The sequence below is a fragment of the Coregonus clupeaformis genome, chromosome 11 (genome assembly GCF_020615455.1).
Source record: "Coregonus clupeaformis isolate EN_2021a chromosome 11, ASM2061545v1, whole genome shotgun sequence".
Classification (NCBI taxonomy): Eukaryota; Metazoa; Chordata; class Actinopteri; order Salmoniformes; family Salmonidae; genus Coregonus; species Coregonus clupeaformis.
The window spans coordinates 32,658,565-32,729,708 of NC_059202.1; the positions used below are offsets into that span (position 1 = coordinate 32,658,565).

General features: G+C 43.1%; 5 protein-coding genes across 6 annotated transcripts in view; 2 read left to right on the forward strand and 3 right to left on the reverse strand.

Annotated features, from left to right (window-relative positions):
- Positions 1-8,774: 8,774 nt before the first annotated feature.
- On the reverse strand, positions 8,775-26,882 carry LOC121576800 (ran-binding protein 3). 2 transcript variants are annotated; one of them, XM_041890276.2, is made up of 16 exons: positions 26,816-26,882; positions 18,589-18,644; positions 18,380-18,416; positions 17,523-17,609; positions 17,356-17,433; positions 17,117-17,182; positions 16,801-16,896; positions 16,522-16,619; positions 15,889-15,974; positions 15,695-15,770; positions 15,460-15,556; positions 15,194-15,318; positions 14,864-14,984; positions 14,488-14,630; positions 13,963-14,149; positions 8,775-13,502 (listed from the first exon to the last, which is right to left on the reverse strand). In XM_041890276.2, exons 1-16 carry the CDS (start codon positions 26,835-26,837, stop codon positions 13,450-13,452), a joined length of 1,428 nt encoding a protein of 475 aa, XP_041746210.1. In that variant the 5' UTR covers positions 26,838-26,882; the 3' UTR covers positions 8,775-13,449. The 2 variants fall into 2 exon arrangements, with proteins under 2 accessions (XP_041746210.1, XP_041746211.1); XM_041890277.2 differs by lacking the exon at positions 26,816-26,882 and adding an exon at positions 21,678-21,724.
- Positions 26,883-27,023: 141 nt separating this feature from the next.
- LOC121576801 (cystinosin) lies at positions 27,024-33,769 on the reverse strand. The gene is made up of 11 exons (XM_041890278.1): positions 33,673-33,769; positions 33,371-33,457; positions 31,799-31,877; positions 29,991-30,078; positions 29,652-29,755; positions 29,391-29,528; positions 29,186-29,285; positions 28,875-28,994; positions 28,462-28,632; positions 28,196-28,313; positions 27,024-27,607 (listed from the first exon to the last, which is right to left on the reverse strand). Exons 2-11 carry the CDS (start codon positions 33,429-33,431, stop codon positions 27,465-27,467), a joined length of 1,122 nt encoding a protein of 373 aa, XP_041746212.1. The 5' UTR covers positions 33,432-33,457; positions 33,673-33,769; the 3' UTR covers positions 27,024-27,464.
- Positions 33,770-43,755: 9,986 nt separating this feature from the next.
- LOC121576802 (C-C motif chemokine 25) lies at positions 43,756-46,518 on the forward strand. Its single transcript, XM_041890279.2, has 5 exons — positions 43,756-43,815; positions 44,705-44,791; positions 45,692-45,809; positions 46,086-46,182; positions 46,278-46,518. The coding sequence occupies exons 2-4, from the start codon at positions 44,728-44,730 to the stop codon at positions 46,180-46,182; spliced, it is 279 nt and encodes a 92-aa protein (XP_041746213.1). The 5' UTR covers positions 43,756-43,815; positions 44,705-44,727; the 3' UTR covers positions 46,278-46,518.
- A 7,854-nt stretch (positions 46,519-54,372) lies between these two features.
- LOC121576803 (serine/threonine-protein kinase NIM1) lies at positions 54,373-63,289 on the reverse strand. Its single transcript, XM_041890281.1, has 4 exons — positions 63,192-63,289; positions 57,777-58,091; positions 56,736-57,004; positions 54,373-56,474 (listed from the first exon to the last, which is right to left on the reverse strand). The coding sequence occupies exons 1-4, from the start codon at positions 63,211-63,213 to the stop codon at positions 55,719-55,721; spliced, it is 1,362 nt and encodes a 453-aa protein (XP_041746215.1). The 5' UTR covers positions 63,214-63,289; the 3' UTR covers positions 54,373-55,718.
- Positions 63,290-63,741: 452 nt separating this feature from the next.
- LOC121576804 (DNA polymerase epsilon subunit 4) overlaps positions 63,742-71,144 on the forward strand; it is a 14,799-nt gene continuing 7,396 nt past the window's right edge. The window contains exon 1 of the mRNA XM_041890282.2: positions 63,742-64,147. Within this exon, the coding sequence (XP_041746216.1) occupies positions 63,896-64,147 (252 nt within the window). The 5' untranslated portion in view covers positions 63,742-63,895. The remainder of the gene's footprint in view (positions 64,148-71,144) is intronic.

The window sequence follows — 71,144 nt, forward strand, 5'->3', positions numbered from 1 at the left end:
AGTCTAATACATGACAGTCATGACAGTGCTTAGAGATCAATCACTGTTTTTCCTTCAAAGCAAAATCTCTTTAATAACCGCTGTAACTGTTTCTGATAGCTACCTAGCAGATTGATAGCCATTAACATAGCAGAGAAAGAATTACCATGTCTAGGCTACATGGTTGTTCCTCCCACAGACCCACTGGGTCAGGTATGATTGAAGTAATAGGGATCATATTGGGTCCTTATGATGGTCCCTCTATCCTTTTCTAACCCAAGCCAGGCTCTTCTACACCTGGTCTCCATTGATCGTAGGGCGCGGCAGGTCTGGAATACATGAAAAAACATGTCATAATGGAATAAATTTTTTTGATGACAACAATAATTTGTACTCTATTATGCTGTTCAATTAAATTAATCAGAATTACTCCCAAACAGCTAATTGGACAACTCTCACACAAACCCATATGTTTATTTCTAAAAACAAATGTCCCAATAAATGTTACAATTTTGGACATGAATATGGGCGCAAGAGAGAAATGGGTTACTGACACAGATTTAAATGGTCTTACCAGAATGTAGCAGAATCTCTTATTGTGCCAATGTCACCAAGACAAAACAGCAAATAGAGTGCCACAAACAACCAAGTATGCAAATGACACGTCACAAATGACACTTCATTTAGAAAAGCCTACACATCCCGTAGGTAGGGAAACAGCATACATGGTGTGGTGTAAGATGTTTTGATATTGAGGTGTCCCATCTCATGTAAAATCTGGTAGTCACCCCCTTAGTGTAAACAGAGTCTGAGAGAGGAGATCTGTGGAGTTCTTGGCATAGAGTTCCTGGAGGTACACCACCTCCTCCTTATCAAGCTGGGAATCTGGGACTTCACAGAGATCATGCAGCCTCCAAGATCAGGGGAGGTTGAACCTTTCGCTTGCTTCAAATTCCTCCCTGATCTCTTACTTCCTGAAAATAACACATCTGGCCCTGCCACAAACACACACTACAGTCAGCGTTAATACCAGTCAAAATACCAGACTGAGCACATGGCCTGCCTGAGTTAATTGTCTCTAAGCCTGGCAACTGAAAGGCACATTACTTGGATTTCTTGTTAAAACAAACAAGGTTGTACCATGTAAAACGTTTACATTGTCACAAAAAGGGTCAGTAAAAAAGAGTAGACAGAAGGAACAAATGAAAGCAGGTGGAAGGGAAACTGAGAAACGGTAGAGAAACAAACTGAAACAGTATTTAGCATTAAAATGTTCTATGTTGTAGTCAACTTTCATTGCTCTCTTTTCCGTAAAGGCCCAGTACAGTCAAAAACGTGACTTTCCTGTAAATTATATATACTTCCACACTATGAGGTTGGAATACTCCTGTGGATGCTGACGGGAGAGGTTGTGTTTTCTCTAGCAGGAGGTAAGCTTGGCTTCTTATATGGTGTTGAGTAAAGCTTAAACCATGTATTTAGATTGTAGGTAGGTATTGTAGTTAGGTATTATAGGTAGTTTACTCAGGTAGTTATTGTAGGTTATTGTAGGTAATTATTGTAGGTAAGGACTGTATTCGGCGGACCCCGGCGAAGCACGAGGCTAGCTTACCCACTACTTGGACCAACAAAGCTAGCTAGCTAGCGGGTAGCTACCGGTAACTTTTAGCAACTGTGGTTAGCTGTTTCCAATGTTATTTCATGCTTAAGAGTACCTGTAATTGAGCCAGCTAGCTGCCACCTTCAGCTGTTTTTCTAACCTCATTATCATTCTAACGTTAGGTGGTTGGTAGCTGCTGTACTTAATTTCGGCTACTGATTGCAGTCTGCCAGTTTGGCTTTATACATAGCTTGGGCTTTGTCGAGTAAGGCTTAAACTATGTATTTAGATTGTAGTTAGGTACTATAGGTAGGCATCGTGGGCTGTATATTATTAAGTAGTATAGGTAGGCATCGTGGGCTGTTGTGGGTAGCTGTTGTGTAGTTATTGTAGGTTACTTTTGTATTCGGCGGTGCCGGGTGTAGCACGAAGCTAGCTAGCTAACTCACCTCCTGGATTAGCTGGCGAGTTGCTATTAGCAACGGTTGCAACTAAAAACAATATCCTTTTAGCCAGCTACATTCGTTCGCAGCGACGCCGTTTTTCAAACAAAGTCAACACAGTAGCCATTGCTAGCCAGCCAACACTACCATCCTATCATCTCTTCCCTCTGCTCAATCCTTCTCCCTCCAATCTCCTGATTCTGCCTCCTCAACCCTCCTCTCCTCCCTTTCTGCATCCTTTGACTCCCTGTGTCCCCTATCCTCCCGGCCGGCTCGGTCCTCCCCTCCAGCTCTGTGGCTTGATGACTCATTGCGAGCTCACAGAACAGAGCTCCGGGCAGCTGAGCGGAAATGGAAGAAAACTAAACTCCCTGCCGACCTGGCATCTTTTCACTCCCTCCTCTCTACATTTTCTTCATCTGTTTCTGCTGCTAAGGCCACTTTCTACCACTCTAAATTCCAAGCATCTGCCTCTAACCCTAGGAAGCTCTTTGCCACATTCTCCTCACTGCTGAATACCCCCCCTCCTCCCTCTCTGTGGATGACTTTGTCAACCACTTTGAAAAGAAGGTTGACGACATCCGATCCTCGTTTGTTAAGTCTAATGACACTGCTGGTCCTGCTCACACTGCCCTACCCTATGCTTTGACTTCTTTCTCCCCTCTCTCTCCAGATAAAATCTTGCGACTAGTGACTGCAGGCCGCCCAACAACCTGCCCGCTTGACCCCATCCCCTCCCTCTCTTCTCCAGACCATCTCCGGTGACCTTCTCCCCTACCTCACCTCGCTGATCAACTCATCCTTGACCGCTGGCCATGTCCCTTCCGTCTTCAAGAGAGCGAGAGTTGCACCCCTTCTCAAAAAAACCAACACTCGATCCCACTGATGTCAACAACTACAGACCAGTATCCCTTCTTTCTTTTCTTTCCAAAACTATTGAGCGTGCCGTCTTTAGCCAACTCTCTTGCTATCTCTCTCAGAATGACCTTCTTGATCCAAACCAGTCAGGTTTCAGGACTGGTCATTCAACTGAGACTGCTCTTCTCTGTGTCACGGAGGCTCTCCGCACTGCTAAAGCTAACTCTCTCTCCTCTGCTCTTGTCCTTCTAGACCTGTCTGCTGCCTTTGATACAGTGAACCATCAGATCCTCCTCTCCACCCTCTCCGAGCTGGGCATCTCCCGGCGCGGCTCACTCCTGGATTGCGTCCTACCTGACCGGTCGCTCCTACCAAGTGGCGTGGCGAGAAGCTGTCTCCGCACCACGTGCTCTCACCACTGGTGTCCCCCAGGGCTCAGTTCTAGGCCCTCTCCTTTTCTCCCTATACACCAAGTCACTTGGCTCTGTCATATCCTCACATGGCCTCTCCTATCATTGCTACGCTGACGATACACAACTAATCTTCTCCTTTCCCCCTTCTGATAACCAGGTGGCGAATCGCATCTCTGCATGTCTGGCCGACATATCAGTATGGATGACGGATCACCACCTCAAGCTGAACCCTGGCAAGACGGAGCTGCTCTTCCTCCCGGGGAAGGACTGCCCGTTCCATGATCTCGCCATCACGGTTGACAACTCCGTTGTGTCCTCCTCCCAGAGTGCGAAGAGCCTTGGCGTGACCCTGGACAACACCCTGTCGTTCTCCGCTAACATCAAGGCGGTGACCCGATCCTGCAGGTTCATGCTCTACAACATTCGGAGAGTACGACCCTGCCTTACACAGGAAGCGGCACAGGTCCTAATCCAGGCACTTGTCATCTCCCGTCTGGATTACTGCAACTCGCTGTTGGCTGGGCTCCCTGCCTGTGCCATTAAACCCCTACAACTCATCCAGAATGCCGCAGCCCGTCTGGTGTTCAACCTTCCCAAGTTCTCTCACGTCACCCCCTCCTCCGCACACTCCACTGGCTTCCAGTTGAAGCTCGCATCCGTTACAAGACCATGGTGCTTGCCTTTGGAGCAGTGAGGGGAACGGCACCTCCGTACCTTCAGGCTCTGATCAGTCCCTACACCCAGGCGAGGGCATTGCGTTCATCCACCTCTGGCCTGCTGGCTCCCTTCCTCTGCGGAAGCATAGTTCCCGCTCAGCCCAGTCAAAGCTGTTCGCTGCTCTGGCACCCCAATGGTGGAACAAGCTCCCTCACGACGCCAGGACAGCGGAGTCACTCACCACCTTCCGGAGACATTTGAAACCCCACCTCTTTAAGGAACACCTGGGATAGGATAAAGTAATCCTTCTACCCCCCCCCCCCAAAAAAAAAAGTATAATTGTAAAGTGGTTATCCCACTGGCTATAGGGTGAATGCACCAATTTGTAGTCGCTCTGGATAAGAGCGTCTGCTAAATGACGTAAATGTGCCCTTGAGCAAGGCACTTAACCCTAATTGCTCCTGTAAGTCGCTCTGGATAAGAGCGTCTGCTAAATGAATAAAATGTAAATGTAAATGAATAATATTGTGAAATTGTAAAAATTATGATAGTGCCCTTTTAGTGTAAGAGTTGTTTGACAAGACCGCCTGAAATTTCAGCCTGTTTTGGTGGGATGGAGTTTTGGCCTGCCTGGTGACATCACCAGGCCGTGAATTAATTAATAGACCAATAAGAGAGTTCCAAACCTCTCTGCCAATAACAGTTTTCCCCTTCCCATTCAGACCACTCCCAGACAATCCTAGCAAAATTCTTGCTCTTTGCTAAGAAGTTATTTTTGTTTCTTTTAGACCATATTAATTGAAAACATTCACAGTAAGGTACGTAATTGTTACCCAGATAAAAACGGCTGCATTTGACCTTAAAACATCATGATCCTAGTTTGAATTAATGATTTGTCTGACCTTAATGTGAGGATTAAATACACAGTACAAAGTACAAATAATTACAATAAGGTGACTGACAAACCTCTCCCAAGGGAGCACTGATGAAATGACTACCTGGCTGGCTGGCAGGGTAAGACAGTAGGGTATAAACAGTCTAATGCTTCTGATAATAAGTGAAGCATTTAAGAATTTGCCCAAGAAAGAAAACGGTCTTTCAGAAAAAAATGGAAGCTTATACTTGCTTTAAAGATGTATAGACACACTAAGCTAAGCTGTGATAATTTATATCAAGACATAACTTTTCAGAAGTTTTATGATTAATATCTTGTAACACAAAAACATATTTTCCCCAGAGAAATATGGTCTTAATAATTGTGAGTTGTATTGACACAGTTAGAGTTTGAATTTAACCATTGCATTTTTCTGCCACATGAATTTCCCTATTGGCATAACGACAGACAAAAACGTGGCTGGAATTTCTTAAAGCTTTTCACATAGACTAATTGTACATGTTTATGTGTTTATATAAATATATATTAAACAATTAAAACCATCTTTCTTTTCTGTTATTCTTTGCCAATGTTCACTATATAAAATCGAAAGTCAATCAATGTGTTTTGTAAACATTTTAACAGTAACCAGAACACTATGAAATGGCAAGATTGATTTAATATGACAAACGAAGGAACAAATGCTCTCCATTCACACACAATATTTGTTAAGTTTTAGTCACAAGTGAAATTAAAGTGGTTGGTGGCATGTTTGATTCTGATCTGTGTGGTTGTGGTTTACTAAACAAACAGTAGGGAGACCGCATTCATATTTCAACATCCTTATGACAGCTGTTACACAACATGTTACAGCTTAAAATGTTTTAGAAAGTTAGTGATTATCTTAATATAAAACATTTATTTATGCACAATATAATTGTTTTATACTTTCCAGGGGGTATTTTTGGATCATTGAATATAGTAGACAAATAGCAGCAGCTACTCTTCCTGGGGTCCACACAAAACATGAAACATGACATAATACGGAACATTAATAGACAAGAACAGAACTACATACATTTAAAAATGGCACACATAGCCTACATATCAATACATACACACAAAATATTTAGGTCAAATAGGGGAGAGGCGTTGTGCCGTGAGGTGTTGCTTTGTCTTTTTTGAAACCAGGTTTGCTGTTCATTTGAGCAATATGAGATGGAAGGGAGTTCACACACAACAGTGTCTAGGGTTTATCGAGGATGGTGCGACAAACAAAAAACTTCCAGTTAGCGGCAGTCCTATGGGCGAAAACAGCTCCTTGATGAGAGGTCGAAGGAGAATGGTAAGAATCGTGCAAGCTAAAAGCCGGGCCACAAACAGGCAAACAATGGCACAGTACAACTCTATCTAATACTGTACGCTTTCTTCAATTTGTTCTGGATTTGGGGACTGTGAAAAGACCCCTGGTGGCATGTCTGGTGGGGTAAGTGTGTGTGTTACAGCTGTGTGTATGTTGACTATGCAAACAATTTTCAACACAATGTTTCTTATAAAAAGAAGAAATGATGCAGTCAGTCTCTCTTCAACTTTTAGCCAAGAGAGACTGGCATGCATAGTATTTATATTAGCCCTCTGATTACAATGAAGAGCAAGACGTGCCGCTCTGTTTTGGGCCAGCTGTAGCTTAACTATGTCTTTCTTTGCAGCACTTGACCATATGACTGGACAATAATCTAAATAAGACAAAACTAGAGCTTGCAAGACTTGCTTTTTGGAGTGTGGTTTCAAAAAAGCAGCGCATCTCTTTATTATGGACAGACCTCTCCCCTACTTTACAACCATCAAATCTACATGTTTTGACCATGACAGTTTACAATCTAAGGTAACACCAAGTAATTTAGTCTCCTCAACTTGTTCAACAGCCACACCATTCATTACCAGATTCAGCTGAGGTCTAGAGCTTAGGGAATGATTCGTACCAAATACAATGCTCTTAGTTTTAGAGATGTTCAGGACCAGTTTATTACTGGCCACCCATTCCAAAACTAAACTCCTTGTTAAGGGTTTCATTGACTTCATTAGCTGTGGTTGCTGACGCGAAAGATAGGCCTGTAACTCATGTGCGATGTCATTTCATGCTCATGAAACAATCCATCTAAATAAACACCTAGTTGACAAAGGCAAAGGATTCAGTGAACCCAGTCACTCTCACCCCCAGGCACTGGGATGCCCACATAACATGCTCCAGTCCTTACCCGTAACCCAATCCCTAATAACTAACCTTAACTCCTACATCAACACTAACTCTAACCAAACAGGACACCAGTGTCTGGGACGTAGTCTGTATATGTGAGACTTGAGCGTGCGTACTCCCTGCTGCAGCTGGATACTGATATATATATATATATATATATATATATTGGGCAGCGCTACAGAGGAGTGTTAGGTGAACCATGGCTCTGTTAGAGAAGTATCAAAATCCCTCTGACTTATTACAGGGATTAACACATCTCTGATGAACCCTGAAGCCTCATTGTCATCCAACACTCTGCAGGTGTAACCAATTACCAGCCTTTATTACAGACACACCTGGATCACTGGCCGTATATCAGCACTCACTGGTATTGTTATTATGAGAGAGAGATTATATGATCACCATTCTGCATAGAAGACAATTCAATAAATTATCTTAAAGCAACAAAAAAGCTGGTTTAATTTAAAATACAAAATTCACTGATGCATCCTACCAACATTTACATTTAAATTTTAGTCATTTAGCAGACGCTCTTATCCAGAGCGACTTACAGTTAGTGAATACATTTTTTGATGTTTTGATACTGGCCCCCCGTGGGAATCGAACCCACAACCCTGGCGTTGCAAACGCCATGCTCTATCAACTGAGCTACATCCCTGCCGGCCATTCCCTCCCCTACCCTGGACGACTTGTGCGCCGCCCATGAGTCTCCTGGTCGCGGCCGGCTGCGACAGAACCTGGATTCGAACCAGGATCTCTAGTGGCACAGTTAGCACTGCGATGCAGTGCCTTAGACCACTGCGCCACTCAGGTAGTTGAAATGCATCTACTGTATTTAGCCAGTCATTTTTGGACTAAACCATCTGAGTGCATAGTAATACCAGGATGGCCTTACCAAAATGGTTACGCACCACTTAAAAGCATATAATATGGAAATATATAGATGTACTACACTCAGTGGCTAGTTTATTAGGTACATCACCCAGTTCACGAAAATGGTTTGCTCCTACAGACATTGAGTCATGTGTCTTGCTAAATCAAACAGGTAGACAGGCATCGAGGCATTCAGTTACTGTTCGATTGAACGTTAGAATGGGCAAAACTAGTGACCTCAGCGACTTTGAGTGTGGCATGATTGTTGGTGCCAGGCGCGCCGGTTCGAGAATCTCAGAAACGGCCGGCCTCCTTGGCTTTTCACGCACAACAGAGTCTAGGGTTTACAGAGAATGGTGCGACAAACAAAAAATATCCAGTCAGTGTCAGCCCTGTGGGCGAAAACAGCTCCTTGATGTGAGGTCGAAGGAGAATGGCAAGAATCGTGCAAGCTAAAAGGCGGGCCACAAACAGGCAAACAACGGTGCAGTACAACAGTGGTGTGCAGAACGGCATCTCGGAAGGCACAACTTGTCGGTCATTATCATGGATGGGCTATTGCAGCAGACGACCACACCAGGTTCCACTTCTATCAGCTAAAAACAAGAAGAAGCAGTTCTAGTGGGCACGCGATCACCAATACTGGACAATTGAGGATTGGAAAAATGTTGCATCGTCCGGCGAATCCCGGTTCCTGTTGCGACATGCTGATGGCAGAGTCAGGATTTGGCGTAAACAGCATGAGTCCATGGCCCCATCCTGCCTGGTGTCAACAGTACAGGCTGGTGGTGTAATGGTGTGGGGAATGTTTTCCTGCCACACGTTAGGTCCCTTGATACCAATTGAGCAACGTTTCCATGCCCCGAAGAATTCAGTCTGTTCGGGAGGCAAAGGGAGGTCCGACCCGGTACTAGATTGTTGTACCTAATAAACTGGCCACTGAGCGTATACTGTAAGCTATTTATTCAGCAAGAATTGCAGAAATAGACAAATTAGATAAATACATATAATTAGCAGTTTACAACCATTAAAAGGGCACCGCCGTGGTTTCAGAGGTATTATCTTCAAATGATAATGTTGTAAAAATATGATTAGAGGCCATTTCACAATTTTTCCTCCAATTTGAGGATTTGGTACTGCTTACAAGATGAACTGTCTCTGTTGATACTGTGTTGATATTGAACCATCTTCAGACCAAGAGCACCCTCTTGTGGCGAGACAGCAACACTTACTACACAGAGACGGTCTGAGCTTGCAGAATTGGCTATTGTACTTCGAAACTACTTACTTTAGTTCACCTAACATGCAAGTTAAGCCATACGATCAAAGCTATTTGAGTAAACCATGAAAACAACAAAACAAGTTTTGCTTTCTGTTAAAAGTTTTAATGTAATTTTGAAATACATTTGATATGACCATTTTACATAAACATTTTTTGATAACAAGTGATTTTTTATATTTGTTTTTTTCTTTATGTTTTTGTCTTTTTTTGTAGTCATTTTATACTAAAGCTCAAAGCAAAAAATAAAGATTGTTTCACCTGTCAAAACAGTAGGCTCAACCATGAATTTCAGATGAAGGGATTGAGACAGGGGTGGGCAACTCCGTTCATGGAGAGCTGTGTAGGCCTTTGTTTCACCAGCTTTCAGGGCTTATTCTAATCTTTCTTCTATTTTATTGTAAATCATTATGTGCAAATTACCTAAACTAAACAGCACTAAAGCCTGCACTCCCTGCAGCTCTCCAGGTCCCAAGATGCCCATCCCTAGGACTGGGGGAAGAGAATCCCAACCCAGATCTCTAAGCATCCCTGTGGTTTGTTTGGACTGGTGGACAGACCTTTATGGTTTGCTGACAGACAGCAGGGTTATAAAAACAAATCCATGCCACACGCTCCCTTGCCTCCCTTGAGTAGGCCCAGACCGCTAGAATGACTCACTGCAATGCTGTGGTTCTCCAGCCCAATGTTTACAGCTCAATCCCTCAGCAATCTAAGCATAGTCACATCATGGTCCCTCATCTCTTATACATCTATAGGGTGGTGGAGGGGAGGGGGACATTTACTGCCTTCTTCGATTTCCTCAAAACCTTTAAGGGAAAAAACTAAGAAAAACATAGTCCAAAAGGCTCAAATTTGTCAACGACATTTGACAGCACTCTACTTGGGTTATTAGAAAGAGGAGGCGTTCCATCGAGTGAACGCATTAGAGATTGGTAAAAAATATATACTGCAGCTAGTAGATGCTCTGACAGCCATACAAGATATCAGACAGGAGGAGGAGATTCAAAGTAGTCTTTCTGTGGAGGGATTCTGTGATACACACACATCAACAGGGGTGAATGGTACAGTACAGTACCGCATCTCCTCCTGTGTGTTGCCTGAATGGAGATTTGCTATGATAATGCTATGACTTTTTAGCCTATCTTTGCCCTTATTCCACACATATTGGGCGAATGATATCAAAATGACTGGTAAAGATGTGGGTATTGTTGAAAGGAGACATGTAGCTATTCTAGTGCTCCTCAATGACAAGCATCTTTATCCTGATAGGGGTGGACCCTCTCTAGATGTCTCCATTGGAAAGAGAGGATAGGTGGTAAGCAAGCCTTTCCCTCATCGTAAGTGGGCCTGTTTGAAATTAACCAGCTTTTTCTGACCATTCCACCGACTATTAATGCAACACTCCTGATCCCTCGCGTTTCTCTGGCATACCTAGTCTATGAACACACCTCCGTTGTATTGGATCAATCACAACAAGCAGCAATGCCACTACCGTAAACTATCACCTAATATATTGAAGTTAATGGCATGTTAAGAGGCCAACGCAGAAGACATGTTACTATGAAAACATATTCCAGTCACAGTATACAGTAGGAGTCAGGTGCCCTTGTACAACAGCAGCAAGGGCTCGTCCATGTCAACTAGGTTTCATAACATCCTCTTCACTCGACTTCCATTCAAATATGTAATGTTTTGATCTCGATCTAACAGAATATCAACATTGACTTGTATAGTGATAGGAAATGCAACAAAATAGCACCAGGTTATGGAACAATGACAGCTAGGCCTAACTCAAAAAAGAAAACAGGTAGACATTTTGAGGGAACTATAGGAGACATGACAGAAATTTCAGCAACAAAAATATAACATGAACAAAAGTGTATATCTGTCTTACAGTCACTTCCCAGCAAATAACCATCAATGACTCCAATGTAAACAACATTCAACACTTCATTATCAACCACCTTTGCCAATGAATCAAATGGACAGCCCCAGTTCATTTGCATTTACGAACATTAAAAAAAATTCATATTGATGGGAGAAACATCACAGAGAAGGAAAAGTGCTGAAGAACGCAGAGACAAGTTGCCATACATTCATGTCCAGGGCCCAGTTTTAAAAAAGTTATCTGGATTTCACCTATCGGATAGAATTAAATGCATAGAAATAGAATGAACAGAATGGACGAATCATTGACTTGAATGGAGACTTCTGTTCTAGTCATTCTATTTCTATGCATTTAATCCTATCCGATAGGCGAAATCCAGATAACTTTTTAAAAACTGGGCCATGAGGAATAGTCCTATGTTTGTAGCTACATAAGCAGAATGTGAAGAATGGAGAGAACACAATTTTACAGAGCACATTACACAGTGAGGTTACTATAGACTGCGGTGAAGAAGAGTACAAAAGGAAAGTTGTCCTTTTTTTACACTTAAAAGAATAATCCACTCAAAAAATATATTTGGGAAATTGTTTCATTATCAACAGTGGACTAATGAAACAAATACCAAAAGTTTGAGTGGATTATTCCTTTAAAGGTTGCTTGTTCAATAATATACATTACGGGATTTATACATTTTAACCAATAATATTTCTACTTGCCTGTTTTTTTTCCCCACCAAACTTTTCTTAGTATGCTTTTTTTAGTTAAAAATACATTTTTTCCACATCAAAGGCTTGTAGTACATGAAAAAGCAGAACACTATAATACAACAATTTAGAAATATTACTCATTCCACTGAGGAGGAAGAAAAAGGCTTAAAAAAAAGAGGAACTACACTTCACTGAAGAAAATATTACTTTAGTCATCTACTTCTCTTTAAGGGGTCTGTTTATTTGAAATACACCAAACCAGAGCCATCTATTTAACAAAGGAATAGAGGGCTCAGCACTAGACTATTGGTGAGAAACACTGTCCTTGTAGCCCTCCTACCCTGTGCGCTTAGTACCACCTGTTCCAATGTCTATAACTCTTTGAATAAAATGGCAGCATTAGCTGGTCTGAGAGTATTATGTGCATTTTGTAGGGTTTTGATGTCAAACCGATTTGGGATAGATGTAAATAACGACATGCTAGAGAAACCAAATGCCAACACCCTAACCTAAAAGTTATTATATTGGCCTTTCTGATCGCATTATTATTTTTTATTTTTTTTGCAATGGTCTTATATTATTCGGAGATCGTGGTTGTTATAAACAAAGCCTTGTGATTGGAACTTATTTAAAGCAAACTAATTACATAATTGTAAACAACTCAAACATAAAAAGGGTTTACTCCATATATATTTGAGAAAATGTATATTTTTCTGATCTATCTAAAAAAAAAAAAATTGAAAGAAACAAATCTAACGGCTATATTCAGGGAAAACTTTTGGGTCATGGTGCAAACCTGTTGTAAAGTGATCAATTCCAACAAGCTTTCTTATTTACAGAATGAGTTAATTTTCGGATGAATTTCTAAATCAAAGTCGATAATATTAACTATCAATAAAAACGTAATGTACCAGAAATAATAATAATCATGAACACAGGTAAATTCCATTATTAAATTGAATTATTTTAAAAATCTTTTATGGCTACTAAAGTCAAAGCAGGTGTTTGCACAAGGGATTCTAATTCAACCGATTTGTGGTCAAAAATCAATTATAATGTGGACTACAGACTAAAAGACAACTTGAAGCAAGAGTCCAGACACTATTCAATGACAAAACTCAGTGAAATAAAAAAAGACTTTATAAACAAATATTTGCTAGGCAACTCAATCTTTACCTCTCTGAACAAAATACAAGCCCCACTGAAGTGCCTGAGGTCTGTTCTCTTGCAAGGTGGATAAAGAGGTCCCACTTTTAACAGCAAACTATTTAGAATATACTTACATCGGCGAGAGAAGAAAACTGCTTTCTCATTCCCTTCACTCATCAATATGATGAGTGTCCAATTCACAACATCCCCCCCCAACCCCACAAAAATCCTATTCTAGAGAAAAAAAAGAAAAGAAGTCAAAAACTAAACAAAAAAGTCCATCCATCCCAGATATACTGTGAATGCAGAGTGTGAACTGCAGAGTTAACTTAGTAACACCTGCATAGGATCCTTCCTGGCGCTCCACTGTGACCTTGGACCACTGGGGAGATGCTGGCCTGAGGTGTCCATGGAGGTGCCTGTAAGGGGTCCTTACTGCAGTGCGTGGGCGGTTGGAGGGGGGCAGGTGCTATGAGGACCCACTCCCACTGCCAGTCCCGCAGGCCTGGGACTCTGGACCCTCTGGGGAGAGGAGAGACAGGCCTGGTGAGTGATAGGCTAGGGGCAGTCCAATCAAATAGTGTTTTAAATTACATTCTTGGGCTTTTTGAATGGGCCAGATATTTTTGCTTGCATGAAATAAGGGAAAATCCAAGACACTTCACAACATCCAAGGAAAAAGATCACTTCCTTGAATCCCCCCAGATCACTTCCTTGGACCATCAGTGAGGGTGTCCAAGATCACTTACTTGGACTTTCAAATACATTTGTTGGACCATTAGGGGGCATGTCCAGATAACTTTCTTGGACCTCCAGACAACTTTTCCCAGATCACTTCCAGATAACAGTTTTGGACCATTACTTTGTGTCCAGGATATCATTAGATCACTTTTTTGAACAATCACAGTAAGAGGTCTTCAGATCAGTTTGTGGCGATTGGAAAAGTTAGAGTAACAGCTAGGCTAAAGGTTATCTAGTTTACCTGTGTTGTTGGCAGTGGGTGTGAGCGGTTCGTCCTCATCACTATCCTCCTCGTTAGACTGGGGATGAGGGATGTGGCTGTCTGGGATGGGGACCCGGGGCTCTGGCTCTTGGTCTGAGCGGCTCCGCAGGGCCAGGATACGATGGTGCAGTGCTGCGTACAGCTGCCCTGTGTCCTTAGAGCTTGCCTGGAACAGACACATAACTCAGCACTAAACTGGATGTTCTGGCAGTGTTAGATATACTCAACATCTATTACCACAGTCAGTGTCATTACTATGTAATAACCAGAGCCATGTATTTAGAGAGTTGGGCCAATGTGGTTTCCGCATTATGATGCATTTACATGACACTTCAACATTCTATGGCAGCCATGTAAGCTCCCCATTAACTTTACATGGGGAATATTTAAACAATTCTATGTAACTGAAAGCCTAGAATAAGAACAATATTAAACATTCTAAAAGTTGGCCTAACACTCTTAAATATATGGCTCTGGTAATAACTAATGATGTCTTTCTCGTACCGATATGAGGAAGACCTTGACCCCCTGGTCCTCAGTGTCCATGGCTGTGATGCGGACGCTCTTCTCGCTGGCCTTGTCCGTCTGCATTTGAGGCCACAGTTTGGTGTTGAGGATCAGACGCAAACTGCCCTGGGTCCTCATCACTACAGCACAGAAAATAATACAAACTCAGGTCAGAAACAATGTATAGAATAACCAATACCTTCAAACGGGAGTTGCGTTTTGACAGATGTACATAAACAACTCCATAGTATCATACGATACAATCCAGGGTAATGTGGCATGACAGTAACGTGTATTGAGATTTGTAAATGCACTAAATGGTTGATATGATTTGATTCATGACTAATGATTAATTCATGATTAATGACTGTACCCAGCCTGGACTGTAACGATCCCTCCTCTGTGGAAGCCATATCATTGAGCCTTAGTAGTCCTCTACCTCTCTCCACCCAAGACTGGGACGCTTTGTCAAACACAAATAACTTGCACTGGACCTAAGGAGACAAAAAACATGCCACTGTCAGAGAATGACCATGTACCATTTCAGCCTATTTCCAACTGTCTGAGGAGACATATAAACGCAAAACTATCAATCAGCAATTGCTAAATTTCATGGTAAAGTAAATGGAATGTTACTACAAACATTCTCTGACATTGAAATCGACCAACTAAACACCAAACACGTAGGAGACCTCTTGCATACCTGAAGAACGTTACTCTCAGACTCCTCTCCAGTTCTGACCTCTACTTTCTCTAACAAACACCTCTTGGCTGTAGCTTTGGTGTAGGCTGCCGCCGACTCCTCCAAAGACTCTGTCACATTGTTGTCTGCAAAGAAGAGAACCAAAACCGCATTCAAACACCATCAAATAGTAGGGGCCTGAAAAAAATCAGTGTTGCCTTCATTGCATTGCCATTACATACGCCTCTTAACATTCATTTCATATCCAGCATTCTTTATTTACCCACCTTTCTCAGGGCTGCTGTCCTGTGACGAGGGCTCACAGGGTGCAGCGGCGGGGGGATCTCTACTGCCCTCTGCTGCTTGCTCACATTTCTGCGGACTCTGCAAAACAAGAATGTAATTCAACATGCTTTAACACAACATTGTGGATGCCATCTTTAGTTGGAAGAGGGACAAACGGTAGAAAAAACACGGTGATAAAAGATGACTAGATTAGTCTCACAATAGAACAAGTCTTACTAGGACACGATCCGACATGTTCTGTCCAAACACAAACTTATCCCCATCATCAGCCTTGTTCTCAGCCTTCTGTAAGCTGGGTGGGAAATACAGGAGAAAGGATGTTAGTCAGATATGGGAGATGATGAACGAGTAGCCTAATAAAACACATTACTGATCATATCCATTGGAGCCAGAATCCATAAACAGCTAACCTGGGAGTGCTTCTGTATTGTAGGAAATAATTGGTTTCCCCTGATTCTGCTGACAGAGAGCCTTTCTGTTCACTGCTTTGCTCAACCTAGACCAATGGAGAAAAGGGTAAGGATCAGACAAATAACAACAAAGGAACAGATCAAAAGAACGTAACAAAGCATGCAAGGACACAAGAGGCTGCTATATTGTGATTTACCCACACACCCAATGGGGTGTTGTCAGGTATGAGGCAAAGCCCAGAGCACTTGATAACATCTTTGAAACGTATTCCATATGACATGCACTTTAGTTAACTATTCAAGGTCACCTTGGCTCTGTCTTTGACATTCTGGCCAAATACAAACGATCCACAGGAGGATCTGTTTTCCCTCCTCCTTTCCTACTCTCATCCCTTCGCTTTTCTTCTCCTTGAAAGAAGATTAAAGCAGCGAGAGACATTCATGGAAATTCCATGATGAATGTTCAAGCATAAACCCTGCCTTTGTGTCTGTCCTGTTGTGTTTTTTGTTGTTGTTATGAACTCGCTTGATAACTATATAGTTTATTACAGGCCACTGTATTCACAGCCATTTAAATAATTCAAGTGAACTAGACGTAGCTACCGTGTTGCGCCCTTTCACCTCTCCGCCTACCTGTGACGTGGTCGACCCATCACAGTTCTCTGTGTTGTTCTGGGTGACTGTCAGACCCTCTGATGACCTGTTCACTCCATTCGTACCACTGTTCAACCCTATCAGGACCACAAGAAGAGACTGGTTGGATTCCTTTCACTTTCAGATGTTTTGTCCAAGCACATTGAGATGAAAGAAAGCTGGAGGAGAATGGCCATCGCAGAACAGAACAAAGTCTTAAAGCTGTTTGTTTGAGAGGATCTGAAGACTAAGGTTAATCCATCCTGAAAGTGTGCTTACCGGTCTGGGTCAGTGATTTGGTGGCCGGAGGGGCCTGCAGTACCGCTGGTCGTAGCACACTGCGCTGCAGCTCCTTGGGTTTCTGGCTCGGGACGCCTGCAACACATTTTACTTGGCCTAAATATAAGGCTCTGGACAGATCAACGCCAGACAAAGAAGGGCCATCTTTTTGCCATCTTCTTGTGATGTTTTGTACATTGTGTTTTTGCCTGTTACGGAGCCTGTATACTAGACCCCCAAAACACATTTCCTTTGTCCCTTAATGGACAATAAAGCCTTAGGAACTAACATGACATTGACTTGAGAGAGCACCCACCTGCACTAGGAGCCTGTCCATGGATCAGGGTGGGAGGCTTCAGGCGAAACCCAACCGTCTTCTCCTCTGTTGAGAAAGAGAGCGAGGGAACGTGAGATAGCTGGAAGCTAAGCCAGAACTTTGTTTATGGAGAAAAAGCAGAACATTCTTGTCATTATTCTTCAAGGGTAGTTTTCCTTATCATGCAAATATCAAATAGATTGAAAAGGAGATCTTAAGATAACTATTCATGAACTCACCAGGTTCTGAATCTGAATGATTATTTCCTGTCGGGGACTGACAGAAACTGGATGGCATGAACACATTGTTCTTAGAAACTGCAAGAGACAAGGAGAAATAACATGAGTATACACCCTTTCTCCACACACTAAGGAAAGTATTTTAATGAAACAAAACATACAACTACCTGAATGTGCAGGTGGGAACTGTGTTAGTGACGATGTTCTTTCCCTCTTGGCCGGGGGACAGTAACTACTCTCATCTTTATCAGAGTCTGGAGGAGACAGAATGAACAAAGACTAGCAAAGTAACTATACTGAACAAAAATATAAAACGCAACATTTTAAAGTGTTGTCCCCTTGTTTCATGCGCTGAAATAAAAGATCCCAGAAATGTTCCATACGTACACAAATATTTATCTCAAATATTGTGCACAAATTTGTTTACATTTTTTACATTGACATTTTAATCAACAGCCTGATCAACTCTATGCGAAGGAAATATGTTGCGCTGCATGAGGGAAATGGTGGTCACACTAGATACTGACTGGTTTTCTGATCCACGCCCCTACTTTTTTTTTTTAAGGTATCTGTGACCAACAGATGCATATCTGTATTACCAGTCATGTGAAATCCATAGATTAGGGCCTATTGAATTAATTTCAAATGACTGATTTCATTATATGAACTGTAACTCAGTAAAATGAGCTGCTACCCTGTTAGAAACCACAACGGGGCAGTGTAGGCATAAGAAACAAACTGTCAGTGGTATGGGTTAAGTAGGGTTTAGTCCCCTGTAGCTCAGTTGGTAGAGCATGGCGCTTGCAACGCCAGGGTTGTGGGTTCGTCTCCCACGGGGGCCAGTATGAAAATGTATGCACTCACTAACTGTAAGTCGCTCTGGATAAGAGCGTCTGCTAAATGACTAAAATGTAAAATGTTTGAAATTGTTGCGTTTATATTTTTGTTCAGTGCAAAATATAAAGACAGACATTTTCAATTTTCCAAAGCACTAGAACCTGCTTGTTACCCTCCTCATCCTTACCTTCTCCATCCTCCGCACTGGACCCTTCTACTGATCTCTGTTAAGGATTTGACAGAGAAAGATGGAGAGATAGAGGAAGAAAGAAACAGATAGTCGGACACAGGAAACCGAGGAAATTATCCAGTCAGTATGAAGCCAAGTCCGCTTCATATCATGCCATCACACTTTTTACATTTTCAGAAGAGGTGTGAAAAGAGTGTGTATCTCACCTTCTGAGCTTTATCTTTCTGGAACACAAACACTGGTGGGGCTATGGCAGGCTTCTCTGCAAGATAAATCAGATGTGTCACTGTTGGAGATATCATTTCGCACATCTTTGGGCAAAAGCTTTATGATGGATGTCTCTTCACTTTGAGCCTTATCTGCATTTCTAGACTACAAATATTACAAGATGAATTCTACGGAGCTGACAAACACCCGCAGGCTAGGCCAAAGTGAAACCAATGAAACCGTGACAAGTTTTGTACAACTGTGCACTTACTTCGCTTTCCCCACACAATACACCTCAGGGCTCAGGCATCCCAGTCAGTGTAAGTGGACTCCCCTGTCACTGTCAGTGCCCACAAAGTTTTGATAGAACCCCAGCCAGGACCTAGTAAATCTTCTCCCTAAGCTATAATTACAACTCGAGTCATAAGACTTAATTGAATAGGAGGCTCTACTGGCCAGACGTCAATTCAACGTCTATTCCACGTCGGTTCTACATCATTTCGTTGAAATGACGTGGAAACAATGTTGATTCAACCAGTGTGTGCCCAGTGGGAAGGCTCTGGGCACTCACCCTGGCCCAGCTGGAATAGTCTGCTACCTGCCACAACTAAGGAGGGAGAGGTGCTGGTCTTGGTGGAGTAGGATGTGTGGAGGATCGCCAGGCCCAGCAGATGGATTTGAAGGATGGTATCAACCCCTGACCTCCCTGCTGCTATAATTTACCCTTGCCTATTTTTAGGCTAAGCCATGTAGATGGGCTCCTATTGCCAGGATGTGTGTGCATGACTTACTTTCTATAATTTCACCGCCCATGTGTGTGCCTGCGGGTGCTTCACATTTCTAGGGATCCGAGCCAACATGATGCAACTACACTGGGCTTGACCTAATAAATCATTAATGTGTATAAAGGAGGAAAGCACCCATTTTAAGGCAATAAAATGACAGAAACAAAGCTATGTTGAACTACGGTGAAGGTGAGATGGTCATGATAGGTGTACATTCTGAACATAAAGGGCAGCAAAGCCTGTCTTAGAAGGCTGGGAAGGCAGATGTGCCTAGCTACTCACACTGAACAGTAAAAGCAGATATTAAGCAGATATAAAAGCTAGCTTTCAATTTGTAGGCCTAGTAAATCAAATCAAATTTTATTTGTCATATGCGCCAAATACAACAGGTGTAAACTTTACTGTGAACTACTTACTTACGAGCACTTTCCTCAACAATGCAGAGTTCAAAAGTAAGAAAATTAGCAACACAATTAAATAGAAATAACGAGGCTATACAAGCAGTACCGCGACCGAGTCAATGTGCAGGGATAGGAGGTAGTTGAGGTAATATGTACATGTAGTTAGGGGTAAAAGTGACTAGGCAATTAGGATAGATGATAAACAGAGTAGCAGCTACGTGTGTGAAGAATGTGAAAGTGTGTCTATGTGTGAGGCGTCAATATGCATGTTTGTGTGTGTGTGTTTTAGCTTGCCGGTTTATGTGGTCAGTCGTCCCCAGCTGAGGCACAAGGCTTTGTGATGGCTTGGTATTGCTCATGTGCCCTCCAGGTGTGAAACATGCATAAACGCTTGCCAGAGATGGTGGATGCACACTGCAAGGCCTTTGACGAGAACTTCTGCATCATTACAGCGTTTTACTGAGGTTTCCAACCACACCACTGCTATTATCTGTGATATGGCAATAAAACATTCCCCTTTTTATAAAAACCAAAAGGACACTAAATGGATTTGCTTTGTCACAAAATAAACTCTATGGCATTTTTACTTCATCAAATTAATGAAGTGGATAAAACAGACTGCACTTCCTTGATTTAATAAAAATGTGTCACAATGCTGAGTTAAACTCAATACATCATACACACTCTAGTCTATACTTAGCCTGTTTAAAATGTACTCTATAGCCTTTCTGACTAGGCTAGTTATTTCAGATTAATGTCTGTTGTTAAGATACAGTAAAGGCTACAACGTACTGTGCGCTGAACGAAAATATGAATGCAACGTAAAGTGGTGGTCCCATGTTTCATGAGCTGAAATAAATGATCCCAGAAATGTTCCATATGCACAAAAAGCTTATTTCTCTCAAATGTTGTGCACAAATTTGTTTACATCCCTGTTAGTGAGCATTTCTCCTTTGCCAAGATAATCCATCCACATGACAGGTGTGGCATATAAAGAAGCTGATTAAACAGCATGATCATTACACAGCTGCTGGGGACAATAAAAGGCCACTCTAAAATGTGCAGTTGTCACACAACACAATGCCACAGATGTCTCAAGGTTTGAGGGAGCGTGCAATTGGCATGCCCACCAGAACTGTTGCCAGAGAATTGAATGTTCATTTCTCTACCATAAGCCGCCTCCAACGTCGTTTTAGAGAATTTGGCAGTACATCCAACCGGCCTCACAACCGTAGACCACGTGTATGGCGTTGTGTGGGCGAGCGGTTTGCTGATGTCAACGTTGTGAACAGAGTGCCCCATGGTGGCGGTGGGGATATGGTATGGACAGGCATAAGCTACGGACAACAAACGCAATTGCATTTTATCAATGGCAATTTGAATGCTCAGAAATACCGTGACGAGATTCTGAGGACCATTGTGAGGCCCATTTTTTTTTTTAGGTATCTGTGACCAACAGATGCATATTTGTATTCCCAGACATGTGAAATCCATAGATTATGGCCTAATGATTTTTTCAATTGAATGAATTCCTCATATGAACTGTAACACAGTAAAATAAATGAAACTGTTGCGTTTATATTTTTGTTCAGTATAACTTTATCTACTTCATGTAGCCTATAGCCTCAACTCTTTACCATGAGAGAATAACTTACATAGAAATCAGTGAGGTGACACTTGCTCACATCACCAGAACTCAGGTGCTGGACAAGATAAAAGGCCTGCACAATATCGCACCCAAACTACCTTTAACGAGGCAAAATTATTTGGAAAAAAACGTACAAAGATCCACCTCGGACCAAAACATTGTCTCATTAAAGTAAATGCAATTGAGTGCAACCTGGTTTTGTTTCTGGGTCCCCTACCCACTCAGCATAGAGCCCCTCACCCATCTCCACTCACCCTTGTCCTCGTCCATGCTGTCAATTCTGATCCCTACCTCTGGCTCTAACCATCACAAGCTGAACATCTCACATTCTTCCTGCTAAGAACAGAAGGAAAAATCCGATGAGTTTCAGTAAGGGGAACAAGTTGTCGAGACCAAAACAACTGATTATTCTTCTCATTTGATTGAAATGAGAAACTGACAGAAATGAATGACGTGTGTGATAGGCTTCGTCCAATGACTGTCGCAGATTCAAATAGCAAGCACGTCTCCTATGACCTCGTGCATCTGACGAAATGAGAAAGGAATCCAGGCCACAGAAGAGAAGTGAGAGGGGTTCACAAAATGGAATGGGAGTTCCAGTGTCTTTCAATGGAGCAGCTGTCAACTCCAGAGAAACACAGTGACATTCTGGAGCAAAGAGTGGCGACAGGCATTAATCTCATTAGTCTTCTAGCTATTCACATAGTGCCTACCGTCTAAGCCTCTTATGTTCAGGATAGCCACACAACCTTCAATTTCACATCTTAAATCTCACACATTTGAATGAGTATTTTAATGAATGAGCATGCACTGAAGAAAAGTGTTACAAGTCATTGTTATTTTTGATGGTGAAATCAGAAAAAAATCGAGAGTAGAGAGCCAGTTGAAAGTTTGGACTTCCGGTGGCTGTGCTCTTATGCCTCGATCAAATCGAAATAGATTTGTATTGGTCACATGCGCCGAATACAACGGGTGTAGACTTTACAGTGCAATGCTTACTTACGGGCCCTTTCTAAACAATGCAGAGTTAAAAAATAAGACAAATATTTGCTAAAGAAAAAAGTATGTGTGCGGGTAGAGTCTAGTGAGTGTGCATAGAGCCAGCGCAAGGGAGTCAGTGCAAAACAATTAAGAAATAAGTAATCAAGGCCGACAGTGTCATTGCATCAATGCCGCGTAATAAATTCTGCAGTGTCTAGCTAATCCATGTAATCCAAAATTATTACTGAATGTGTGTGCAACAAAATTCAACAATCACCTTTTGCTACTATTTCTGTCAAGTCTACACACGCAACGTATGCACCACACAGAGCGCACTGCAGCTGCCTCTGCAACACAATGCTGCACTTCTGGTATACCAAAACGCAATGACGCTGTAGGTCTGATCGAGGTGTCATTGTGTCAATTGTTGCCTAATAAATTCTGCAGTCAAACTTTTTTCATTATGTAAACCAACATTTTAGTGGATGTGTGTGCAACAAAAGTTCAACATTCAACTTTTGCTACTATTTCTGTCAAGTCTACACATACGGTTTGATGCATATGCTTTTGCAAAGCAATGCTGCAAGGCAAACGCAGCGTTCCACTGGAAATGAATGTACCTCTGGTGTACCAAAACGCAATGACACTGTCTGATCGAGGCATTATGTGCAGCACATTTCAGTGATAGATACTGTTCAATACTGGCAATGCTCAACAAGATATCTATTTGCATTGGCATCATTGTTCAGCCTGGTCTCATAGACTAGACGTAACACAGTAAAAGTAAATCCGGGACACTCAAATTAGTATGATATGTTACGTTTGGTATGGTTACATTAGACAGATGGTTACTTAAGGCAAGAACGAAAGTAGGGTGGTTGGTCGGAGCGGGCATATAACGTAAACTCTAGCAACCCAAAGGTTGTGAGTTCGAATCTCATCACGGACAACTTTAGCAACATTAACTACTTTTTAGGTACTTTGCAACTACTTAGCATGTTAGCTAACCCTTCCCCTAACTCTTTTAGCTAACCTAACTCTGAAACTTAACCTTAACCCCTAACCCAGCTAACGTTAGCCAACTAGCTAACGTTAGCCACCTAGTACGAACAAATATGAAAATGTATGCACTCACTACTGTAAATTGGATAAGAACGTCTGCTAAATGCCTAAAATGTACAAATGTAAATGTAATTCGTAACATTTCATACATTTTGCAAATTCAGAACATATTGTACGTTAGCACATTTTTAACATATAATATGATTTGTAATTCGTAACATATCATATGAAATGGGTGCTGGACATCCACAAATTAATACATACCATGCAAAACGTAACATATCATACTAAATGCATTGTCTCGGATTTACATACAGAATACTGTACCAAGTTAGCTAGCTAAATAAACTAAGTTAGAGTATATTCCTAGAAAACATTGAACCGCTGTAGTTTACAACAATTATAATTTCTAAAGTGGAAGTTGGGAGAGTTATATTTGAGTGTTTCAGTGAAACGTAAGTGAGGGAGGCCCCACTGTCTCGCTTTCCCAGATGTTTCGTTAATTTCATTCCGATCTCCTTTGCATTATTGTACCCTTTTCTGTAGCCTGTCAACTATGTGTCTGTCTATCCCTGTTCTCTCCTCTCTGCACAGGCCATACAAACACTTCACACCGCGTGGCTGCTGCCACTCTAATCTGGTGGTCCCTGCGCGCACGACCCAAGTGGAGTTCCAGGTCTCCGGCAGCCTCTGGAACTGCTGTTCTGCGGCCAACAAGGCAGAGTTCATCTCAGCCTATGCTACCCTCCAGTCCCTCGACTTCTTGGCGCTGACGGAAACATGGATTACCACAGAAAACACTGCTACTCCTACTGCTCTTTCCTCGTCTGATCATGTGTTCTCGCATACCCCGAGAGCATCTGGTCAGCGCGGCGGTGGCACAGGAATCCTCATCTCTCCCAAGTGGACATTCTCTCTTTTCCCCCTGACCAATCTGTCTATCTCCTCATTTGAATTCCATGCTGTCACAGTCACTATCCCATTCAAGCTTAACATCCTTATCATTTATCGCCCTCCAGGTTCCCTTGGAGAGTTCATCAATGAGCTTGACGCCTTGATTTGTTCATTTCCTGAGGATGACTCACCCCTCACAGTTCTGGGTGACTTTAACCTCCCTACGTCTGCCTTTGACTCATTTCTTTCCACTCCTTTCCTCTTTTGACCTCACCCTCTCACCGTCCCCCACTCACAAGGCAGGCAATACGCTTGACCTCATCTTTACTAGATGCTGTTCTTCTACTAATTTCACTGCAACTCCCCTCCAAGTGTCCGACCACTACTTTGTATCCTTTTCTCTCGCGCTCTCCTCCAACACTACTCACTCTGCCCCTACTCAGATGGTAATGTGCCGTCACAACCTTCACTCTCTCTCTCCCGCTACTCTCTCCTCTTCCATCCTATCATCTCTTCCCTCTGCTAAATCCTTCTCCCTCCGATCTCCTGATTCTGCCTCCTCAACCCTCCTTTCCTCCCTTTCTGCATATTTTGATTCTCTATGTCCTCATATCCTCACATGGTCTCTCCTATCATTGCTACGCAGACGACACACAATTCATTTTCTCCTTTCCCCCTTCTGATAACCAGGTGGCGAATCACATCTCTGCATGTCTGGCAGACATATCAGCGTGGATGTCGGATCACCACCTCAAGCTGAACCTTGGCAAGACGGAGCTGCTCTTCCTCCCGGGGAAGGACTGCCCGCTCCATGATCTCGCCATCACGGTTGACAACTCCACTGTGTCCTCCTCCCAGAGTGCAAATAACCTTGGCATAACCCTGGACAACACCCTGTCGTTCTCCGCTAACATCAAAGCGGTGACCCGATCCTGCAGGTTCATGCTCTACAACATTCGCAGAGTACGACCCTACCTTACACAGAAAGCGGCACAGGTCCTAATCCAGGCACTTGTCATCTCCCGTCTGGATTACTGCAACTCGCTGTTGGCTGGGTTCCCTGCCTGTGCCATTAAACCCCTAGAACTTATCCAGAACGCTGTAAACCGTCTGGTGTTCAACCTTCCCAAGTTCTCTCATGTCACCCCGCTCCTCTGCACACTCCACTGGCTTCCAGTTGAAGCTCGCATCTACTACAAAACCATGGTGTTTGCCTACGGAGCTGTGAGGGGAACGGCACCTCCTTACCTTCAGGCTCTGATCAGACCCTACACCCAAACGAGGGCACTACGTTCATCCACCTCTGGCCTGCTAGCCCCCCTACCTCTACGGAAGCACAGTTCCCGCTCAGCCCAGTCAAAGCTATTCGCTGCTCTGGCACCCCAATGGTGGAACAAGCTCCCCCACGACGCCAGGACAGCGGAGTCACTGACCACCTTCCGGAGACACTTGAAACCCTACCTCTTTAAGGAATACCTGGAATAGTAAAAAAAGTAATCCTAGGGTGGTTGTTCCACTGGGTATCATAAGTTGAATGCACCAATTTGTAAATCGCTCTGGATAAGAGCATCTGCTAAATGACGTAAATGTAAATACTCTGAGACCAGGTTGCATTGTTAGCTACATGAAATGGATTGACTTGATCCTGTATATCAAAGTCATTCAAATCCATCCATCTAGCTAGCTAAGCAAGTTGGTAATCCTATTACGTCACTAGGCTAGTACAGTAAATTGCGCTCTGAATTTGGAACATGTAGTATGTCGGGCCTACCTCAATGGGTCAGACACCTGTGACTTGTAACCTCGGGCAATGAGCAAGGACAAGAATGACCTAGTTCTGAACTTCTGTCTGTAAGCAGCACAGCTGTGCAAAACACTAGCTATGGTCGGACATAGCCATTGTTGTCTGCGTTTTGCCGATAACTAGCTAGCTAGTTTCTAGTAGTTTCTGACCATAGTAGATCTAGCTACATGGTGATGGTGGGAAGTTTAAAAAGGCTAACTTATTCGAGAAGATAAATTCCACCCGGTGTTTCCCACGTGACCCAGATGTGATGTCTATTGTTCGTTCTTGAGTATGTAATGTTTGCTTTACTTGTCTAGCTAACTAGCTACAAAAAATGCAGCTATATCGGTAGGTAGCTCGTGTTAACTAGTTCTGTAAAGATGTGATATTTTCACGTCCTACAAGTTAACTGCCCCTCCCCCGGTTGTGCCACACGGTCCGGACCGCCACCCCCCACTCCACCTCCCTGTAAAATATAACCAGCAAAGGCCGGGGGATCTAACGTATGCTAATGTTTAGTCAAACCGCTGCCTCCGCATCGAGCTGCAAACACAACGGCGCATTCCCTGCATATCTGCTGACAGTCCCGTCGCTGTCTGGACAACATTCACTCGCCATTGTGGTTCATTCATTAGATTTGTTTATCTTCCCCACTGAGCGGTTCCTTACCTTCGTTTGCCAGGTCCGCCATTTTACTTCCTCACTGACACCCACAATACTCCGCGGTAGACATGCGCGTTATGGCTGGACAAATAATTGTTACTACCTCTAGGGGGAGTCATGTCTACACATTTGTGCAACAAAACAGAAATAGTTCCCCCCGCCATCATAAAATCAATGTAAGCATAATGAAACATCACACAAAACTTAATTCGTGGAAAACTTTTACTAATTTGACAATAAAGCATGATGTTCTATTTCCATTTCCAAATAGAAATTACCTTTCAAATATAGAAAAGTCAAAATAACAAAAATAAACAATTGTATAAAATTAACGATTGCTTTGACAGATGTAAAAGTTATAGGCCTATACAGTCATTTTTCAAAAAGATTACATAGTTCCTCCCTTAATGGAATCAAACCATAACTATGAATTTCTTCACAAATTATGGAACAAAAATAAATCCCTATTATCCTAAACAATCATTTTGCAAAAAGTGCTTTTTAAGCAAAGGCCCTGTGTTTAAATAGCTTCCCTAAATAGCTTCCCATTCAATGGCTGGGAACACAGCATAGAATAAATACCTTATATTAGTCCTATAGAAACTAATTTGGCCCCAGTTTCACTGGCAGAGGTAGAGAGTGAGAGGTTATTAGCCTATTTCTGGTCACCCATTGGATCGTAATGCGGTTTATGCCTGTATAGACAGTAGTGCTGAATGATGAACACCACATCGAAGAATATGGATAACAAACCAAGTCCAGCCTTTGTGGGATCGCCAAAGACGAGCTTCCATTCATCTAGGAAACAATAGAAACACTCCATGAAACCCTGACATAAACCATCAAATAATTAAGCATGTGATGTAGTAAGGCAGAATATGTGACTGATGAAACTAATCTGAAAAACAACATTGAAATGTATCACTATTTCAATGTACTATTATAACATGTATAACACCATTATTTAAACAATTTAATTTTCCCTTTCTTTCTTTATGGTTTTGTTGTTGTTATTCTTTATGTTGATGACTTTTTTTCTTATGATTTGTCTGCTCTTCTCCCAGCCACAGGGAAAGAGATGGGTGAATGGTGGATGGGCATGAAAAGGAAATTCTTCTATATAATTGTGCCACTGTCTCTTGTGTTAATGTGCAGGAACAATTGTAAAAACGTAATAAAATATATATTTTGAAAGAAAACCCCATGAAAATAGAAGCTATATAAATAAACAATGAATGACTGCAATTGAGATTGTAAATGCCTGCAACTGAAGACACATTTTTAACTGTTGGGACTGTCCTTTGACTGTCGTTTTCACTTTGACTAATTATGTTTTACTGAGGTGTATGCACATTAGTGCTCCAAGGTAGGCGTGAGCAGCCTTACTGTTGTTATATGACTGAAGGATCATCTGAATAAGACTGAAGCTGCCTCCTGTGAAGTCCAGCAACACATTGCCAATGCTCCACCCGTCCGTGCTTTGTCTTTGGTAGTTCATGTAGGCCTGAGTACACACAGACAGTGTATTGATGAAAGACAATGTAGTGGTGATCATGAAAATCAATAGCATCAACAATATCTATTGTAACAAATTATAATTGTGTATAAGCTAAAACCATTCAATATGCAGTCAAATATTGTGAAATCCATACCTGTGGGATGTATTTGACGAGGGTGACACCTAACTTGATGTAGGAGAAATAATAGAGATATTCCAGCCAGGTGATCTTATTGGCCACAGCAACAAAGAGGGTGACCAGGGCGAATGTCCATCCAACCACCAGAAGGCCAATAGCAATCTTGGACACCTTCTGCCCTCCTCTCTTTAACACAGGAACACAGTCATTACTTTCAACAAGCGTTTAACTGTCAATGTTCATTTGAGGCCTTGACAACAATGCTTTCCTTTCCAAAAATGTGTGATCAAAGGATCAGACATAAAGTATCTATTTTTGCCAACAATCAAAACATAAGCTGATCATTATTTTGCCAACCAACATCTGTCTCTGGTCTATAACCAAGGGGGACATGTAGGAAGTCATTTTACTAGTCTTCTGTTACTCACCTCATAGATTGCACACTGACAGATATACACAAGAGTCAGCACAACTGCATGGAGACTAAAAAACACATCGTTGGCATCCACTGGGTTCACACCGTTTGGATTTTTCTTCACAAACTCTTCCTGAAAAATAAATAACAGAACTATGGAGTAAAAACCAAGTCAATAGGACCATAGAATACCTAAATATTTGAACAAATCCCTATTGGTGTCAATCCATGACTGACACAGATGTCCGAGTTGTGCGTGCAGATCTCAAATTAGGATTTGTCTCAATTTGTTACACTATTAGTGAGGGCATGCAGAACTCTTACCTTCATGTACGGAACCCAGAAGAGGCCTACATTGAAGACACTGTAGGCAATGAAGCCTGTCAAGTTGAGTGCCAGGAAATCAAAGTTCAACCCCACCACACTGTCAAATAGACACAGTCAGAAATCAAATCCATATGTTCTTTAACTCATTTAAGGCAGAGATTATTTATTTATTTATTTTTAATGACAGTTTCAGAGGCACTACCTTTTTCTTCTCCAGTTCTCATATACTTGAGGGTAGAATGAGATAGACCATGCAAGGAAGTAAATCCAACCAATGAATTGGTTAATGATATCGATGATATTGCTTCTAATGACCAAGAAACGGATTCTGGTCTTAAAGCTGGAAAACATAAACAAGAGACTTTTAGTACATTGTGTTGGTTTAAAATCTGTCTGAAATGTGACGTGGGAAATTCTGATAGAGTTGAAATTCACTAAGAGACATAAACTGAGAACAGCTCACCTTGCAATGTCAGTGTTGATGCTGTATAAATAGGCTGTCACCTGACCCACATGTTCTGCATGAACCTCAAATGTGCTTGATGTGGCATCTGCAGGCAATTCTACCTGGAAATCAGAAATACAGCACATATAAATAAAACAGTTAGTGTAAACAATTGTTACAATTGGACATAATATGCATTCATCCCTACAACAGAGCCACTAGTATTGATGTTTTACACACTGTGGCTACTGTAGATCATTGAAATATGATAGATTCAGATATCAGATTGCATTAATAATCAATTACATGGTGCTTCGGTCATGCTTTCAGTGAGTTTGAGTGGTATAAAAACCATACCTGCTGAGGCAGTTGAAGTATTGAGGTCACATTTGCAGAGGAGTCAGTGAAGTTAAAAAAAATGAGTGCGGACACATTCAGAGGAGAGCTGCAAAAATAAATAAATGCCAAACACTGCATCACATTATCACACATCACAACAAATAGACATACATAGAATACTGCCACAAACTGGCAATAGATGCACAGATACAGTGGGGGAAAAAAGTATTTAGTCAGCCACCAATTGTGCAAGTTCTCCCACTTAAAAAGATGAGAGAGGCCTGTAATTTTCATCATAGGTACACGTCAACTATGACAGACAAATTGAGAAGAAAAAAAATCCTGAAAATCACATTGTAGGATTTTTTATGAATTTATTTGCAAATTATGGTGGAAAATAAGTATTTGGTCACCTACAAACAAGCACGATTTCTGGCTCTCACAGACCTGTAACAACTTCTTTAAGAGGCTCCTCTGTCCTCCACTCGTTACCTGTATTAATGGCACCTGTTTGAACTTGTTATCAGTATAAAAGACACCTGTCCACAACCTCAAACAGTCACACTCCAAACTCCACTATGGCCAAGACCAAAGAGCTGTCAAAGGACACCAGAAACAAAATTGTAGACCTGCACCAGTCTGGGAAGACTGAATCTGCAATAGGTAAGCAGCTTGGTTTGAAGAAATCAACTGTGGGAGCAATTATTAGGAAATGGAAGACATACAAGACCACTGATAATCTCCCTCGATCTGGGGCTCCACGCAAGATCTCACCCCGTGGGGTCAAAATGATCACAAGAAAGGTGAGCAAAAATCCCAGAACCACACGGGGGGACCTAGTGAATGACCTGCAGAGAGCTGGGACCAAAGTAACAAAGCCTACCATCAGTAACACACCACGCCGCCAGGGACTCAAATCCTGCAGTGCCAGACGTGTCCCCCTGCTTAAGCCAGTACATGTCCAGGCCCGTCTGAAGTTTGCTAGAGTGCATTTGGATGATCCAGAAGAGGATTGGGAGAATGTCATATGGTCAGATGAAACCAAAATATAACTTTTTGGTAAAAACTCAACTCGTCGTGTTTGGAGGACAAAGAATGTTGAGTTGCATCCAAAGAACACCATACCTACTGTGAAGCATGGGGGTGGAAACATCATGCTTTGGGGCAGTTTTTCTGCAAAGGGACCAGGACGACTGATCCGTGTAAAGGAAAGAATGAATGGGGCCATGTATCGTGAGATTTTGAGTGAAAACCTCCTTCCATCAGCAAGGGCATTGAAGATGAAACGTGGCTGGGTCTTTCAGCATGACAATGATCCCAAACACACCACCTGGGCAACGAGGGAGTGGCTTCGTAAGAAGCATTTCAAGGTCCTGGAGTGGCCTAGCCAGTCTCCAGATCTCAACCCCATAGAAAATCTTTGGAGGGAGTTGAAAGTCCGTGTTGCCCAGCGACAGCCCCAAAACATCACTGCTCTAGAGGAGATCTGCATGGAGGAATGGGCCAAAATACCAGCAACAGTGTGTGAAAACCTTGTGAAGACTTACAGAAAACGTTTGACCTGTGTCATTGCCAACAAAGGGTATATAAAAGTGTTGAGAAACTTTTGTTATTGACCAAATACTTATTTTCCACCATAATTTGCAAATAAATTCATAAAAAATCCTACAATGTGATTTTCTGGATTTTATTTTCTCATTTTGTCTGTCATAGTTGACGTGTACCTATGATGAAAATTACAGGCCTCTCATCTTTTTAAGTGGGAGAACTTGCACAATTGGTGGCTGACTAAATACTTTTTTCCCTCACTGTATAAGAAAAGTTACCTAGGTGTTATGGTGATATTGGCTGAACCATTGACCTCCAGATTTACAGTGGCTGGCGCAGACAGGGATACACTCCCATCTGTTGAAGGAATATGATATTGCAGTATTCAGATAGGGCTGTTTAGCTAAATGAACCATTCCTGAAACAGTACCTGGGCTTGAGGAGACAATGAATATGACGAGATCTCATCTGACGCCCAGGATCCTTCAATTCTGATGGTTCTTTCAAGACAACTGGGATTTTTGAGAAAAAAACAAGGTCAAATCATGATGTCAGTGATCTTCAGGTCAGAGCTCTAGAAAGAAGCCAGAGTTCCCGACTTGGAATTCCGAGTTGAATGACTGTTCAAAACTATTTTTCAGAGTTCAAAACTTAGTTTTTTTCAGAGTTGCAGTCAGAATTGCAGTTGGAAGTTGGAGAGTTACGAGTTCCCAGTTGTTATGAACGCTGCAAAAGTCCCATTAACAAGCTCTGCAAACGTCAAAATGGTACTCACCAAAATGTAGTTTCGCAGAACAACTATAGTCATTACTGCGATTACACATGGTATGTACTTCCAAAAAAGGTATAAATAAAAATAGTTTTTGACCAAGTGTGCATGCGCTAAATCCACCTTCAGCACCTCCAATAAATTCACTCATTATTGCCATTCACAGCTCGGCTTACTGATCCAGCAGCACAGTATCCCGAAAGATCATTGATTTTATTTAGACCTTTCCTGATTGACTAGTCACTTTTACACGTACCTACATGTACATATTACCTCGTACCCCTGCATATTGACTCGGTACTGGTACTCCTTTTATAGCCTTGTTATTTTGTTACGGTTTCCTTTTTCTTAACCCTTTTGTTTTTAATTTGCTAATCTTTCCATACTTTTGAACTCTGCATTGTTGGAAAAGGGCTCGTAGGTAAGCATTTCACGGTAAAGTCTATATCTGTTGTAGGCTATTCAGCGATTTTGAGAAATACAATTTGATTATAACGTTTGCAGAGCTGGTTAATGGGATTTTGAATTGTAGGACCCTGGGCGTCAGAGGAGATTTCGTCATATTTATCTCTCTTTATGGCCAGATACTGGTTCAGATGGTGCTTTCAAGAAAACTGGGAACTCTGAAAAATATGTGGTCAAATCATTACGTCACTGACCTTCAGGTCAAAGCTCTAGAAAGAAGCTCCGACTGGGAAAAATCGATTTGAACGGTCATCAAATTCGGGCCTCTTTATAGAGCTCCGACTTTCCGACCTAAAGATCACTGACGTCATGATTTGACCTCGTATTTTTCCGGAACTAGGAAACTCGGAAATATCCAACTTGTTAACTGCTTGTAGTTATACACGTGCAGCGTTCAACGAATCAACAAGTAGGCCATTTCCGAGATTCCTATTTCCGACTAGCATGCGCACGCGGCATGAGTTCACGAGTTGGAATCCCGAGTTGGATGACCGATTAAAACGAATTTTCCCAGTCAGGGCTCGTTATTTTCCGAGTTTCCAGTTGTTTTGAACGCGGCAAGATTTTTACCAACTCTTAAAATCAGAGCTTCTTGGTTGAACAAGTGCCAACTCACCACATGTAATGACTGTACAGAGTGTTATGACCAAGACTGAAAGAAAGTTCTTATCTGCCATCTTCAGGGCATGGGCCTTGCTGAACTCTAAAAGTGCAAAAGAGGAACAGATGAGGAGTACTGCTGACCAAACAATCTGCATTAGCTAGGTAACATATGCTGCCATAAAAAGCCAGAATTACAACAGCAATGTGCCATATTCATTTACGGCAAATCAGCTAAATCATTTACGGTAAATCAAATGTTACTTAACAATAGTTAGTTGAACTAACTAATCGTGAAATCAACAGACTATACACTACCGCAGTTGAGTGATGCTTTGTTTTCCTCTGCTTCCGTGATCTGGCACTAGATCATATGACTTGGGTCCGTCTGACTTGTATGACGCGCTGTCTTGGGCACGTTCAAGACTTTCAATGTTGTGGGATGTTTACTACAGCGCGGCTAAAAAGACACTTGATATCAAAGATGACTATTTAATTAACAACATTTACATTTTAGGGTTAAGTGCCGTGCTCAAGGGCACATCAACAGATTTTTGCCGCGTTCACGTCATGTCAGGAACTTTGAAATGTCCGACTTGCTCACTCATTGTAGAAAGATGATACCCGAGTTTCCCACTTGGGAAGTATTTACATTTTTAGTCACTTAGCAGACGCTCTTATCTAGAGTGCATACATTTTTCAAGACAACTGGGAACTCGAGGGAAAAAATAATGTCAAATCATGACTTCAGTGATTTTCAGGTTGGAAAGTCTGAGTTTACGACGTGGAATTCCAAGTTGGTTGACCGATCAAAGGGATTTTCCCAGTCAAAGCTCGTTTTTTCACAGTACCTAGTTATCTTGAACGCACTGAAGTCGGAAGTCGGAGATTGAATCCGAATCAACCAATAGAGTGGTGCGGAGGAGTCTACGCTGTCCGGAAAGGACTTCACCATTCATTTTCTGTATTCAGGTTCTCTCAAACATCGTTTTAAGCTGTGTTTTACTATTGAAAGTTACAGCTGATTTCATTTGTCATCTGATGTATTCGTTTCAGTCTCTGAATTGTTTAGTCGAACTTTTCGCCGCCAGCTCCTGAAATCATGGCATAAAAACTACAATCCGTATCCTGAATTAGCCTAGTGCGCATGTGCGCCCAGCAAAATTGTGGACTCCAGTCACATGACTTGGACTCGAGTCACACATTTGGTGACTTGAGACTCGACTTGAAATAAAAAAATAAAAAATCAGACTTGTGCCGAGTTCACATGCTGGTCGGAACTAGGAAACTCGGAAATGTCCGATTTTCTGATTCGTTGAACGGGGCACGTGTAGCCTATAACTACAACCAGTTAGCAAGTCGGACATTTCAGAGATTCCTAGTTCTGACTAGCACTTGGGTGTAGGGGGGAGGTTCCTAGGTGTGAGAAGTGTGCAGAAGGACATGAGACAAAGGAATGTGTAGAATTGCGGAAAGTAGTGGTATGTGTTAATTGTAGGGGTGCCCATTACGGATAGCCAGGGGCACACTCCAACACTCAGACATAATTTACCAACACAGCATTTGTGTTTAGTGAGTCCGCCAGATCAGATGCAGTAGGGATGGCCAGTGATTTTCTCTTTAAGTGCTTGAATTGGACAATGTTCATGTCCTGCTAAGCATTCAAAATGTATCGAATACTTTTGGGTGTCAGGGAAAATGTATGGAGTAAAAAGTACATTATTTTCTTTAGGGATGTAGTGGAGTAAAAGTTGTCAAAAAGATAAATAGTAAAGTACAGATACCCCCAAAAACTACCCGTATCTCTATTTGCACATCATATTTTGCACATCTATCATTCCAGTGTTAATACGAAATTGTAACTATATTGCACTATGGCCTATTTATTGCCTTACCTCCATAATTGACTACATTCGCACACACTGCATATATATTTTCTGTTGTATTTTTGACTTTATGTTTTGTTTACCCCATATGAAACTCTGTGTTGCTGTTTTTATCGCACTTCTTTGCTTTATCTTGGCCAGGTCGCAGTTGTAAATGAGAACTTGTTCTCAACTGGCTTACCTGGTTACATAAAGGTTAAATAATACAAATAAAAAAAGTAGTGCTTTAAAGTATTTTTACTTAAGTACTTTACACCACTGAGTAGTGCATAAGTTGTCATATGCTGAGGCAGTGAAGAAAGTAGAGGAAGATGGGTCAAGGGGGAGGGATCCTGAGAGGTGTTGGAACCAGGTATAATCTTATTTTTATAACGAAAAAATAAAGATAAATACCCTGACCATCAAGATGCAAGATTCATGGTCAAATGACGAAAACATCAGTAGCCAAGTATGCTTGATAATAGTGAAAAATTGTGTTTTATTATGACAGTAGTACACATATTTTCCCAGTTTTTTAAAACCTACGAGCAATTAAATCGAGTTAAGGAGGAAACTGACGCCTTTGCAGGCTGAATGGAGGATGTTTAATTCACGAACCAGTCCATGACGGACCCTATTGTATTACCAGCTGAATACATGTACTTAAAAAATCTGAGGTAAGATGAGAAACGACGTAAAAGGAGCAATAGCGCCATCTTTCGACCAGTTGGGCTAATAGCGCTATAATATGCTATAAAGATCTTAATAATAATATGCCATTTAGCAGACGCTTTTATCCAAAGCGACTTACAGTCATGCGTGCATACATTTTTGCGTATGGGTGGTCCCGGGGATCGAACCCACTACCTTGGCGTTGCAAGCGCCGTGCTCTACCAGCTGAGCTACAGAGGACCACTTATTCTCTACCATCTTATTCTAGCCTAGGCCTGTCCTCATCTACCTAACTCGAAGTCCTCCTGCTTCGAGTCGTGTCAGCCAGGCTAGTCCCCATCAGCCTTCACATGATGCTTATGTGTTTTTTATGAAAGCAATGAACATAAAGCAAATACATGTATTTTTGTGTACAGCTGTCATGTATGTTTAAAATAGAACACAGCCTATAATAAAACATCAAGTCATTCTTATTTCTATGGTTACAACCACTTCAGTGAAAAGTAGCCTAGACAGGCTTAATTTCCCTAATATATCTTATCCTGCAGTGAAAGAAGAAACAATAAATCTTAGGTATTTTTTTCCTTTGGGATTAACACCAAAGCATGCTTATGCTTCTAAAGTACAGTACATCTTACAGGGAATGTTATAAATCATGACTGTAGGCCTAGGCTTTTCTTGACTGTGACCCCTATAGTTTTGACAAGAAGATGTATCATTTTCTTGTAAAAGCGTAACAAGATCATGCTACGTTTTATCTCAACATTTTTACCATAATTTCTTTGGCAGTTTCTTACATAACATTTGGTTTCACAATAAACAGAAACTCATACACCTCTAGTTACTGCCAAAACTTGAGATGGGGTAAAAAAAAAAAAAAACTCCATGCTTTTGTTCATGGACATTTTCTTCCTAAGACATTGTTGAGTAATATGTCAAACGGGAGTTAAGTGTTAAGCCTTTTCTCACATTTTACATAATTTTATATTGCGTAGCTTTTAAAGTTTCAAAGGCCATTAGGGCATAATTCTTTGGGAAAAGGATACCAACAACATTATTGGATGGCAACATATTTTCTTCCCAGTGTGATGTTTGTTTGTTTGATATTTGTCAGTACTTTCAAAATATGTAAAGTGTTAACTTTTCAATGGATGCAAATGGTTCATTGAATCAAACTGTTGAGGACAACTAGATAAAGAAGACTGGGAGAATTAGATCTTAAAACTATCAAAGAAATACACATTTCCAAGTTGATTTGAAGATATTTACACTTGTATTGTGTTGACTGATACCATCTGGTCTCAATAACACTTTGCCAAATAGGAGGTACAAGTATTTTCCCAACTGCCCAATTGACTGTGGGGATGCTATACAAATCTAATATGAATCAAGTTCAGGGACGTCACATTGTGGCTAGTATGGCAATAGTTTTTTTTACAAGGAAAATGGTCTCAACTAAAATGATTTAAATTCAGACTGCCGGGACAATTACATTTCAGAACATTATGCAAGTCTTTACAAGTTCCTAAGCAAAGGAATCTTCCTAAGCGATGACCAACACAAAAAAACTGCCACCCAAGTCATCCTAAATATAATTTTCTTGTCTCAGCCCTTATGTATTGTTATATCAGAGGAGGCTGGTGGGAGGAGCTATAGGAAGACAGGCTCATTGTAATGGCTGGAATATAATTAATGGAACGGTATCAAACATATGGAAACCACATATTTGACTACGTTCCATTTATTGTATTCCAGCCATTAAAATGAGCCCATCCTCCTATAGCTTCAACAACAATGGATGCTACTTTTGACATAATTGCTTGGGTCAAAATCAGGCATTGAATCTTACATAAACACACAGGCTGGTATTCAATCAATTGCAGACAGTGGGTTTCCAGACAGTGCTTTCATTGCTGTTATACAAAAGATATTAAGGAGTCGCGTGTGGTCCACATTTTCTTAATTCTAAGGATGTAGTTGATTTTTACAGTTAATGACTTAAACAAGCCCTAGTCCTGTACATTGATTGCTGGCCTGGCTCCTTGGACCTTAGATCCTTCTCCAATAGGAATGAGGGGCCTCAGGGAAATGGAAGCCCTCCCGAAAAGCTTAATCCCCCCCCAAAAAATGTGGTTGCGTACACATATTTTGCAAATGTTATCGCAGATGCAGCTAAATGCTTATGTTTCTAGCTCCAACAGTGCAGTAATACCTAACAATACAAAACAATACACACATATCCCCAAAACAAAAAGAAAGACATTGTCACGACTTCCTCCGAAGCTGCCTCCTTTCCTTGTTCGGGCAAGCTTCGGCATTCGTCGTCACCGGCCTTCTACCCACTGCCGCTCCTCATCTCATCATTCCATTTGTTTTGTCTTGTTTTTACACACACCTGGTTCATATCCCCTCATCAGTCCCTGTATAAGTATTCCCTCTGCCCCCCATGTCTTTGTGTGTGATTGTTTCATGTGGAGGTGTCGATAGCTTGGTGGAGCTTTATGTACTGTATCGCCGGGATTTTCACCTGTGTGTTTTGTTTTCTCCAGTGTGCCGTTGTTACCGCACTGTAGTTGTTTTACGCATTGCTGCGTATCGCTGTATTAGCAGAATAAACCATTTATTCGGTGATTTACCCCTCCTGCGCCTTACTCCATCCAAATCACCCGCTACAGAATCACACACCCAACAGCATGGAGTCAGCAGGAGCGGGGAATATGCCTGGAGTCGTTGAGCGGGTCCGGGAGCATTCCAACATGTTAGCCAGCTTGGGCGAAGCGATGGATCGGGTTCTCCAGGTCGTCCAGCGCCTGGAGAGGAGAGGACCCGACCATGCGGAACCAGCTGAGCGACTGGATCCAGCCACCCACACCCCAGCCCCCAGAGGTATTCACCTGTCTTGACCGAGGGAATACGACGGGACAGCGGCCCGCTGCCAGGGTTTACCACCATCAGCCCGGCTCCATCGGATCTGGAGAAGGTGTCCGCCCTCATCTCCTGCCTCTCGGGGAAAGCCCTGGAGTGGGCCAACGCGGTCTGGAGTGAAGGAGGAGACGCGTTGGACAACAACAGGGAGTTTGCTCGCCTCTTCCGGGCAGTCTTCGATCATCCCCCCGAAGGAAGAGAGGTGGGCGAGCGTCTGGTCCATCTGAGGCAGGGGACGAGGACCGCGCAAGACTTTGCCCTGGAGTTTAGAACTCTAGCGGCTGTGTCCGGGTGGAACGAGCGGGCCCTCATCGACCACTTCCAATGCAGCCTGTGCCTCCCAGGAGTCATGTATATCCCATGTCGCAGGCTGAAACAGAGGCTATGGAGAAATACGTCTCAGAGTCCCTGCGCCAGGGGTTCATACGTCCCTCCACTTCACCCGCCTCCTCAAGTTTCTTTTTCGAGAAGAATAAAGACGGAGGTCTGCGCCCTTGCATTGATTACCGTGCACTCAATCAAACTACCATTCGCTTTAGTTACCCTCTACCCCTCATCTCCTCTGTTATCGAATCAATGCATGGGGGCACACTTCTTCACGAAATTAGATCTCAGAAGTGCGTACAACCTTGTGCGTGTCCGGGAGGGGGACGAATGGAAGACAGCATTTGGCACAACCACAGGGCATTATGAATACCTGGTGATGCCGTACGGGTTGATGAATGCTCCATCAGTCTTCCAGTCCTTTGTGAACGAGGTGTTTCGGGACATGCTTGGTCGCGGTGTGGTGGTCACAATCGATGACATTCTGGTGTATTCCGCTACGTGTGCCGAGCATGTGTCCCTGGTTCGCAGAGTGCTGGGCCGACTGTTGGAGCATGACCTATATGCCAAAGCAGAAAAGTGTCTGTTCTTCCAACAATCCGTCTCCTTCCTCAGTACCACATCACCACCTCAGGTGTGGAGATGGAGGGAGACCGCATTTCAGCCGTGCGTAATTGGCAGACTCCAACCACGGTAAAGGAGGTGCAGCGCTTCATTGGCTTTGCCAATTACTATCGAAGGTTTATCCGGGGCTTTGGCAAGGTTGCAGCTCCCATCACCTCTTTGTTGAAGGGTGGGCCTTCCCGGCTCCGCTGGTCTGCTGAGGCTGACAGGGCTTACAGTAACCTGAGGGCTCTGTTCACCTCAGCCCCGGTACTGGCCCATCCCGATCCATCATTGCCGTTCGTAGTGGAGGTGGATGCGTCCGAGGTAGGGGTAGGCGCTGTCCTTTCCCAAAGCTCGGGCATGCCACCCAAGCTCCACCCCTGTGCCTTCTTCTCTAAGAAGCTCAGCCCAGCGGAGCAGAACTATGACGTTGGTGATCAGGAGCTGTTGGCTGTTGTCAGAGCACTGACCGCGTGGAGGCACTGGCTCTAGGGGGCGAAACACCCTTTCCTCATCTGGACTGACCACCATAACCTGGAGTACATCCGGGCAGCGAGGAGGCTGAACCCTCGCCAGGCTAGGTGGGCCTTGTTCTTCACCTGGTTTGATTTCACGCTGTCCTATATACCAGGCACAAAGAACGTGAAGGCAGACGCACTGTCATGGCTGTACGACCCAGAGGAGAGGCCCATAGACAACACCCCCATACTCCCGGCCTCCTGCATTGTGGCGCCGGTAGTGTGAGCGATGGACGCGGACATAGAGCGGGCATTATGCACAGAGTCATCTCCACCTCAGTGCCCAGCTGGGCTGTGGTATGTGCCGTCTAGTGTCCGTGATCGTCTTATCTATTGGGCACACTCGTCCCCCTCCCCTGGTCACCCAGGCATCGGCCGTACAGTGCGCTGCCTGACCGGGAAGTACTGGTGGCCTACCTTGGCTAAGGACGTGAGGGTGTATGCCTCCTCCTGCTCGGTGTGCGCCCAGAGTAAGGCACCTAGGCACCTTCCAGCGGGTAAGTTACATCCCTTACCAGTTCCACAACGGCCATGGTCCCACTTATCGATTGACATCCTAACCGATCTTCCCCTCTCTCAGGGTAACACCACCATCCTGGTCGTTGTGGACCGCTTTTCTAAAGCCTGCCGCCTCCTTCCTCTGCCCGTTCTCCCCACGGCCCTGCAAACTGCGGAAATCCTGTTTACTCACATCTTCCGGCACTATGGGGTGCCAGAGGACATAGTGTCTGACCGGGGTCCCCAGTTTACGTCTAGGGTCTGGAAGGCGTTCATGGTACGTCTGGGGGTCTCGGTCAGCCTGACCTCTGGGTTTCACCCCGAATCTAATGGGCAGGTGGAACGGGTGAATCAGGATGTAGGTAGGTTCCTGCGGTCCTACTGCCAGGACCGGCCGGGGGAGTGGTTGGTGTTCTTGCCATGGGCCGAATATACCCAGAACTCTCTCCGCCACTCCTCCACTAACCTATCTCCATTTCAATGTGTTTTAGGGTATCAGCCGGTCCTGGCACCGTGGCATCAGAGCCAGACCGAAGCTCCTGCGGTGGACTACTGGTGTCGGCGCGCGAAGGAGACGTGGAACGCCGCCCACGTCCACCTCCAGCGCGCTGTGCATCGCCAGAAAGCCAAAGCTTACCGCCACCGCAGTGAGGCCCGGTCTTTGTACCGGGTGATCGGGTCTGGCTCTCGACCTGGAACCTGCCCCTCCGCCTGCCCTGCCGGAAGCTGGGCCCGTGGGAGCTGAGCCCGTGGTTTGGGGGGCCGTTCAAAGTCCTGAGGAGAGTTAACGAGGTTACGCATAGGTTGCTGCTCCCTCCTGATTACCGTATTAACCCCTTGTTTCACGTATCTCCCCTCAGGCCGGTGGTGGCTGGTCCCCTCCAGGAGTCTGAGGTGCGGGAGGTCCCTCCACCCCTCTGGACATCGAGGGGGCCCCAGCGTACTCCGTCCGTTCTATCCTGGATTCGAGGCGTCGGGTGGGGGGCCTTCAGTACCTCGTGGAGTGGGAGGAGTACGGTCCGGAGGAGCGGTGCTGGGTCCCGGTGAGGGATGTCCTCGATCCCTCCCTGTTGCGGGATTTCCACTGTCGCCATCCAGCTCGCCCTGCTCCGCGTCCTCCTGGCCGTCCCCGAGGCCGGTGTCGGTGCGCTGCTGGAGCTGCGCATCAAGGGGGGGTACTGTCACGACTTCCTCCGAAGCTTCCTCCTTTCCTTGTTCGGGCAGGCTTCGGCGTTCGTCGTCACCGGCCTTCTAGCCACTGCCGCTCCTCATCTCATCATTCCATTTGTTTTGTCTTGTTTTTACACACACCTGGTTCATATCCCCTCATCAGTCCCTGTATAAGTATTCCCTCTGCCCCCCATGTCTTTGTGTGTGATTGTTTCATGTGGAGGTGTTGATAGCTCGGTGGAGCTTTATGTACTGTATCGGCGGGATTTTCACCTGTGTGTTTTGTTTTCTCCAGTGCGCTGTAGTTGTTTTACGTATTGCTGTGTACCGCTGCATTTGCAGAATAAACCATTTATTCTGTGATTTACTCCTCCTGCGCCTGACTCCGTCCAAATCACCCGCTACAGACATCAAGAAATATCAGAACGAGCAATGTCAGAGTCCGGAATATAAATATATACAATGAGTGTACAAAACATTAGGAACACCTTCCTAATATTGAGTGGCCTTTTGCCCTCAGAACAGCCTCAATTCGTCGGGGCATGGTCTCTACAAGGTGTCGAAAGCATTCTACAGGGATACTGGCCCATGTTGACTCCAATGCTTCCCACAGTTGTGTCAAATTGGTTGGATGTCCTTTGGGTGGTGGACCATTCTTGATTTACACGGGTCACTGTTGAGCGTGAAAAACACAGCAGCGTTGCAGTTCTTGACACTCAAACCGGTGCACTTGGCACCTACTATCATACCCTAATCAAAGGCACTTAAATCTTTTGTCTTGCCCATTCACCCTCTGAATGGCACACGTACATAATCCATGTTTCAATTGTCTCAAGGCTTAAAAATCATTCTTTAATCTGTCTCCTCTCCTTCATCTACACGGATTGAAGTGGATTTAACAGGTGATGGAAAAAGCAGGTGTTCCTAATGTTTTGTACACTCAGTGTATATATGTATATAATGGTGTGTATAGACAGTATGGAGAGTATATAAATAGAAAAGGTGTGTACTGCAATAGATATATAGGATTCATCTTGACTAGAATACAGCATATGCATATGAAGTGGGTAAAACAGTATGTAAATATATTACATTGACCAGTGTGGTGCAGCGTAAGGTGCAGGGTAGAGTACTGTATGGTAGCCGGCTAGTAATACTGACTAAGGTTCAGGGCAGGATACTGGGCGGAGGCCGGCTAGTAATACTGACTAAGGTTCAGGGCAGGATACTGGGCGGAGGCCGGCTAGTGGTGACTATTAAACATTCTGTTGGCATGGAGATAGAAGCTGTTTATCAGTCTCTCAGTCCCAACTATGATGCATCTGTACCATCGCCGCCTTCTAGATGGTAGCGGGGGGAACAGGCCGTGGCTCGGGTGGCTGAAGTCCTTGATGATCTTCTTGGTCTTCCTGTGACACTGGGTGCTATAGATTTCCTGGAGGGCAGGCAGTGTGCCCCTGGTGATGCATTGTGCAGACCGCACCACCCTCTGGAGAGCCCTACAGTTGCGGACGGTCCAATTACCGTACCAGGTGGTGATACAGCCCGACAGGATGCTCTCAATGGTGCATTTTTAGAAGTTTGTGAGGGTCTTCAACAGTTTGTCACTCATCTTTTCACTGGACTTAAGCCAAGGAAAGCATTGCAGTGGCATTTGATTGTGACGCTCAAAGTGTTCAAATTCTACCTCTTCCCAGCAATTGTATAACATACTGTACTACCAGTTGTCATGCGAGAGGTGTGGTTGTCATGCGAGAGGAGGTGTGACTGATTGAGATAACAGGGTTGGTGGAGGTGTGAAGAAGGTATCAAACGGCAGCTATAAAGCAGTAGGGAACTCAACAAGACAGAGAAGACTGGGGTAATTTCTGCAAGGATATTTTGTAAGTTTTAAGAAGCTTATTTGCAACATGTTCTGCTTTTTTGGTAGGCTTGTGTGTTTATATGCTGACCTATTGTCAAGGGGTGCTGAAGGTGGGTGTGGTGCATGAATCAAGCGCAGGACGCAGAAGCTCAGTCCAAAAGACTTTAGTGCAATATTCACGTAGAAAATAAGCACAATAAGCCCGAAGGCGAAATAACGGCGCACACAGGCGTCAATCAAACGGCGCACTAACATGTGCGAAAAACCTCTCCAAAACACTGGAGGGAAGTACGTAGCTCCAACACGAAACAGAAGAGCAATCACACACAAAGACAAACACACACAACGAGAACTAAATAGGACACTAACGAGGACTAACAAGACACAGGTGTACAACATCAAGACAAAACCAAACGAACATGAAACATAGATCGGTGGCAGCTAGTACTCCGGGGACGACGACCGCCGAAGCCTGCCCGAACCAGGAGGAGGAGCAGCCTCGGCCGAAACCGTGACACCTATTGCTTGTTTACATGCTTGTCTAATTCTAAATTCATATTTAACTAACTTTTGGCCTATGCTGTAAACATTCTGTACTTTTGCATTTATAAGTGGTGAAAGAAACAAGTTGATACAGCTGTCTTAAGAGACAGAGGTTATGGTTAATCTGATTAATGCATGCTGATAGGTTTTATTAGAACATTTTCAGAGCTTCTGCCAAACCCAACATAGCTGCACAAAACAGTTCCAGACATCCAAGTGTTTGTAATCAAGAGGTCAGGATTGGGGTCTGGAACATATCAGAATTGTAAATGGGGTGGTCCTGTCAGGAAAACATCCCGTTGACAGTGTGGTGGTATTAAAAAGAGAAAGTTTCTCAGGCTTTACATCCTGTCCTGTTCTTACAGTGGACCATAGAAGCAGTGACACCATGAAGTTCCAAGCTCTGTTCTTTCTCCTGCTCCTGGCATGCATGTACCTCAGCCTGGCTCAAGGTAGGCACCATTAACTCTATTGCACTGTAAATTCTATAGACTAATTATTATTATGACGTTTATGTTCACTGTAATTGGTGTAACAGTCTAAAGCCTATTGTGTGTCTTGATTTGTTCTTGTAATTAAGCTATTGTTGAAAAATCAACTGTTCATATAGCCCACTCCACATTCTGTACACTAATGAATTGTTGCAGATAGAGTAATAACCTCTCGCAATGGAGAGCATTATTCTGTAGAAAGTCAGTTTCATTATACAATGTGTTTTTTTAGAAGCCTCCACTGGTCCATACTTTGTCCAGAAGAGAAAGATCTGTCGGCTCCAAATGTTTTTTTACCAGACAATTTTACACTGACTGATGTTTGTGTCTGTGATCCGCTCCTTTCAGAACATTATCTCAAATCACCTAGCACTAGATTTCACAACCCGTTCAACAGTTATATACATAGCTTATGCTGCACTAACAGGCAGTTCTCATATTTGCATTATTAGAAATTGTGAGTATGAATAGTCCTGTTGATATGTCTTCTCTTGCACACATCTGCAATACATTTACTCACAAATGTTTTCTCAGAAAATGATCACACTGTACTATTTCGCAACTTCAACTGCAAATTTCAAACCATGCGCAACTGAAATGTCAGTCAGTGGAGGCTGCTGACGGGAGGACAACTCATAATAATGTCTGGAATGGAGCGAATGGAATGGCATCAAACCATGTGTTTGATGTATTTGATACCATTCCACTTATTCCACTCCATCCACTACCACGAACCCATCCTCCCCAATTAAGGTGCAACCAACCTCCTGTGATGTCAGTACATTATAATTTATTACATAGAAATGTAAGCACAAAAGGAGTATAATAGTAGCCATTTCCTTTCCCCCTGGTTGTTGTCAGGCTCTTATGGGAACTGCTGTTTGAGGCACGTTGCTGGCATGAAGAAGAACACCAAGAGGAAAGTGATGAGCTACAGGATACAGGAAACAGATGGAGACTGCAACATCAAGGCCGTTGTGTGAGTGTGTTAGAACACCTCTGCACCTTCTGTCCATAAGTCCCCACTCCCCAAACAACAACAAAGCTACACAGTCCGTCTGTCATTGGGACACTGGTATGGTAGAAAAATCTTCAAGTTACCTGCAATGGCTTGTTGACAGAGAAATGTGGTATTTTTGTACATATTGTGTTTTCCTCTTTTTCTCCTCGTAGAATGTGAATCTAAAAAACAATACTGAGTCTGATTATCTAATGGAAAACACTTTTTCTCCCACCATGTGTCTCTTATCTATAGGTTCATGCTGAAGAAACGGAAGACTGTTTGTGCCAATCCCAGCCAGAAGTGGGTACAGCGTCTGATGACTGTTGTCGTTAAGCAGCAAAGCAACTAGGTACTATTCTCACTCTTAACTAATCCTTTTAGAAATACATGTACGTTTGACAAGTTTACAGTATCTAATTATGGTCTTCTTTTTTTTATCAATAGCTTCCTGAGAAAAGGGAATGAGGGGATGTAGTTGAGCTGCTGCGTTGTTGGAGAGTCTTTTAACCAGTGTATGCCAATTTCCATATAACGTATCTATCAAGTGAAATGTGTGGGCAAATATATGACAGTCATATCATCCTGTAACTCGAATGTGAGCTTCATTATTATATTACTCATTATACAGTGGCTTGCGAAAGTATTCAGCCCCCTTGGCATTTTTCCTATTTTGTTGCCTTACAACCTGGAATTACAATGGATTTTTGGGGGGTTTGTATCATTTGATTTACACAACATGCCTACCACTTCGAAGATGCAAAATATTTTTTTTTGTGAAACAAACAAGAAATAAGACAAAAAAACAGAAAACTTGAGCGTGCATAACTATTCACCCCCCCCCAAAGTCAATACTTTGTAGAGCCACCTTTTGCAGCAATTACAGCTGCAAATCTCTTGGGGTATGTCTCTATAAGCTTGGCACATCTAGCCGCTGGGATTTTTCCCCATTCTTCAAGGCAAAACTGCTCCAGCTCCTTCAAGTTGGATGGGTTCTGCTGGTGTACAGCAATCTGTAAGTCATACCACAGATTCTCAATTGGATTGAGGTCTGGGCTTTGACTAGGCCATTCCAAGACATTTAAATGTTTCCCCTTAAACCACTCGAGTGTTGCTTTAGCAGTATGCTTAGGGTAATTGTCCTGCTGGAAGGTGAACCTCTGTCCCAGTCTCAAATCTCTAAAAGACTGAAACAGGTTTCCCTCAAGAATTTCCCTGTATTTAGCGCCATCCATCATTCCTTCAATTCTGACCAGTTTCCCGGTCGCTGCCGATGAAAAACATCCCCACAGCATGATGCTGCCACCACCATGCTTCACTGTGGGGATGGTGTTATCGGGGTGATGAGAAGTGTTGGTTTTGTGCCAGACATAGCGTTTTTCTTGATGGCCAAAAAGTTCAATTTTAGTCTCATCTGACCAGAGTACCTTCTTCCATATGTTTGGGGAGTCTCCCACATGCCTTTTGGTGAACACCAAACGTGTTTACTAATTTTAGCATTTTTTTTCTTTAAGCAATGGCTTTTTTCTGGCCACTCTTCCGTAAAGCCCAGCTCTGTGGAGTGTACGGCTTAAAGTGATCCTATGGACAGATACTCCAATCTCCGCTGTAGAGCTTTGCAGCTCCTTCAGGGTTATTTTTGGTCTCTTTGTTGCCTCTCTGTTTAATGCCCTCCTTGCCTGGTCCGTGAGTTTCGGTGGGCGGCCCTCTCTTGGCATATTCTTTCAATTTTTTAATAATGGATTTAATGGTGCTCCGTGGAATGTTCAAAGTTTCGGATATTGTTTTATAACCCAACCCTGATCTGTACTTCTCCACAACTTTGTCCCTGACCTGTTTGGAGAACTACTTGGTCTTCATGGTGCCGCTTGCTTGGTGGTGCCCCTTTCTTAGTGGTGTTGCAGACTCTTAGGCCTTTCAGAACAGGTGTATATACACTGAGATCATGTGACAGATCATGTGACACTTAGATTGCACACAGCTGGACTTTATTTAACTAATTATGTGACTTCTGAAGGTAATTGGTTGCACCAGATCTTATTTAGGGGCTTCATAGCAAAGGGGGTAAATACATACAGTGGGGAAAAAAAGTATTTAGTCAGCCACCAATTGTGCAAGTTTTCCCACTTAAAAAGATGAGAGAGGCCTGTAATTTTCATCATAGGTACACGTCAACTATGACAGACAAAATGAGAAAAAAAAAATCCAGAAAGTCACATTGTAGGATTTTTTATGAATTTATTTGCAAATTATGGTGGAAAATAAGTATTTGGTCAATAACAAAAGTTTCTCAATACTTTGTTATATACCCTTTGTTGGCAATGACACAGGTCAAACGTTTTCTGTAAGTCTTCACAAGGTTTTCACACACTGTTGCTGGTATTTTGGCCCATTCCTCCATGTAGATCTCCTCTAGAGCAGTGATGTTTTGGGGCTGTCGCTGGGCAACACAGACTTTCAACTCCCTCCAAAGATTTTCTATTGGGTTGAGATCTGGAGACTGGCTAGGCCACTCCAGGACCTTGAAATGCTTCTTACGAAGCCACTCCTTCGTTGCCCGGGCGGTGTGTTTGGGATCATTGTCATGCTGAAAGACCCAGCCACGTTTCATCTTCAATGCCCTTGCTGATGGAAGGAGGTTTTACACTCAAAATCTCACGATACATGGCCCCATTCATTCTTTCCTTTACACGGATCAGTCGTCCTGGTCCCTTTGCAGAAAAACAGCCCCAAAGCATGATGTTTCCACCCCCATGCTTCACAGTAGGTATGGTGTTCTTTGGATGCAACTCAGCATTCTTTGTCCTCCAAACACGACGAGTTGAGTTTTTACCAAAAAGTTATATTTTGGTTTCATCTGACCATATGACATTCTCCCAATCCTCTTCTGGATCATCCAAATGCACTCTAGCAAACTTCAGACGGGCCTGGACATGTACTGGCTTAAGCAGGGGGACACGTCTGGCACTGCAGGATTTGAGTCCCTGGCGGCGTAGTGTGTTACTGATGGTAGGCTTTGTTACTTTGGTCCCAGCTCTCTGCAGGTCATTCACTAGGTCCCCCCGTGTGGTTCTGGGATTTTTGCTCACCGTTCTTGTGATCATTTTGACCCCACGGGGTGAGATCTTGCGTGGAGCCCCAGATCGAGGGAGATTATCAGTGGTCTTGTATGTCTTCCATTTCCTAATAATTGCTCCCACAGTTGATTTCTTCAAACCAAGCTGCTTACCTATTGCAGATTCAGTCTTCCCAGCCTGGTGCAGGTCTACAATTTTGTTTCTGGTGTCCTTTGACAGCTCTTTGGTCTTGGCCATAGTGGAGTTTGGAGTGTGACTGTTTGAGGTTGTGGACAGGTGTCTTTTATACTGATAACAAGTTCAAACAGGTGCCATTAATACAGGTAACGAGTGGAGGACAGAGGAGCCTCTTAAAGAAGAAGTTACAGGTCTGTGAGAGCCAGAAATCTTGCTTGTTTGTAGGTGACCAAATACTTATTTTCCACCATTATTTGCAAAGAAATTCATTAAAAATCCTACAATGTGATTTTCTGGATTTTATTTTCTCATTTTGTCTGTCATAGTTGACTTGTACCTATGATGACAATTACAGGCCTCTCTCATCTTTTTAAGTGGGAGAACTTGCACAATTGGTGGCTGACTCAATACTTTTTTTCCCCACTATATGTACGCACCACTTTTCCGATTTATTTTTTAGAATTTTTTTAAACAAGTCCATTTCACTTCACCAATTTGGACTATTTTGTGTATGTCCATTACATGAAATCCAAATAAAAATAAATTTAAATTACAGGTTGTAATGCAACAAAATAGGAAAAACGCCAAGGGGGATGAATACTTTTGCAAGGCACTGTATAAAAGTTTGGCTTGATGAGTTTATATCACATGCTTTTGGGAGAATACCTGAGGTCCCATTGTTAAGGTGGCAATCCAGTAGCATAGCAAGACAACTTTATTGTATTCACTGTTAGAATTAGGTGACTAACCATGAATGGTGCCTGCTAGTAATGAGCCACTTGGCTTAGCAGTATTGTGTGTGTGCTGTGCTGCCTCTGCCTATACGCAGTTTACATGCTGCCGGTATGGCCCCCGACCACTAGGGGGCCCCCAACCAAATTGTCAAACTTTTATATAAAGCTTCAATTTCTATTTTGATTTCAATCAATGTTTGTATAACTTCACATTTGTAATAAACATTTAATAAAGTACAAAATGTTGATACGTCTCAGACATATCAATTGATATGTCAATAGGGAATACATAAAACGAATTAAGCAATAAGGCACGAGGAGGTGTGGTATAAGGCCAATATACCACAAACCTCCGAGGTGCCTTATTGCTATTATAAACTGGTTACCAACGTAATTAGAGCAGTAAAAAGAAAGGTTTTGTCATACCCGTGGTATACGGTCTGATATACCATTGTGGTCAGCCAATCAGCATTCAGTGCTCGAACCACACGGTTTATACATTTTCATGATGTGTATACATTAACTCTTTATAGTGCACACATTTCATTTGAAAAAAATCATTTGCTCCTTGCATTGCCTTCAGCATTTACTGACACAGTCCTTGAGCTCTTTGAAGCTTATCACTTGTAATGCCACATACAGTTGAAGTTGGAATTTTACACACAACTTAGCCAAATACATTTAAACTCAGTTTTTCACAATTCCTGATGTTTAATCCTAGTAAAAATTCCCTGTCTTAGGCCAGTTCGGATCAGCACTTTATTTAAGAATGTGAAATGTCAGAATAATAGTAGAGATAATTATTTATTTTAGCTTTTATTTCTTTCATCTAGGCTCTGTCGTAGCCGACCGTGACCGGGAGACCCATGGGGCGGCGCACAATTGGCCCAGCGTCGTCCAGGGTAGGGGAGGGAATGGCTGGCAGGGATGTAGCTCAGTTGGTAGTCGTTTGCAACGCCAGGGTTGTGGGTTTGATTCCCATGGGGGGCCAGTATGAAAAAAATATATATTAAAAAATAATGTATGCACTCACTAACTGTAAGTCGCTCTGGATAAGAGCGTCTGCTAAATGACTAAAATGTAAATGTAAATGTAATCACATTCCCAGTGGGTCAGAAGTTTACATACACTCAATTAGTATTTGGTAGCATTGCCTTTAAATTGTTTAACTTGGGTCAAATGTTTCGGGTAGCCTTCCACAAGCTTCCCAAAATAAGTTGGGTGAATTTTGGCTATTCCTCCTGACAGAGCTGGTGTAACTGAGTCAGGTTTGTAGGCCTCCTTGCTCGCACACGCTTTTTCAGTTCTGCCCACAAATGTTCTATAGGATTGAGGTCAGGGCTCTGTGATGTTCACTCCAATACCTTGACTTTGTTGTCCTTAAGCCATTTTGCCACAACTTTGGAAGTATGCTTGTGGTCATTGTCCATTTGGAACACCCATTTGCGACCAAGCTTTAACCTCCTGACTGATGTCTTGAGATGTTGCACCAATCCCTCCTGCAGCAAAGCACCCCCACAGCATGCTGTGGGGCTTCCACCCCCGTGCTTCACGGTTGGGATGGTGTTCTTCGGCTTGCAAGAGCACCCTTTTTCCTCCAAACATAACGATGGTCATTATGGCCAAACAGTTCTATTTTTGTTTCATCAGACCAGAGGACATTTCTCCAAAAAGTACGATCTTTGTCCCCATGTGCAGTTGCAAACCGTAGTCTGGCTTTTGTATGGCGGTTTTGGAGCAGTGGCTTCTTCCTTGCTGAGTGGCCTTTCAGGTTATGTCGATATAGGACTCGTTTTACTGTGGATATAGTTACTTTTGTACCTGTTTCCTCCAGCATCTTCACAAGGTCCTTTGCTGTTGTTCTGGGAATGATTTGCACTTTTCGCACCAAGGTACGTTTATCTCTAGGAGACAGAATGCGTCTCCTTACTGAGCGGTATGACGGCTGCGTGGTCCCATGGTGTTTATACTTGCGTACTATTGTTTGTACAGATGAACGTGGTACCTTCAGGCGTTTGGAAATTGCTCCCAAGGATGAACCAGACTTGTGGAGGTCTACAATTATTTTTCTGAGGTCTTGGCTGATTTCTTTTGATTTTCCCATGATGTCAAGCAAAGAGGCACTGAGTTTGAAGGTAGGCCTTGAAATACATCCACAGGTACACCTCCAGTTGACTCAAATGATGTCAATTAGCCTATCAGAAGCTTCTAAAGCCATGACATCATTTTCTGGAATTTTCCAAGCTGTTTAAAGTCACAGTCAACTTAATGTATGATTATCCACTCAACAACACTCAACTTCTGACCCACTGGAATTGTGATACAGTGAATTATAAGTGAAATAATCTGTCTGTAAACAATTGTTGGGAAAATTACTTGTGTCATGCACAAAGTAGATGTCCTAACCGACTTCCCAAAACTATAGTTTGTTAACAAGAAATTTGTGGAGTGGTTGAAAAACGAGTTTTAATGACTCCAACCTAAGTGTATGTAAACTTCCGACTTCAACTGTACCTGAAATGTGATACAGTAGGATGGGCAGAGAATCAATCACAGTTTATACATGTTCATTCTTGCTACAGTCACCATTTTACAGTGAGTGTGATGCCCCAGGAGAAATCTCTCTATGTATCACCTACTGTCCCTGCCCTCAGTGGAGTGTGACAGGGAGGCTGGAATATGCTGCAGAGGACAAGGTTCCCATGAGAAGATGTCTGAGACTACACTATGAGACACATAAAGTATCTCTTTTATCACCACTAGTGGCCTATTCCTCTTATTAATGTTGATTTAACACTATTGCTACACAGCCACTGAACTACTACAATGAAATTACACTCAAAGCTGTTCTATCAGGGTTCAAGAGCAATGTATTCAGTCAATCTCAGACATCTGAATGGCTGCTTCTGCTATAAACCACATACCCAACTTGCAGTGAACAAGGCATACAACTGTCAATACAATGCAATGTGAAGAACATAGACTGTGATCAATGTTCCAGAACGCTGACTCCTTTATATTTGCCAGGAGCACTGTGAGATTCTATACACTAGCTTTTGGCCCATACCTCATATTTCTCAACAGTCTCACTTGAGAGGGGGAGAATAACAAGTGATTCAATACTGAGGTACAGTTCATCTGAAAGTATGCTGTTGCAACGCCAAAAGAAAACGGGTCAACATTTGAATTTGAGCAGATATTCACTGGTGACTCAGTGCTCAGTTCATAGAAGTTGGAGTTTCTTATTTCAAAGGTGCATGGGGGAATTAAATACTGTGTAAGCACAGAGAAAATTAGCTTCTCATTACATTCTTGCTCAAATGATTATCCACTCAACAAGTTTTTGCAGATACCGAACTTTCTTTCCAATCAGAAATGTTGAGGTAAAGCTGAAATTAATTGGGTAATTGTGAAATTAAGTGTGTACAGTAGACACAAAGTTCATCTTCAGCACAGGTGCTTTCAACACTTCATTATGATATTCAGGGGAGGGAACTGTTCAACTGTAAAAAGAATCATGTGTCATTCATTAAGGGACAATACATTAAAGTAGCAACCACACACAACAACCTTCGGCATCACCTCAGGTTATTGACTCAGCTAAGACATAAATCTACCCAAAACCATGACAAACAGACCGTTCCAAACATCACACTGGATAACGGATGTGATTAGTTACCTCTTATCACCAAAATGCTCCAGTCAGAAACATGATTTATTATTGTCCTTTCATTTTAAAGAATTAGCGTGCACCCTCGAAGACAAAAGGAAAACAGTCAAAGCGATGTTTTAGACCTATTTAGCGATACCCTAAAAAAATCATACATTCAAAGTGGTTAAGTCAGGACTCCACTTATGCACTAGCTTGGGGATCATTTGATAGTTTGCCTCGCCATCATTTTGTACTCACATGCTTGTCTTAACATATATATTATTGCTAAATATATTGCCCTGCCAGACTGCCAATCAATGGAGAGGAACATAACAGGTGCATGTACAAACTGGTAGAAACTGGCACACAATAATGAGAGAAAAGGAAAAGTGTTGACAGCTTTTATCACTGCTTAGATCGTTGGTAATAGGTTGGTAATAGCTTCAGGGGAAATGTATGTTGAGTAAGATGGGAGGGCAGTTAGAGAAACTGCTAATGTTTATACAATCCAACTGTCTTGATTTTTATGAGAGCATAGGTTGCGTTATTAGTGGCATCATAAGAACTTGCAAAACCTCTAAAAAGTTTTATATTTTCATTGACTTTGACTGATAATAGAACAACATACTCTCTAGTATCTATTTTCTGGAAGATGTTGAGGTTCTGTGACGTCCATGATGTAAAAAATGAACAAATATGTGCTTCAAGTACACAGATGATATTAAAATGCTACTCATAAGATTTCCACTAAAGGCTTCCCTAAAGGCCTTTCCATTGTTACTAGCGCCTACACATGCCCCCTGAACTCCCAAGAGGTGACCGATAAATAAATACAATAAATACATGAATTTGGCTTGATGTATATGTTTTATAAAATTTTTTATTTAAATGGCATAGCAATACACAATGCAAACATTATTTTTACTCACGTCATGCTCAAATTCAAAGGATATGTTTCTCTTGAGCATTAATGGGCACATCCAATTGCAAATAATATTTATTTATTTGCAAATAATATAACATTTTATAAATGCTTTAACATTTTATAAATACTTTACTGATATACTTCATCCACATATTATATAAAGTATATCAGTAAAGCATTTATAAAATGGTTGTACAGAATTATCTTCATAAGAAATGTGTTACTGCAATTTAATTACATTATATCAAAATTTAGACATTCATCTTCAGACAAAACATTGGACTTCCAAGCCATTGAATATCCAAAATAAAATCTGTGCATATGCTCTACTATCTACAAAATATCTATGTTTAACAGATTTTACAATGTACTTGTGAACAGCGCATCATATTTACAAATATATTTACTTGAAGATTAGATTCATTATAGTTACATTAATGTTGAAGGCATACAAGTGTTTGAGGATAAACCTAAGTATTGTAATTAAAATATCAGGGTATTGGCCAGCGCTTGGTGCCTGACTCCCTTACAATTAATATCTGAACAAAGCACTTTTCCTGTATCACAACTAAGACAGATTAGCCATGCCCTTGCACGAGCACGACCCCGGTTATATTTTGATGAAGCACAGGACTAAGTAGGCTTGGAAGATGATGATAGTGTTATTAATCCTTTGCGTCAGTCTGCCTCTCACTGTAAGCCAATTGTACAAAACATATGCCTATTGAGTGATGTAACGTCACAACAAGCTGAAGTCATTTACTGTAGCCTTGTTAGTACATAAAGCTGCAATATAATTAATGTACTATACAGTACAACACTGAAATCTTAACCTTTTCACCATTGTATCTTTCTGTCACAGATTTCTTATGAGTACTGAAATGGAATGATTAATGTGAGCACAAGATGGTGCTATTTATCTATCTATCATCTGTACTGTGATGAATAAGCAACAGCAGATCCGTGAGAGTAGTGTGTGTATGTGTGTTTGTGGTGTGTGCGTGTGTCTGTGCGTGTGTGTGTGTGTGTGCGTGCGTGTGTGTGTCTTGTGAATCTCTTCTGGTGGAGCCTGGGCTATACAGGAGGCCAGACTCTGTAGCATTATTTCTCAACCTCTCAACCTCCATGGAGGTCCATGGAGCAGCACTGGTCCCTGAGATGTTGCTGACTGGTCCCTCAGATAGTTCATAGTTGTGGGAGAACTTCACTTCTCAAGTGTTCAATTTCAATATAAGCGGCCCACCTAAATAGTTTGTTTTAATCCAAAGAAAATATCCATAATTTGCCAGTCCCTGGTTCAAAAATTGTTGCAAAATCCCTGGTCTATAGGATAACACAGACACTGGTAGGGTTGTGCTTGTCCATAACAGCAGTGGGTGTCCCGCCCTTCTTACTGCCAAAGTCCTCAGGGTAGAGGGCTGCGTATCCCACCGCCTCCACAGACCTCCTCTTCTGGACGCGGTGGAGAAGGATACGGTAGGTCCCCGTCAGGGGGCTGCGATTGTCTGTACAGGTGTTGTTCTGCAGGTGGACTCCCTTGATGCCCAGATCAGACAGGGCCAACTTCACCTCCTGCTCCTCCACACACAGGGCCTGGGAGGTCTCAGCCAGGTGAAAGGGCGTCTGGGGCAGTGGGCCGTACGCCCGAGGGTACTCGATGCTCTTCAGCCACGTGCTGGTCATTATCAGGGAGATGGAGTCACGGTCGGCGGGCACGGGCCTCAGCATGCCCTTTATGGCTAGTTGGCAGGGGTTGGGTACATAGTCCGGGAAGGCGTAGGCTCCCTGCATGATACAGCGCTTCAGACGACCGAGGTTGTCGGCGTGGAAAGGCATGGTGGCGGTGACCATGAAGTAGAGCAGGATGCCCAAGGCCCAGATGTCCACATAACGACCCACGTAGCCTTTGTCTTTGAAGAGCTCTGGAGCGGCATAGGGTGGGGAGCCACAGAACGTGGTGAGGACTTCAGTTGGAGCACTCACGATACTGAAGCCAAGGTCTCCCACCTTGATGCAGTAGCTGGTGGTGTAGAAAACGTTCTCTGCTTTCAGGTCTCGGTGGACAATGTTGTTGTCGTGCTGAAATGATAACAAAAAGGGGTAGGGTGGGGGTATGTTAGTTGGATGTTGCTATAAAATTACGATGTGCTCTCTGAATCAATCAAGCAAGAGTAGCCTACAATAATTGGATACATTCTGGTAAATCCTGGCCATAGACAATGCATGATTTATGCGAAAGTTATGCACCCAATCCTCAAGTTAGGAAACTGCCTTAATCACAGAGTAGAATTGCCATCTGTGCCTGTCTTCTGTTCAATGCTTTGACTGGTTATAGCTCACCATGTGTTTGATGGCAGAGATGATCTGGGCAAAGGTGAGCTTGGTCTCCAGGTCAGACAGACGCCCCTTGTTGGTGATACGTGAGTAGAGGTCTCCCCCACTGCCGTACTCCATCACCAGGTACAGGCGCTTGGTGGTCTCGATCACCTCATAGAGACGAACAATGTTAGGGTGGGACAGCTTCTCCATACAGCTGATCTCTGTGGCAAACAGGGACTGAGACTTCTTGTCCAGCCGAAGCTTATCCAAAATCTTGATTGCGACCCTCTCTGAGAGAGAGAGAGAGAGAGAGAGAGAGAGAGAGAGAGAGAGAGAGAGAGAGAGAGAGAGAGAGAGAGAGAGAGAGAGAGAGAAGGGGGGAGAGGGAGAAACCAATACAGAAATGATAGGAGAGCAGGAAGGGTGATCAGACATGGCAACTGGTGTAATTTAATTTGAAGCTTCACCAAGTTATATAACGTCCAGTGAAACATGTGCCTGAGAGGAGAATGTGAGGGTAAATGAAGACCCCCCGTCTCCCCACCCCCCATCTCGCCATCTCTCCTGTGTTATTTCCCTGCAGGCATCTCTAACTGCTCGCTACAGAAATTAAAGAGAGCTGTATAAAACATAAATTCACCACAGGGGGTGAGGGGGGATCTGAGGCGATCAGGAGGTGCTTAGTTCAGGCGATCACCCCTTGTCCTCTGGCATCAGTATTCACCCTGTTATAATACCCCCCTGGAGACAGAGTCTGTGTGGCAGGCAGGGGAGGCTAGAGACAGGGTCAGCTCAGAGGGAACCGGTCAGTAGGAATGTGTTAGTGAGCTATATCTTCATACTGCCAGGTCCCATCCATTGAGTAGGAACTATAATGTCCATTTTGTTACATTTTCCAAAGTGGCATCAGTTGGTATACTGAATGTAACATATGATTATATCATTGGAGACGAGGTACAGTGTACTGCTCAACTCTCACTCTGGTTACTGTACCAGTCATGCTTGACTGGATTAATTTAACTAACTACTGAAAGGATGACGAACAAATAAATCCCTCCTTACCTTTAGTCAGAGCATGGATACCCAATCTAACGTGGGAGAAGTTCCCACACCCTATTTCCCCCCTGAGCTCGTAGAAGGAGATCCTCCGGCCCAGTATGAGGTCGTTGACTACCCTCTGGTCGTGGTTCATGTCATAAAGCACCCTCTCAAACGGTGTCTGCCTCATCCTCTGTTCTGGGGTCAGTTCTGGTATAATAGGACGGGCTGGAAGGACTTTGGGTGTTTTGTCCAACAGCGTTTCACTCGTCTCACTTGGCTTGGCTTTCTTATCCTCCTTGTCCTTGCGTTTTGGCCATGCTAGTCTGGATTTGAGTCCTAAAGGCACAAAGAATAAAATATGAATTAGAGGTGAGATTTTTATTTGGGTGAGGTTCACTGTGTTCAATGGCAGGGATTCTGATTTGGGACTATTGGGGGTAGACGTTGAACCTTTCTCTGACCTCTCCAGTTAGCTCTATTCACATAAAATAACATCACACAACTTCTTAAATATCCTACCGCTCCCTTCTATCATGCATTGATACATATGACTTACCCGTCTTTCTTCTGTAGCTCAGCTGGTAGAGCAAGGCGCTTGTAACGCCAAGGTAGTGGGTTCGAACCCCGGGACCACCCATACACAAAAAAATTATGTATGCACGCATGACTGTAAGTCGCTTTGGATAAAAGCGTCTGCTAAATGGCATATTATTATTATTATTATTCCTGTTAGTTCCTATTGGATCATTGAGCATTGATACAAAGGATCATCGATTCAAACTGTCACATATTATAACTCTCTCTATGTGGAACCTTTTGTTAGAGGCTTGGGGCACAGCTCTACTGATGCTCTGACTGGCCTTAAGGATTCAGAATAGCCGTCAATATGTATTTTAGGTCATCGTTACAAAAGGTGATTTAATTGCAGACATGGAGCTCCACCTCTGGGTAAATGTGCAGTCTGCAGGACAGTCATAATAAGATTGGCTCACACTAATCTCCATGCAGGAGACTCCTGTTGACTTGAACGGAATGTCCGGCCAGCTAAATAATCATCTTAACCAGCTTTAAGTGACATTGACTATTCTTACTAGTGCATATTGGAGACAGCGACACTTGGAAATAGCACAGCAGTATTGACTCTAAGAACTTCCTATGGTAAAATGTATGGATCTATTTAGTTTTTTTATCCAAGCGAAACAAATCATTCAGTGCCTCAGATACAGTAAATCAATAATTGATGTAACAATTTACAATTCGAGAGGAGAACTACATAAAGAGCAATGCATTTAACAATGGAAATAAGTCCCAGACTTTATTGTGTTATCCTCAATGATTTTACTCATGTGCATGTATGGCTTTTTCAAGTTTTATGTGTGCTTGTTTTCTAAAATTCTCGAATTAATAAACTAAACTGTCTAGTAAGAGGAGAAAAGGCATTGATTGGCATACTGCTATTGGCAATGCTATAGTCCCGTGTAGCTCAGTTGGTAGAGCATGGCGTTTGCAACGCCAGGGTTGTGGGTTCGTTTCCCACGGGGGACCAGTATAACAAAAAACATGTATGCATTCACTAACTGTAAGTCGCTCTGGATAAGAGCGTCTGCTAAATGACAAAAAAAAAATGTTGGAACAAAAATTGTAAATACAAAAATGCGTGCATACCGCAGATTACAATATATGGCACATCAAGCACTATCCCCTAAATTATATGTGGCCTTGTACTTGAACTGTAGATCATCAACTCTAAGCATAAAAGGAGGTGGGGATTGACCTTACCTCACTACATTATTTATTTAGTGGACACAGATAAGGTCAGGTTGGGTCATGGAGATATATGACTGTGAGGTCAGCACCAACATCTATAATAGTTGGTAGGATTAGCCAATGACGCCTTGGTCTAATGAGGTCAGAGCAGAGCATCTAATTTTTGGCCTGTCCTTCAATAGGAAGGCTTGGGCAGGCCATTATAGCGTTCTACAGTATCTTATGTACAGTATAACTGCGTTGTGCATTCCTACACTGTAATCAGTCTATGGCAAGGTATGACAGCAATCCATACTTTGGTTTAATTTGAAAATAAAATTTTCAACCAATTTTGCTCACTGGTAGTGTACTCTCTTGCTGTGCTACAAGAAGCTATCTGGTTGAACTGTTACACAACACAATGACCAGTTACAACTGGATCAGTGCCCCTGAACTTTAGGTGATCATATTTTCTGATGCAATGCAATTCCTTATAGTTTCTCTGTAACCTGTAATATTTTTAAACAGACACTAATATCAAATGCATGCCATTATTTTTTGCCTAGCTGTCTGTTTTGTGCTTGCAGTTGCCTTACATTTTTAAATGTTTAATTTAACCTTTATTTAACTATGCAAGTCAGTTAAGAACAAATTCTTATTTACAATGAAGTCCTAAAAAGTTAAACAGTATATTGATTCAGAAATGTAATAACAGGAGTTCCCAAGTAAAAAGCAATGAGGTTTGCACAGAATTCCAATTTAAAACCACCATTTGTGATAATTTGTTTGATTATTTTCTAGTATTGCAGTAAAAAGAAATACACAATTTCATAATGCCCTATAGAAATGGCAACACATATTGTTATGGGGGCACAATAAATGACTGCTTTTGTCTTATTGATCTGATAAATTTTTTTATGTATTTTATCTAAGTTTGTTGGGACCAAATTAAAGGCCTAAATAAGTAGACTACATGCAATTAGACTATATGTCAACCCATATTAGACTATATGTCAACCCATATTAGACTATATGTCAACCCATATTGGACTATATGTCAACCCATATTAGACTATATGTCAACCCATATTAGACTATATGTCAACCCATATTAGACTATATGTCAACCCATATTAGACTATATGTCAACCCATATTAGACTATATGTCAACCCATATTAGACTATATGTCAACCCATATTGGACTATATGTCAACCCATATTAGACTATATGTCAACCCATATTAGACTATATGTCAACCCATATTAGACTATATGTCAACCCATATTGGACTATATGTCAACCCATATTGGCTTAATGAACACATTTGCATCAAAAGCTTTTTCAAACAGAAATGTGGCAGGGATGTGGGTTCGTTTCCCACGGGGGGCCAGTATGAAAAAAACAAAAAACGTATGCATTCACTAACTGTAAGTCGCTCTGGATAAGAGCGTCTGCTAAATGACGAAAATGTAATGTAATGTAATGCATCCTGTAGCACTAACTCCAAAAAGTTTTGGGACACTGTAAAGTCCATGGAAAATAAGAGCACCTCCTCCCAACTGCCCACTGCACTGAGGCTAGGAAACACTGTCACCACCGATAAATCTACAATAATCGAGAATTTCAACAAGCATTTTGCTACGGCTGGCCATGCTTTCCACCTGGCTACCACTACCCTGGCCACCAGCTCTGCAACCTCTGCTGCAACTTGCCCATGCCCCCCCGCTTCTCCTTCACACAAATTCAGACAGCTGATGTTCTGAAAGAGCTGCAAAATCTGGACCCCTACAAATCAGCTGGGCTAGACAATCTGGACCCTTTCTTTCTAAAATTAGCCGCCGAAATTGTCGCAACCCCTATTACTAGCCTGTTCAACCTCTCTTTCGTAACGTCTGAGATCCCCAGAGATTGGAAAGATGCCGCGGTCATCCCCCTCTTCAAAGGGGGTGACACTCTAGATCCAAACTGTTACAGACCTATATCCATCTTGCCCTGCCTTTCGAAAGTTTTTGAAAACCAAGTTAACAAACAGATCACCGACCATTTCGAATCCCACCGTACCTTCTCCGCTATGCAATCCGGTTTCCGAGCTGGTCATGGGTGCACCCCAGCCACGCTCAAGGTCCTAAACGATATTATAACCGCGATCGATAAAAGACAGTACTGCGCAGCTGTCTTCATCGACCTGGCTAAGGCTTTCGACTCTGTCAACCACCGCATTCTTATTGGCAGACTAAATAGCCTTGGTTTCTCTAATGACTGCCTCGCCTGGTTCACCAACTACTTCTCAGATAGAGTTCAATGTGTCAAATCGGAGGGCCTGTTGTCTGGACCTCTGGCCGTCTCTATGGGGGTGCCACAGGGTTCAATTCTCGGGCCGACTCTATTCTCTGTGTATATCAATGATGTCGCTCTTGCTGCTGGTGACGCTTGGATCCACCTCTATGAGGACGACACCATTTTGTATACATCTGGCCCTTCATTGGACACTGTGTTAACAAACCTCCAAACGAGCTTCAACGCCATACAACACTCCTTCCGTAGCCTCCAACTGCTCTTAAACACGGCGGGTCTGACCTAGAGTATGTGGACAACTACAAATACCTAGGTGTCTGGTTAGACTGTAAACTCTCCTTCCAGACTCACATTAAGCATCTCCAATCAAAAGTTAGATTTAGAATCGGCTTCCTATTTCGCAACAAAGCCTCCTTCACTCATACTGCCAAACATGGCCTCGTAAAACTGACTATCCTACCGATCCTTGACTTCGGCGATGTCATTTACAAAATAGCCTCCAACACTCTACTCAGCAAATTGGATGTAGTCTATTACAGTGCCATCCATTTTGTCACCAAAGCCCCATATACTACCCACCATTGTGACCTGTACGCTCTTGTTGGCTGGCCCTCACTACATATTCGTCGCCAAACCCACTGGCTCCAGGTCATCTATAAATCACTGCTAGGCAAATCCCTGTCTTATCTTAGCTCACTGGTCACCATAGCAACACCCACCCGTAGTCTGCACTCCAGCAGGTATATCTCACTGGTCATCCCCAAAGCCAACACCTCCTTTGGCTGCCATTCCTTCCAGTTCTCTGCTGCCAATGACTGGAACGAACTGCAAAAATCTCTGAAGCTGGAGACTCTTATCTCCCTCACTAACTTTAAGCGTCAGTTGTCAGAGCAGCTTACCGATCACTGCACCTGTACACAGCCCATCTGAAATTAGCCCACCCAACTACCTCATCCCCATATTGTTATTTATTTTGCTAATTTGCACCCCAGTATCTCTATTTGCACATCATCTTTTGCACTTCTATCATTCCAGTGTTAATACGAAATTGTAACTATTTTGCACTATGGCCTATTTATTGCCTTACCTCCATAACTTACTACATTCGCACACACTGTATATATATTTTCTGTTGTATTTTTAACTTTATGTTTTGTTTACCCCATATGTAACTCTGTGTTGTTGTTTTTATCGCACTGCTTTGCTTTATCTTGGTCAGGTCACAGTTGTAAATGAGAACTTGTTCTCAACTGGCTTACCTGGTTAAATAAAGGTGAAATAAAATAAAATAAAAAATAAAAATAAAAAGATTTGCTAAAAAGTTATTTATATGCATTTTATATTATTTTGCATATAACTACCCACTCACAAAATAATAGTTTTAAGTGTTACCTGGTAGTTGCGGATCCTTCATCTCTTTCCTTCAAGTCCAGCAGTAGAGACTGATAAAGTGTGTGTGAATGGAGTGGCTCACCATCACTAAACCTCAGGGCATTACCCTGACAATCCTATTAACACCGTGTATTAATATCCATTAGAGACTGATATAGACAAGGCAGCACTAAATCTCTGGACACGCAGCTGGAGCACTTTTCTCTATCCAGCTATATCACATGAATCTAATGTATTGATAAACATTTAACATTATTGAAAGGTAGGCCTATCGAATTCAATATTTATGACAGGTCTATCTACAAACAATTCAAACAATTAATAATTGCACACATTTCTACAGCAATAGAGAAATGGAGATGGCAATTTAATGTAACTGATATGATCTGTCATGTTTTCTATTTAGCATCGTTGGCGTTCTGTAGTAAATGTTTCACAACGTTTAGGAGCGCTGAGGAGTTGTGAACACTCACCCATGTCACATGGGGTTTGTTTGGCTTCGGTTCGAGACAATCATCGCCTCATGAAGTCGGCCATTTCTCCAATCACACACAAGGAATAGTTGGCGGGAGTGAAAGGGGAGGGACATTCGAATGTGTGATTCACGAATTCGAACACATTTTCTACGCTAGTAAAGTAGCACATGCTAGCTACGAACTGTACGTTCGTGGCTACATTTTGACAACTCGTTTGTTTACAAGAGAATGGCGGAAACTGTTGCAGTGCCTGTCGCCCCCTTGGCACCCACAGAGTCGGACCCAGAGCGGTGTGAAGACGAGGAAGAGCTACGGGGGAACGAGGCTGAAGAGAACAACCAACAAACTGGGCCTGTTGCAGCAGCTCCCCAGAACCGTCTCGCGAAGTTACCGCTATCCCGCATCAAGACAATGATGAAAGCCGACCCAGACGTGTCCCTCGCCAGTCAAGAGTCTGTGTTTATCATAGCTAAAGCCACAGTAAGTTAAAACTATTACTTGGAGTAGGTAGCTGTATTAGGGTTTGTTTTCATATTTGGTAGCCTACAGTCAACATGGACTAATGCCATGTAACTACATTTTAGTCATTTAGCAGACGCGTTTTATGGTTAAGTACCTTGCTCAAGGGCACATTTTTCACCTAGTCGGCTCAGGGATTAGAACCAGTGACCTTTCGGTTACTGGCACAACGCTCTTAACCACTAAGCTACCTGCCGCCCCAGTTGATTGATGGTCCTTGATGGTTGTAGTTAGTTAATAGAGTGCCACAGGATGAGTCATAATACCCATAAAACCTAGAGGTCAAACAGGGAAATGGTTCCAATCGTTTTTCCACCATTCATTTTTCCCATAGGGGTTTTTGGAAACACTTAAAATAAGGGCTGTGTTTCGTGTAGGCTTACCCTGGCGTGACGTTTTGTTAACTGTGTAAATCTCTCCAGGACAAGGTGACTTATCAATATATTCGTATGTATTTACCCCCCCAAAATGAAATGCTAATTAGCTGCTAATGTGGCTATCATAAGGAACTACACATGCAATGTTTATCTGGACTAGACTGCCGAATCAAGGCAAAGCTAAGAATCTCTGGATGAACTATATAATGTTAGCTAGATTTAGTAATGAATAAATAGGCTACATTTCTTTAAATTGACAATTCTGTGAACTGTCTTGTGCAAATGTTTTATTGACACAATACCTGTTAGTAAAGGGATCAGCTAGAGATGACGTGCTGGAGCTTGCAGGGATTTGTAGTTTTGCATGATGTCTATTTTGATGCTAATTAGCAGTTTAAAATCTGAGCGTAAATAGAACCGACTATATTGATAAAAGTCACCTCGTCCGAGAGAGATTTACATGGTTATCAAAATGTCATGCCAGGGTGAGCCTACATCAAATCAAATTTTATTGGTCACATACACATATTTGGCAGATGTTATTGTGGTTGTAGCGAAATGCTTCTGTTCCTAGCTCCAACAGTGCAGTAGTATCTAACAATTCACAACAATACACACATCTCAAAGTAAAATAATGGAATTAAGAAATATATAAATATTAGGGCGACAATGTCGGAGTGGCATTGACTAGAATACAGTATATACATATGAAATGAGTAAAACAGTATGTAAACATTATTCAAGTGACCAGTGATTCCATGTCTATGTACATAGGGCAGCAGCCTCTAAGATGCAGGGTTGAGTAACCGAGTGGTAGCCGGCTAGTGACAGTGACTAAGTTCAGGGCAAGATACTGGGTGGTAGCCGGCTAGTGATGGCTATTTAATAGTCTGATGGCCTTGAGATAGAAGCTGTTTTTCAGTCTCTCTGTCCAAGCTTTGATGCACCTTTACTAACCTCTCCTTCTGGATGATAGTGGGGTGAACAGGCCTTGGCTCAGGTGGTTGATGTCCTTGATGATCTTTTTGGCCTTCCTGTGACATCGGGTGCTGTAGGTGTCCTGGAGGGCAGGCAGTGTGCTCCCGGTGATGCGTTGGGCAGACCGCACCACCCTTTGGAGAGCCCTGCGGTTGCGGGCGGTGCAGTTGCCGTACCAGTGGGTGATACAGCCCGACAGGTTGCGCTCAATGGTGCATCTGTAAAAGTTTGTGAGGGTCTTAGGGACCTAGACACATTTCTTCAGCCAGTCTGTGTGGGTGGACCATTTCAGATTGTCAGTGATGTGTACGCAGAGGAACTTGAAGCTTTTCACCTTCTCTACTGTGGTCCTGTGGATGGGGGCATGCTCCCTCTGCTATCTCCTGAAGTCCACATTCAGCTCCTTCATTTGTTGACGTTGAGGGAGAGGTTATTTTCCTGGCACCACTCCGCCAGGGCCCTCACCTCCTCCCTGTAGGCTGTCTCGTCATTGTTGGTAATCAGGCCTACTACTGTTGTCGTCTGCAAACTTGATGATTGAGTTGGAGGCGTGCGTGGCCACGTAGTCATGGGTGAACAGGGAGTACAGGAGGGGGCTGATTACGCACCCTGGTGGGGCCCCTGTGTTGAGGATCAGCGTAGTGGAGGTGTTGTTTCCTACCTTTGCCACCTGGGGCGGCCCATCAGGAAGTCCAGGACCCAGTTGCACAGGGCGGTGTTCAGACCCAGGGCCCCGAGCTTAATGATGAGCTTGGAGGGTACTATGGTCTTGAAGGCTGAGCAGTAGTCAATGAACAGCATTCTTACATAGGCATTCCTCTTGTCCAGATGGGATAGGGCAGTGCGATGTCGATTGCATCGTCTGTGGATCTATTGGGGCAGTATGCAAATTGAGTGGGTTTAGGGTGTCAGGTAAGGTGGAGGTGATATGATCCTTAACTAGCCTCTCAAAGCACTTCATGATGACAGAAGTGAGTGCTACGGGGCGATAGTCATTTAGTTCATTTACCTTTGCTTTCTTGGGTACAGGACATCTTGAAGCAAGACAGCAGACTGGGATAGGGAGAGATTAAATTTGTCCATAAACACTCCAGCCAGCTGGTCATGAAACACAGCCCTTATTTGAAGTGTTTCTAAAATCCCCTATGGGAAAAGTGAATGGTGGAAAAACAATTTGAACCATTTCCCTGTTTGACTGCTAGGTTTTATGGGTATTATGACATCTCCACTGTGGGGCTCTATAGCCGACAGTAATTGCGGGCTAGTCTTTGGGTGCTGAAATCAGTCCTTCTTCTTCTTTGGGATTTGGTTGGCGGATCGCATCCAACTTTTAGGTGCATAAAACGCCACCTACTGTACTGGAGTGTGAATACAACAGGTGTAGACCTTACCATGAAATGCTTACTTACAAGCCCTTAACCAACAATGCAGTTCAATAAATAGTTAAGAAAATGTTTACTAAATAAAATAAAATAAAAGGTAACACAATAAAACAACAATAACAAGGCTATATACATTTACATTTTAGTCATTTAGCAGATGCTCTTATCCAGAGCAACTTACAGTTAGTGAGTGCATACATTTTTCATACTGGCCCCCCGTGGGAATCGAACCCACAACCCTGACGTTGCAAGCACCATGCTCTACCAACTGAGCTACAGGGGACCAATCAGGCCTTTATGGCAGAGTGGCCAGACGGAAGCCACTCCTCAGTAAAAGGCACATGACAGCCCGCTTGGAGTTTGCCAAAAGCCACCTAAAGACTCTCAGACCATGAGAAACAAGATTCTCTGGTCTGATGAAACCAGGATTGAACTCTTTGGCCTGAATGCCAAGCGTCACATCTGGAGGAAACCTGGCACCATCCCTATGGTGAATCATGGTGGTGGCAGCATCATGCTGTGGGGATGTTTTTACCGAGTCAATGTGCGGGGGTACAGGTTAGTCGAGGTAATTTGTACATGTAGATAGGGGTAAAGTGACTATACATAGATAATAAACAGAGAGTAGCAGCAGTGTAGAAAACAAAGGTGGGGGGGTCAATGTAAATAGTCTGGATGGCCATTTGTTTAATTGTTCAGCAGTCTTATGGCTTGGGGGTAGAAGCTGTTAAGGAGCCTTTTGGACCTAGACTGGGCGCTCCGGTACCACTTGCCGTGCGGTAGCTGAGAGAGCAGTGTATGACTTGGGTGACTGGAGTCCTTGACAAATTTTTGTGCCTTCCTCTGACACCGCCTAGTATGTAGGTCCTGGATGGCAGGAAGCTTGGCCCCAGTGATGTACTGGGCCATACGCAATACCCTCTGTAGTGCCTTGCGGTCGGATGCCGAGCAGTTGCCATACCAGGCGGTGATGCAACTGGTCAGGATGCTCTCAATGGTGCAGTGGTATAACTTTTTGTGGCTCTGGGGACCCATGCCAAGTATTTTCAGTCTCCTGAGGGGGAAAAGGTGTTGTCGTGCCCTCTTCACGACTGTCTTGATGTGTTTGGACCATGATAGTTTGTTGGTGATGTGGACGCCAAAGAACTTTAAACTCTCGACCCGCTCCACTATAGCCCCGTCGATGTGAATGGGGGCGTGTTCGGCCCTCCTTTTCCTGTAGTCCACGATCAGCTCCTTTGTCTTGCTCACGTTGAGGGAGAGGTTGTTGTCCTGGCACCACACTGCCAGGTCTCTGACCTCCTCCCTATAAGCTGTCTCATCATTGTCAGTGATCAGGCCTACCACTGATGTGTCGTCAGCAAACTTAATGATGGTGTTGGAGTCGTGCTTGCCATGCAGTCGTGGGTGAACAGGGAGTACAGGAGGGGACTAAGCACACACCCCGGAGGGGCCCCCGTGTTGAGGATCAGCGTGGCAGATGATTTGTTGCCTACCCTTACCACCTGGGGGCGGCCCGTCAGGCGGTCCAGGATCCAGTTGCAGAGGGAGGTGTTTAGTCCCAGGGTCCTTAGCTTAGTGATGAGCTTTGTGGGCACTATGATGTTGAATGCTGAGCTGTCGTCAATGAACAGTATTCTCACATAGGTGTTCCTTTTGTTCAGGTGGGAAAGGGCAGTGTGGAGTGTGATTGAGATTGCGTCATCTGTGTTTCCGGGATGATGGTGTTGATGTGAGACATGACCAACCTTTCAAAGCACTTCATGGCTACCGACGTGAGTGCAACGGGGCAGTAGTCATTTAGGCAGGTTACCTTCACTTTCTTGGGCACAGGGACTATGGTGGTCTGCTTGAAACATGTAGGAATTACAGACTCGGTCAGGGAAAGTTGAAAATGTCAGTGAAGACACTTGCCAGTTGGTCCGCGCATGCTCGGAGTACACGTCCTGGTAATGTGTCTGGCCCCGCGGCCTTGTGAATGTTGACTTGTTTAAAGGTCTTGCTCACTTCGGCAATGGAGAGTGTGATCACACAGTCGTCCGGAACAGCTGGTGCACTCATGCATGCTTCAGTGTTGCTTACCTCGAAGCGAGCATAAAAGGTATTTAGCTCGTCTGGTAGACTCGCATCACTGGGCAGCTCACGACTGGGTTTTCCCTTTGTAGTCCGTAATAGTTTGCAAACCCTGCCACATCCGACGAGCGTCAAAGCCAGTGTAGTAGGATTCAATATTAGTCCTGTATTGACGCTTTGCCTGTTTGATGGTCTAGAGTTTTATTTTTCTTCTCTGGTTGCACATGTGACATGCTGGTAGAAATGAGGTAAAATTGATGTAATTTGTCTGCATTAAAGTCCCCGGCCACTAGGAGCGCCGCTTCTGGATGAGCATTTTCTTGTTTGCTTATGGCCTTATACAGCTCGTTGAGTGCGGTCTTAGTGCCAGCATCGGTTTGTGGTGGTAAATAGACGGCTATGAAAAATATAGATTAAAACTCTTGGTAGATAGTGTGGTCTACAGCTTATCATGAGGTACTCTACCTCAGGCGAGCAATACCTCGAGACTTCTTTAATATTAGACATCGCGCACCAGCTGTTATTGACAAATAGACACACACCCCCACCCCTCGTCTTACCAGATGTAGCTGTTCTGTCCTGCCGATGCACGGAAAACCCAGCCAACTGTATATTATCCGTGTCGTCATTCAGCCACGACTCAGTGAAACATAAGATATTACAGTTTTTAATGTCGCGTTGGTAGGATAGTCTTGAACGGAGATCATCCAGTTTATTCTCAAGTGATTGCACTTTGGCCAATAGAATGGATGGTAGAGGTGGGGTTACCCACTCGCTGACAAATTCTCACAAGGCACCCCGATCTCCGCCCCCTGACGGGGATTTGGGCCTGGTCTCAGAGAAACAGTATATCCTTCGTGTGAAACTCATTAAAGAAAAGATCTTCGTCCAGTTCGAGTTGAGTAATCGCTGTTCTGATATCCAGAAGCTCTTTTCGGTCATAAGAGACAGTAGCAGCAACATTATGTACAAAATAAGTTACAAACAATGCGAAAAAACACACAAAATAACACAGTTGGTTAGGAGCCCGTAAAACGGCAGCCATCCCCTCCGGCGCCATTATCTCCGTCTTGGTACATTATACTTTCTTCACGACACCTCCTGCACTACTGACTCTGGCCACTTCAACCTGCCTCTTTCGCACTGGGCACCCCTACAGTTAACACACACAACTTTATCCACCGAAACTACACAATGCTCTGTCCAATGCCCTCCTGCACACTTCCCACATCTTGGAATCTCCTTCCTACGCACTGTTGCGACGTTCCACCTGAATAGAGCAGTGGATTCGGCACAATAGCTCTAACAGGATAACTGATATATCCTAACGTGACCTTGTCGGGTAAAGACTCTTGACTCAAAACTCAAAAGGATTGACAGTGACTCCTCTTTTTCACTGGTACTGTACATACAGTGGGGGAAAAAAGTATTTAGTCAGCCACCAATTGTGCAAGTTCTCCCACTTAAAAAGATGAGAGAGGCCTGTAATTTTCATCATAGGTACACGTCAACTATGACAGACAAAATGAGAAAAAAAATCCAGAAAATCACATTGTAGGATTTTTAATGAATTTATTTAAAATAAGTATTTGGTCAATAACAAAAGTTTCTCAATACTTTGTTATATACCCTTTGTTGGCAATGACACAGGTCAAACGTTTTCTGTAAGTCTTCACAAGGTTTTCACACACTGTTGCTGGTATTTTGGCCCATTCCTCCATGCAGATCTCCTCTAGAGCAGTGATGTTTTGGGGCTGTCGCTGAGCAACACGGACTTTCAACTCCCTCCAAAGATTTTCTATGGGGGTTGAGATCTGGAGACTGGCTAGGCCACTCCAGGACCTTGAAATGCTTCTTACGAAGCCACTCCTCGTTGCCCGGGTGGTGTGTTTGGGATCATTGTCATGCTGAAAGACCCAGCCACGTTTCATCTTCAATGCCCTTGCTGATGGAAGGAGGTTTTCACTCAAAATCTCACGATACATGGCCCCATTCATTATTTCCTTTACACGGATCAGTCGTCCTGGTCCCTTTGCAGAAAAACAGCCCCAAAGCATGATGTTTCCACCCCCATGCTTCACAGTAGTTATGGTGTTCTTTGGATGCAACTCAGCATTCTTTGTCCTCCAAACACGACGAGTTGAGTTT

What these genes read in the sequence shown, in the direction of transcription:
- LOC121576801 (XM_041890278.1), bottom strand. Translation starts at nt 33,431, where the DNA reads ATGGCAGATAAGAACTTTCTTTCAGTCTTGGTCATAACACTCTGTACA. An exon ending in TACTTCAACTGCCTCAGCAG is followed by an intron (nt 29,756 to 29,990) that starts GTATGGTTTTTA and finishes TCTGATTTCCAG; the next exon opens with GTAGAATTGCCTGCAGATGC. An exon ending in CCTTCAGTCATATAACAACA is followed by an intron (nt 27,608 to 28,195) that starts GTAAGGCTGCTC and finishes ATTGTTTCCTAG; the next exon opens with ATGAATGGAAGCTCGTCTTT.
- LOC121576802 (XM_041890279.2), top strand. Translation starts at nt 44,728, where the DNA reads ATGAAGTTCCAAGCTCTGTTCTTTCTCCTGCTCCTGGCATGCATGTAC. An exon ending in GTACCTCAGCCTGGCTCAAG is followed by an intron (nt 44,792 to 45,691) that starts GTAGGCACCATT and finishes GGTTGTTGTCAG; the next exon opens with GCTCTTATGGGAACTGCTGT. An exon ending in TGCAACATCAAGGCCGTTGT is followed by an intron (nt 45,810 to 46,085) that starts GTGAGTGTGTTA and finishes TCTTATCTATAG; the next exon opens with GTTCATGCTGAAGAAACGGA.
- LOC121576800 (XM_041890276.2), bottom strand. Translation starts at nt 26,837, where the DNA reads ATGGCGGACCTGGCAAACGAAG. An exon ending in ACATGTCGGATCGTGTCCTA is followed by an intron (nt 15,557 to 15,694) that starts GTAAGACTTGTT and finishes CTTGTTTTGCAG; the next exon opens with AGTCCGCAGAAATGTGAGCA. An exon ending in ATCGTTACAGTCCAGGCTGG is followed by an intron (nt 14,631 to 14,863) that starts GTACAGTCATTA and finishes TCTGTGCTGTAG; the next exon opens with TGATGAGGACCCAGGGCAGT.
- LOC121576803 (XM_041890281.1), bottom strand. Translation starts at nt 63,213, where the DNA reads ATGAAGGATCCGCAACTACCAG. An exon ending in GAAGGATCCGCAACTACCAG is followed by an intron (nt 58,092 to 63,191) that starts GTAACACTTAAA and finishes TTGTGCCTTTAG; the next exon opens with GACTCAAATCCAGACTAGCA. An exon ending in TATCCATGCTCTGACTAAAG is followed by an intron (nt 57,005 to 57,776) that starts GTAAGGAGGGAT and finishes TCTCTCTCTCAG; the next exon opens with AGAGGGTCGCAATCAAGATT.